Source organism: Dipodomys merriami, unplaced genomic scaffold, assembly GCF_024711535.1.
Source record: "Dipodomys merriami isolate MVZ:Mamm:240054 unplaced genomic scaffold, mDipMer1.0.p SCAF_293, whole genome shotgun sequence".
NCBI classification, from domain to species: domain Eukaryota; kingdom Metazoa; phylum Chordata; class Mammalia; order Rodentia; family Heteromyidae; genus Dipodomys; species Dipodomys merriami.
The window spans coordinates 278,693-350,781 of NW_027204415.1; positions in this window are offsets into that span (position 1 = coordinate 278,693).

Consider the following 72,089-nt stretch of genomic DNA (forward strand, 5'->3'; position numbering starts at 1 on the left):
CTGTTTTTGGTTGGTGACCTTGTGGTCATCAATGCCCTGTATCAAATTCTTTCTTTTTATTTCATTTCATTTTTCCTTTTCCATTGATTTATCCCAAATAATCACTGTGTTTGATTCTTGTATGACATTTTTTCAAAGAATTTTTAAACAAATTCATTAGAAATACATCTAAATGTGTAAGAAAAAAATGAGAAAAGTTAAAACAGGAGTTAATAAATTGAATCTAAGCCGGGTGCTGGGGGTTCACGCCTGTAATTCTAGCTACTCTGGAGGCTGAGATATGAGGATCTCGGTTCAAAGCCAACCCAGGCAGGAACGTCCATGAGAATCTTATCTCCAATAAACCACTAGAAAACTGGAAGTGGTGCTGTGGCTCAAGTAGTAGAGCACTCACCTTGAGCTGAAGAGCACAGGGACAGTGCCCAGGCCCAGAGTTCAAGCCCCACGACCGTCAGGGAAAAAAAAAGATTGAATCTAAATATTTCTTTTACAATACACCTTGAAAATACTTTTTCCTCCGTAAAATTGTTTTTTCACATTTTTTATTACCTGGATCAGCCACACCTCCCCACATCATGCTCATCCATCTCTTCCTCTCTTCCCAAACCAATCTCAAAAAGCTTCCTTGCTATGGGAAGGGATGGGAAGGGGAGACAAAGGAGGAGGCTACAATGCTTGATAAGGAATGTACTCATTTTCTTGCCCATGTAATTGTAACCTTTCTGTACAGTATTTTCACAATAAAAAAATTAAAAAAATTAAAAATAGCTGTGTTGCTCCATTTCCACACATGGACACAATGTATTCTGACCACAACACAATCACTGCCATTCTCCTACACAATCACCTTCCCCACTACCACTACTACACAAAAGCAGGATGAGGTTACATCTTATTTAAAATATATGCTTTTTTAAAATATATGTTAGTTGTTCAAAGGGATTACATCATAGTATTTCACACAACTATTATTCAACAGCTTCGTGAGTTTTGTTTTTCTGTCTTCATTAACAGATGCAATGCATTTTGGTATTTTTCACAATCTAACATTTTCTATTTGTCCCTACTCCCTATAATCCTCTCATACAATCTCACAATTACCTTTAATGATATCTTTGCTTATCTGTAAAATAAACATAATTCATCTGGTCTCAGAGAAACTATTTCTTGGTAAACAAAATAAATACCTATGCCCCTAGTTTAATTTCAGAAACATTGGAATTTACAATTTTTAATTCACTAATATTAACTTTAATATGTATAGGAAATCAGATTATCCCAAAGTGTGGACAATACCTTTCAATACTAACATCACCAGGATGCCTTCTATGTAGTTTACTGTAATTTTCAAAAATGAAAAGTTGCAGGAGATTATTATATATTTTTTCAGATGAAATTTCATGAACTATACAACTTCGATTTCCTGCCATATCAAGGACTTTTAAGTATTTCATAAAAGAATGGATGAACAGGTATCCATACATACAGAAAGAAAATATACATAATCTACCAGTGACAGCAGTGTTCTGGTCATTTATTTTCTCATATATTGGGGAAAATATTCAGATCTACAATATCATAGATAAAAAATATCGCCAGTTCCTTTGTATCAATTTCATGCTCACTGAATCTGCTGAATGACTAACTAGATTCTCCAGACACTAGTTAAACAGATGTCCTTCACGCTGAATTTATGGAAAGCAATATGCCAAAGAAAACTAATCTTAAGAAACCCAAATACTCTGGTGGACTACAGATTAAGCTGATTGCTTGGGTGTATAACATTCCTCTTTCATCTCCTGAAAATATGCTGGAGTAGCCCATTGCTTTCTGTAGGAACTCACTATTTTAACTCCTGAAATTAGCAGAAAAATACGTCTTGACTTGTAATGTGCTCAATAGGAAAGGTGATTGCCTAACATATGTCTTAGTTTCATACCACTAAGAATAAAATCTTGTTAAGTAAGAAAATTGGCCTTTTTAGCTCTCAAATAAAAACACAATCAGCTCAAAGAAACATATATTAGAAAGAAAGAGTACCAATTCTTATAAATGACGTAGAAATTAAGGAGAAATAGGATATAAATTAATTGTTGATCCATTAAGCCATTTGTAATTTAGAATATAATTTTAACTTGAAATGATTATTTTATTTCTAGAACTTTTAGTGTGAAATGATTCCTGCTAAAATACTTTTCATAACTTGATAATGTGTAATTTTATAATTCAAATAATGTTTGAATGATTAAACTATATTATGACAGATGAAAAATAAAATTCAAAATAAAAATTAATTACAACAAGCTTATAACGTTACTGGACAATTGTTCATATGAAACTATTTTGCTACTAGTATCATAGAATAGTAAACAAACTTTAATAGTTATTTGAATTTCACTGTTTGAACTGGATTTCACAAAGGTTTCTTTTTTGTATCATTGAATATTTGTAATTTTAAAAAATGCAGCAAGATAAAGTAACACAAACATTATACAAGTAATGTTTTAGGAACATATTCATGAGTCTAGTTTGTAGATTCAATTTTTTTTCAAGATTTTCTTCTGCCCAGTGAAAAAGCAATCTACGGTTTTCTAACTGCCATTAAAAATGAGATGTTTTCAATAAGTTGTAATTACTCAATTGCTCAGTAAATCATCATTTTATGAGGCTAGAAATCAGTCCGGAACTTGTAAAGTGCAATAAAGTGAGTAAAATGAGGAATTTTTCAAGGACAATGAAAGACACGTATGCCCCCAAGGTCGTGTGCGGGGAAACTTACACTTCATTTGTGGCAGTGTTCACAGATGGGACCTGTAAGAGCGGTAACAAGGTCTTAAGGACTAGGTATTCACAAGTGGATGAAGGTCTTTATCAAAAGAGGGTCCATTGGCATTATAGCTAATTCTTTTAATTCCTTTGGCTCTCCCTCTAGCTCTTTTTCTCTACTCGTTTCTTCTGAATATAAAATTGTTTCTTTTACATGTCAAAATAGTGTTATTTTCTGAGTAGTTAATTCAGAGAAAGAGAGAGAGAGATAGTCATGAAGTCCTCCTATAAGTCAATATTGAAAAGAAAATTGACAATTCAGAAAAAAATGGCTAGTCACACTTGTATACAGATTGTTGTTGCTGACAAATTCACTGATTAGGATAAAGATTGCATCCATATGTCTTTTGTTAAAAACAGACAACAACAAAATGCCTTCTTCTTCTCTATCAATCAAATACATAATTTTAAAATGCAGAGGTGACAGGGAAGTAAATGAGATAATCCATTTTCTCATGAAACATGAGATAATCCAGGTTCAGAAGGACCAAGGTCATATTTTTTCTGAGTTGGTTGCTTAACTCAAAAGACAAACAGATATTTGTAAATATAATATATATTATATACATTATTTATAATATAATGCATTTATATATTATATATTTTATATGTATATAATAATATACATTAAATATATAAAAAAAGATACATAGATATAGATGATATGTTCCATTAAATATGATCCATTTTATACACATGATATAATATATCATGTGTATAATATATATACACATCTCTCACATAAATGATGGTTATAATGATGCATCTGATAGAAGAAATTAAAAATTCAGGGAGAATATTGACAATAACCAATACCCAAATCCTTTGCATCTATGAGTGAAAATAGAAAAATAAAAGTCACTGAAATTGTTGAATGAGAAGATAGTTTGAAAGTAATGGGTCAATCTGAAAATACACATAGTCATATTACACACACGTCTATAAGAAAATGCTGTCTATATGAAGCACAGTAACACTCTAAAATTAGGATATATACAAATACGTAGTGACAAAAATGTAAATCAGGTAATCTCTGGGGTGTGGATGATAATGGGAAGGGGGAAGATGAATAGAAAACATGAAGGATGGTGACTATAAACACCATACATTTTCCACAAATTAAAGAAAAATGCTTGTTGGCATTGATTTGAGAAGTAGAAAGGAAAAACGGAGGAGAGTGGTAGATGAGAACTTGGATCAATATACATTGTAACCAAACATGGACTTGTCAAACTAAACACCCTTTGTACAACTGATTGGTACTAATAATATGTGCAAAAGATTATAGGCATTTGTGGTGTTGTGCTCATAAACTCTGCTAAATAATCTTTGCTTATTTAAGACAATTCCTACAATAATGCTAGTGATGAATCGATGTCTGCAGGATCTTATTCTTTATTTAAATCTTAACAAAGCCATAAGTAAACAGCAATATTTCTATGTTGTGTAAAACAAGAGTTTAGGGGTCAAAAATTAAACCTATGAACATATACAGAATTTTGAAGTTAATAAAATTTCTGGTTCTTTTCCACGCTTGTGCTGAGAGAAAAATTTAAGGTACTTGCAGTATCAATATACTATACAAGGCAACACATTAATCTGTGTACTTCCCAGTGTGGAGAATATTTTGCATATACCACTGGAGCACATCACAGAGATAATCCGTCTTTCATGGGCCATTCATATGAGGAATCTATTATCTTATACTTAATGTTTCAGAATATAGAAAGTCTGTGAAAAATATTGCTTATACTTTGAAAACCCTTTTAAAACTAATATTACACAATTTGGGATACTACACTATGTCCATTTTAAATATATACAGTATTTATAAGACCTAAAATTGATTCCCATCACTAAAGAGCAGGTGATTTGAGTAAGAAGATAATTCTTGAAAATAAAGAATTCACTCCTTTTCAAAATATAGTTCTGTTAAAGTAATTCTTTTAAATTTTAAATACATCTATTTCATAATTTACTCCATTGTCCACAAAAGAAAAAGACAATATATAGAGCAAGAGAGAAAAGGTGCAATAATAAATAATATCAGTAGAAATTACCTGCCTGTTACTCATGAAAATGTAAAAAAGTAGAATATTATTACATGAGTTCAAAAGCAAAACACATGGCAAACACATCTGGAAAACAATATATCAACTACATACATTTTTTATTTTCTTTTTTTCCATATATGTGTGTGTGGTTATATATATATATATATATATATATATATATATATATGTGTGTGTGTGTGTGTGTGTGTGTGTGTGTGTGTGCGTGTGTGCACGTTGGTCCCAGAGCTTTAACTCAGGACCTGAGTGCAGTCCCTAAGCTTTTATACTCATGGCTAGTACTCTACCACTTGAGCCATAGCTCCACTACCAGTATTTTTGTGGTTAACTCAAGTTTACAGTCTCACAGACTTTCCTGCTTAATCTGGGTTCGAACCTTAAATCTCATATTTCAGTCTTCTGAGTAACTACATTATATGTGTGAGCCACTATCACATAACTTCAACTATGTATCTTTTTTTTAGCAAATATTGACATGCCAAAACTAAACCAAGATGAGGTAAACCACCTTAACAGGCCCATGTCAAGCATTGAAATAGAAACAGCAATCAGAGACATCCCAGATAAGAAAAGTCCGGGACCAGATGGTTTTACAGCGGAACTCTACAAGGCCTGCAAAGCAGAGCTCACACCAATACTCCTCAAACTCTTCAATAAAATTGTAAGAGAAAGTTCACAACTGAACACATGCTATGAAACCATCATAACCTTCATCCCAAATCCGGGCAGGGTCTCATCAAAGAAAGAGAACTATAGACCCATTTCTTTGATGAACATTGATGCAAAACTTCTCAACAAAATTTTGGCCAATCGACTTCAACAATTCATCCAAAAAATCATACACCACGATCAAACAGGGATTAATTTCAGGGATGCAAAGCTGGTTCAATATACAAAAATCAATTAATATTATTCATCACATCAACAGGAGCAAGGATAAGAAACATATGGTTATCTCAATAGATGCAGAAAAAGCATTCGACAAGATCCAACACCCCTTTTTGATGAACGTTATGGAAAAATTAGGAATCCATGGAACATTCCTCAATACAATAAAGGCTGTATATGACAAACCTACAGCCAGCATTATACTTAATGGGGAAAAACTAAAGCCATTTCCTCTTAACTCAGGAACAAGACAAGGATGTCCACTCTCTCCACTTCTCTTCAACCTAGTATTAGAATGCCTAGCTACAGCAATAAGACAAGATGCAGACATAAAGGGGATCCAAATAGGGGAAGAATAAATAAAACTCTCCCTCTTTGCAGATGACATGATCTTGTATTTAAAGAATCCCATAAACTCCACTCCCAAATTACTCAAGCTGATTCAAAACTTTGGCAAAGTAGCAGGGTATAAAATTAACCCCCCAAAATCAATGGCTTTTCTGTATTCCAACAATGAAAAAAGTGGGGCTGAAATTAGGAAAGCAACTCCATTTGTAATAGCCCCACAAAAAATAAAATACCTAGGAATAAACTTAACCAAGGAACTGCAGGACCTCTATGATGAAAACTTTAAAAACTTGAAAAAGGAAATCAAAACAGAACTTAGAAAAATGGGAAAAAGTCCCATGCTCCTGGATTGGAAAGATTAACATCGTGAAAATATCAATACTTCCCAAGGCTATCTACAAATTCAATGTGATACCTATCAAAATTCCAACCTCATTCTTCAAGGAAATAGATGAGGCAATCCAAAAATTCATATATATCTTGTAAACCAATTTCAGACCACAATAATCAGATACAAATTTGAAAAGTAATAAATATCACAGGTCTGAAGAATCATATATCACTAAGCCACAAACCAGGATTTATTACTTCACATGTAAGAAAATCATGCTTAGGTTTCCGAAAAAAACTTTTTCAAGGATATTATCATGTCAGAAATATCACAGGAAATACCATTAATCAACACCAGTTCAATGTGTTATATATGTAATGTAGGAATTTTGGATCATCAAAAATGATACATAGCTCAATATACATAAATGAAAAAATGTAATGAAGCTCATAAACAGAATCCATAACAAGAATCACATCAGTAGATGCAGAAAAAGCCTTTGACAAACTCCAATGTACCTTTATGATTAAAACTCTGGAGATGCTAGAAATAGAAGGGTCAAACCTTAATATAATAATGACTATAACAAAACTAGAGCAAGCCTCATACTAAATTTTGAATAACCAAAATCACTTTCTCTAAAATCAGGAATAAGTCACAGATGTCCACTCTCTCCACTCCTTTTCAATATAGCCCTGGAATCTCTAGCTAGAACAATAAGACAGGACAAAAGTATAAAAGGGATGCAAATAGAAAAGCATGAAATCATACTATTCTTACTTACAGATGATCTGGTCCTATATATAAAGTAATCAACGTCTCGACCTTCACCATAGGAGAAATGATAAATAACTTCTGTAATGTTGTAGCATATACACTCAACTCATACAAGTTACTACCCTTTATGAATGTCAACAATGAGCAGATATAAGAAAAATTTGGAGACGAGTTTCATTTAACGTAGCCACTCTCAACTTCAAAATATCTATAAATATACCTAACTAAGGAGGTGAATGACCTCTATAATTAAAATTATAAAACTTTGAGAAAGAAAATAACATTTGAAAGAAAATAAGAAAGTCAAAGTTACTCCTATGACACTCATTTTCTATAGAAAAAAGACAGGAAACACTTGAGATTTTTAATACTACTTTAATAGCAATTTTATGGGTTGAATAAGGCTTGGCATTGGTGTATATATGTGTATGTATATATACGTTGAAATTGTGTATATGTTATAGATAATTATACGTATTCACTCTACACATACTCATACATAATTGTATTTGTAAGAAGTGTATTATAAACATATATAATATGAATGCAGCTTATATTTTCATTAGAATTTATTTAGTAGAGCTATTTTGGTTTTCTTCTTCAAGAGATGAAAAATATTTGTCCCCACCAGACAATCAATCATTTGGACCTTGAACTTTGGCTTTTCGTGTTGTTCAGAAGTGTAGTAAATTCATTTTATTTCTGTGTCTATAGTTAGTAAGCTCCTCAGTTTTTTTCTCATTCTCATAATTTCCTTTTGGTATGTGAATAATGACATAGCCAGAATAGACTATGACTCGTTTTAGTTACAAGATCAATCTTTTGATTCTATTTATTCAGTATTCTTCTCCAATTTTCACTCACCAGATTGTGTTCATCTTGCAATTTGTCAATTTCTTCTAGGTTATGGTGACTATAATTGTCGTCATTAGCTTCTTAAGATTTTTTTTCTTCTAGTGGCATCAGTTGCATTTATTTCTGTATATATTAGATTTACTCTCTTTATCTTACCCTCATAAATCCCATTGTTTTGTAGATTTTCTTTCTGTTGTTTTCCTTTTCTTATTTATTTCAAATCTAATCTTTATTATTTTTTCTATTTGCTACCATTTTTCTCTATTTTTTCTACAGCCTTAATATTCAGTGTTACATGTTTATTGAGACTACTCTTCTGTTTTATTATTTTATTTTATTTTATTTTATTGTCTGTCATGGGGCTTGAAGTCTGGGATTGGGCACTGTCCTTGTGCTCTTCACCTCAATGCGAGCGCTCTATCACTTGAGCCACAGTGCCACTTCCTATTCTTCTCTTCTAATATGAGCATTTGTCATTGCAAAATCGTTTTTGTGTACCTCAAGAATTTTAGTATATAGTAGTTTCTGTTTCCTTTCTCTCAAAATATACTCTGATTATCTTTTAAATTCCTTTCCTGGTTATCTGTTCAGGACTCAGTTGTTTATATATGTTTTTGAATTTTCCAGTTTACCTTCCCTTGGTGACTTCTAGTTTTACTAAAGCATGGTCCGACATTATAATCCATATGATTTTAGTTTATATAACTTATTTATGAAGACTTGTTTTATGGCACAATGGAGAATATTCAAGTGCAGGTGTAGAGTAAGATATTTTTAAAGCAGATTGTCTTCTCATCACCTGAAAACATGAGATGAAAAGTCTAGGGATCTATTTGACAATGAAAGACAATGGGGACCCTCTGAAGCAATGGAGTCAACATCTTTGTTGGGGAGAGACAACCTTTTCAAAACACCACTCCGATTGGCTGCTGAGGCTTGCAGAACTGTTTCATTATTTGAGGCTAGGATAGTCCCCTTGTTGCAGATGATGTAAAGTCTCTGTCTTAAATGCTGAATATAAAAATTTCAAGATCCACCCACACAAGGCCAATAAATAGAGTAAAAGGTGTATCATAACCAAGCAAAGAAGCATCAACTAAGTTAGCAAGACTACTGTTTAAATAAACTTCACACCCTAGCCAATCCACAGGATCAATGATTCTGAACATATTGATGGGGTAGCAGAGAAAGTGAGAGAGTTTATCAATCTAAGCATTCTTCCATGGTATGAGATTAACAACTTGGTGATAACGGGATGGTGCTGTCACAATGCATACTTGGCTCTTGGAAGCTAGGGGAATATGACTGATAATGTTAACTGAAATAGAAATGCTATTATTTCCATGCTGGTTTCTTAAAAGCCATATACATATCTTAAAGATGTTAGCATGCTACATAGCTATACTAAATAGGACCAGAAAACCCACTAATAATTTATATATTTTGTGTTAGGGATGTAGACATATCTACTGCAAAATAGCAGTAAGGAGGGCATTAATACAAAGGACATTAGCATCCCTGAGAAATTCTGTTTTTTAAAAATTAAGTTTGTTATTGTGAAAATACTGTACAGAGGGGTTACAGTTACATAGTAAGGTAATGAGTACATTTCTTATCCAGCATTTGCCTCCTCCTTTGGTTTCCCCCTACCATTCCTTCCCTCCCACCTCCACAGCTACCCCCTCCCCCCCCCCCCGCATGCCTAAATTGTAAAGTTCGTTTTTTGACATAGTGTCTTGTACATCTCATTGTTGCAATGGTCAACCTGTATCCCTATTTAAACAATTTGTTTTTACCCTTCCCCTCTCCAAATTATACCAACATCAAATACAGTGAAAACAGGGGTATACTGTGGGGGAGGGACATAAAAAGCAACAAAAAAATCACATGGCACGTTACAAATACGTTAGAAACAATAGCAAAGAAGAAAAAAAAAACACTTGTGTCCCTATCTTGAGGTTCATTTCACTTAACATCATCTTATCTGACCTTTTCTGTTTGACCCAGGTCCCATGATTTCCCTTATTTGCAATCCTTGAGAAATTCTGTATCTATCATCTAAGAGTCATAAATTGATGGTGAATGTGACACTATGGAATTGTTTCCTGATATCATAAAATGATCATATGATTCCACTGATAGAATCCTGCTGGTAATACTTCACTATCAGAATAAAGGAGAACATAATCATTACAATAAAAAATAAAATCAAATGTGGGAGCAAGGAATGCTTGCTTTATGAAGATGGTTATTCATAACATATCCCAACGACCACTCCAGCAATAATACCCTGTAAAATGATCAATCAAAAAGGTCAAAAATGGATCAGGGAGAGTCTCTAGATAGTCACACTGATATACAACTCCTTCCCAGGTTTACAGATTTAGAACAATTAAACACCATGTATACTGCCTAATGTTCCTCACCAGGGACCTAAGGCCTTTCCTTCAGATATCAAGATGCCTTCCCCCCAACATTACTTCTGAATAACTGCAACCTTTCTCATTGTTGATGTATAGCCAGTATTGTATGATGATCCAATGGCATGATATTAGCATCATGACATTGCTAACCATGAGCTTAAAGTAATTCCAAGTCCTCTGAAAGGGAGGTGGTCTGATAACTAAGGGATGCTTAGCTCAATTATGAGACAACTGATTGCTCACTTCATCCAAATGTCAACTGTATAGCAAGAATGGGTATAATTAACAATGATGAGAATACTAGAATTGTTCTTTGACCTGGAAGGGAAAAGCTGTAACAGTGAAAATTCTCAAGTGAATCCATTTACTACTGGCCACTTGGGCAGGATAAGCCATCAACCACAGAGGGAAGTAACTATCTATTAATCTCCTTTTTATGTCCTTGACTTAAAAATACATTTGCTCAGATTCACTCATATTCCTGAAGATAGAGAACTAATCTTCAGCTCCTTTTCCTACCTTCCTTTCTTCCCTTCTCTCTCCTACCCAGAAGACTCAATGTCTGGAAGAGCAGATAGAAATTTTGTTAAGACTTCGTCTTTTAAAATGTAAAATGTGATCACACATAGAAATGGAGATGGTCAATTGGTAATTGAGTTAAAAATGAGCTAAATGATAACCATTTGGAAAATTTAATGGGATTTTGATGTTATTATTCTTAGGGTTTTTTTTTTGCCTTGAGATAGATTATCAATGTATCCATGCTGTCTTTGAACCAGCAATCCTCTAGACAGTATTTTCACAGTTCTGGTGTTACTACCACACTCATTGTTCTGACTGTTGTTTTTTTTTAATCAGAGGAGGAAATTGGAGATAGAGGAAAACATCAGGTATGTGTACGCAGGAGAGCACCCAGGTGAGTGGACAAAATGAAGGCAGCCATTTGCCAAACAAAGAAAATCAAATTTCAAGGTCCATTGAACATCTTAACTTTGAAAATTTTGAGAAAATTTTCTGGTAATATTCACTTTTTATTTTATGAATTTATTCATTGGAAATTTAACTCAAAGCCTGGAGCTCTCCTTGTCTTTTTTGCTTTAGGCTCACTCTCTACTACTTGGAAACATTTCCACATCTGGTTTTTGCTGGTTGATTGGAGATAAGAGTTTCTCCACAATTAACTTCTTGTCCTGTCTTTGAACTAAAATGCTCAGTTCTCAGTCTCCTGAGCAGTCAGGATTACATATTTGCTTGTAACATTTGTACTCTTTTGCTTTGTACTCTTTTGCCCCAGATTCAACTTATCTAGAATGATCCACTGGTGACCTGATTTTAATCAGATTATATTGAATGCTTTTTTCCCCTCAAGACAATTTATTTTGATTAAATATGAGACAGAGTTTAGTATTTTTTTTCTTGGAAACCTCCTCAATAACCAAATGTGTGTAGAAAGTAGGCTGCATCGAGATAGCATCCCCACATTCATTATCTCTCAGACCACATCTCTTAGAATAAAAATAATAAGCCACCTATTTCATAGCAGAGATGAGATACAGTGGCATATCATCTGAGACCTACTGGTCAAAACACATTTATTACCATCTAAAATACTGTCTTCATAAATGACAAAATGATATGTTTATTGTCAAGGTAATGTACAGAAGGGTTCTAGTTACCAAAGTAATGTAATAAGTACATTTCCTGTTGAACTTGTTACCTGCTACCTTATTTTTCTTCTAATTTCCCTCCCCCAAAGCCTCCTCAAGTTGTATAGATCATTTTCAACATATTGTCTTGTGAAAATCACTATTGCATTGGTTCCCCCCCACTGTCCTTTGACTCACAATTCTGTTGTTTCCCTTCCCTTCTCTAATTCAGATAAACATATATAAAATACCAGGGTAACAAAATCAAATACAGTGACAACAGGGGATATACCATAGGGGGAAGAACACACCAAAGAAGCAAGAAATTATGTAGTACCTTAGAAAAAACAACAACAAAAACCTCTTGTTTCTGTGTCTTGGAGTTCATTTTGCCTAGTGTCATATGGTCATATGTACATAGCTATTGACCTATTCTGCTCCTCTGCTAAGATTATCCTAGACATATACTAATTATTGCAAATAAAGGAAATCATGGGACCTATGATTCTTTGGGTCTGGCTTACTTCACTTAATATGATATTTTCCAAGACTTTCCATTTCCTTACAAAAGGAGTGGTGTTATTCTTCCTGATGGAAGCAAATAATTCACACACACTCACACACACACACACACACACACACACACACACACACACACACACACAATGGGATGTATCAAGATAACTTTGAACTCTGCAGACTCACGAATTTCATTATCACATCAGGAATGCTTCTACTAAGCACAGACGATGCTAAAGTAGATTTTTCACATGTCTTTTGGCTACTTCTATCAAGGAAAAATTTCACTATGGCTTTAGTGATGGTTCTTTCAAGAAACAGAATAAGATTAGACGACAAAAAGATGATGATGGTGAATATAATTACATAAATATGATACTAGATATATAGATGACAGTTACATAGCTGCTAGACAGATGATTGATAAATACACTGATATTAAATAGATGATAGATAAAAAGATAAATCCTAGATTGATTAATATATGCTACATTTCTTAAATGGTAGATAGACAAATAGACAGATAGATAGATAGATAGATAGATAGATAGATAGATAGATAGATAGATAGATAGATAGATATGAGAGAGTTTTATTTAGAATTGGTTCACTCGATTACAAACTCTAAGAAGTCTCATTTTTTAAAAAGGTTGCCACACAGCTAAAGACCTAGATACTTTAAGGTTTAACACCCATGGAAGTGGATATTATCACTATTTGTCCAATAATGATGGCCACATAATAAAACTGGAGGTAGGAATTGGTGGACACAATGGTTTGTTCTAGAATACAATGACCTGAGACACTAAAGGTCTGATAGTCAATTGAAGGAGAAGTTAGATGTTAAGTTAGATGTTCCAATGTCAGAAATAGGAGCAAATTTGTCTCTTCTCTGTATTTCTGTTATTTTGGAATCTGCAACTTATTAAAAAATTTAGCTTTTACTCAAACTACTATCAAAATATACTCACAGACACACTCTGAAATGTTTCTCCAGGTACAAGGGTAACTCTTATGATAGTCAAATTTCCAGTGGAAACATTGGCATCCAGATATCTTTTGGAATTTTTGGTCTCATTTTCATGGTAAATGTTCAATTGTCTGTGACGAACAAGACAGGCACAGTGACCAGAGTCTTCAGACTGCTTGGAATAAGGATCTGGAATATCCTAGCAGAGAACTAATCTAACCCAGCAGAAATGCTATAGTAGGGTAAAAATCGATGTCAGTTGTACCCAGGGTCAGTCTTCTTATAGTTATCTTAATTATCTTTTGCTTTGTACGTTTAATTCCTAGAAGGATACTGACCAGAATCCTGGAGAAGATGCTTTTGCAACTTCCCAGAGGAAGCAAATAGATCCCCAAGTTACAGTTGTGTCCTGAAGTTCATGTATTGGGATGTTCACTTCTTCAGCAATTGGAGATAGCTGCACAGTTTCTTAGCTGAGACCCTATCAATTCATTCCCTTCAACTAAGGCTGCTTTACTAAAAGCGACCGACATCCAGAAGACTAATCCCTATAGCAAATGAAGTCCTGTAAGTATTTCCCCAGGGGAATAGAACATTGGAAAGCAATACCAGATATAGAGCATGTGAGGTATCCATTACAATGGCTTACAATTCCACTCTTTTCTCTGTCCAGTCCTCCATCTGTGGGATAATAAGCAGGACACAGTTCAATTCTGTACATTTTCCATGTATAAATCATGACACTTGGACCGTCTCTAAGGAAATTCATCTAAAACAAGCATGCAAAATGTGAGGAAGGTATGGTGTATCTGGCCAGAACACAAACAAAATGAGCACTACATTAGAGGATATTGTTTATTTTTCTGAATACAACCTGTGTCAGAAACTTCTGTGTTGAATCACTTAAGGTTTTCTCAATTAGCCATTCCTGTGGCAAACCCTGACACAGAATCTGCCATTTCCCTGAGCAAATTGCCTGTCCATTTATAGCAGCACCTCACAGAACTGAAGTGAAATCCTGACAAACCAATTTTTCAAACGAATTTCAGAGACTTCAGTTCAAAGCAAGACAGAGGAAAGAAGAATATGGTTCTCACAAGAGAGAAATAGATTTTCAGCTTTGACTGTTTATAAGAACTTGAGATGATAAATGACTGGATAACCAGAATATCTGTTATTTTCAGGGAAAATGTTTCTATGTCTCATTCATCTGGTTACCCAAACATTCAAAATACTTGGATAGTATTTAAGGATCCACTTGCAAATTATTGGCAAAGGTTCTTCCATCCTACTTGAATTTTAAAAACATAGAATAAACAATCTGAAATGGATTTTCACACATATATTATTAGGGTTTAATAAAATCATCACTGTATTCCACATTATTGATACATTTATATGCATTTTTCTTTTTTCTTATATATAATTACTAACTTTTCTTGTAATGTTCTTGATACTCATTAATCCTCAGATTTTGTTTATTGTTGTTTGTTTTGGCCAGTCATGGGACCTGAACTCTGTGCCTGAGCACTGTCCCTCACCTCTTCAGCTCAAGGCTAGTGCTATACCACTTGAGCCATAGAGCCACTTCTGGCTTTTTCTGCTTATGTGATGCTGAGGAATCGAACCCAGGGCCTCATGCATGCAAGGCATGAGGTACCACTGAGCTACCTTTCCAGCCCTAATCTTCAGATTATTAGATTAGTATAGAATTTATTTTTACCAGTACCAGGGTTTTAACTCAGGGAATCAAGCTTGCTAGGCTTGCTCATTCAACTGGCACTAAACCTTTCAAACCAACCACCCAATCTCAACTTCTTGCTCGTTATTGTGGAGATGAAGTTTCATGGCGCTTTCTGCCCAGACATTCAAAGTTTAAAGCTCCAGATCTCAGAAATTCTGAGTGGCTGGGATTATAGCTATGAGTTTTTGGTTTCTGACTTGCATTCCTTGTTAGATTATGAAGTCAATATTATTCCTCTTTTTATGCTATAATTTATAGAATTAAGGGATTAAAAAAATAACCCCTTTATGAAAAAGAAAAGACTATTTGTAATTTGCCTCTAGCATTTTATGTGTCACTCCTGCCTTTGAATTTGAGTATTTAAGAATGATAAGGTGGCCTGAAATTTTTCCTAACAAAGTTAAATATCTACAGAGCATTGGATCTATGTTTTTACTCAATAAGAAATTTTCTTTTTATTTTTTTACTGTAAAGATACTGTACAGTTGGGTTACAGTTACATGAGTATGGTAATGAGTACATTTCCTATCAAGCATTGTTACCCTCTCCTTTGTTTGTCCCCAACCATACCTTCCCTTTCCACCTCCCCACGTTACCCTCCCCCAAGTGTCTTGTACATCTCATTGTTACAATGGGTCAAAAATAACTTTTCTATGAAAATTTTCTTCACTATCGGTTTTTTTAAACATTGATGTAGTTTCTCTCTCTAAGAATTTGACATATCTAAGTATACGTAAAATCTAAAAATTTAAAAATAATCAGTTTGGGGTATCCTTTACACCAAGAAGTTTAATACCATATGTAGTAAAATTCTTTAGTATTATGTTTATTCAAAATATAAAATAAACCATTACTGGTGGCTCATGCCTGAGTCTTAGAAATTCAGGAGACTGAGATCTGAGGATTGTGGCTCTAAGCCAACTTGGGCAGAAACGTCTGTGAAACTCTTCTACCAATAAACCAGAGGAAAACTGGTTTATATTCAACTGGGAGTAGAGTAGATCAAGTGGTAAGGCACAAGCCTAGCATATAAAAATCCAGTCCTTGTACCCAAATAAAGAAAGGAAAGAAAGAAAATAGAGTATACATTGAAAGTTATATGTGAGGATTGTCATAATTTGTTTTATGATTTCTTTCAGTTCAATTTATCAGCCCTTCCTTATTCAAAGATTTGTAACCTTGCTTATTTCACAATACAGTATTTAATAAAGTTATCATTTTTGATATATTGTTTTATCATTTTGATAAATAGCTTTATTCATTTTATTGTATTTTATTTCAGGCTTTCCAGTGGCTTTTACACATTTTACCTTTCTCATCTTCTACTTTAGGATTTCTCCTCTTTGTACATTACCACATATATAAATACATGTTTTGAACATTTATCTGTTAACTTTCCATTGTTTTGTTCACATATTTATAGGTATTATAAAATCAAACGTTTCAATTCTCAGTTGATCACCTGGTTTGAAACTGGAGTATTCTTGAATATCTGATTATCTATCTTAAGTATTTTGTTTTGCAACATAGTGAAAATGGTTATATTTAAATATACTTTGAGGATGAATTGAAATTTTATATAATATTTATCAAACAAATTAAGTAACTAAACGTATTTTACTACATAGCCAAGCATGTATTTATCAGACTATAAATTTATTTATCTACAATTAGGTTACAGCCTCTAAAGTATTAGGAATATATTAGTGCAAGAAATACTTTGTGTACTGAAGAGCTGAGGGACAGCGCTCAGGTCCAGAGTTCAAGCTCCACACCAACAAAAAAAAAAAGGAAAGAAATACTTTTTGTGTGCATGTTGGTACCAGGTCTTAAATTTAAGGTCTGGGCGTGGTCATTCAACTCTTTCTACTGAGCCACAGCTCTGCTTATGACTTTTTGTTGGCTAATCAGAGAATCACAGAGTTTTTGGCTTATTTGGATTTGAACCTGGATCCTCAAATCAAAGCCTCCCGAGGATCCTAGCTAGGATTTCAGGTGTCAGCCAATGGTACCTGGCAGTGAATTCAATTTTTAAAAGAAATAATCTCTATTTCCCAACGCATTAGTTAATTTTGACAGAAAATGTATACAGTACTTCTTGATACATAAAAAATGTTGGTATATTCACTTGTTAAAGTAAAGAAAATAAGACCAAACAACCCAAATTGCTGATCTCCAATACGTTTAAAATAGAGATTGTCTGCATTGAGAGATATACATTTTTTACTGTAACGTTATCTTTCAGAGGATCTAAGGCACACTGTCAATAATTTGATGAGTCCTAGCCATTAAATAATAATAATAATAATAATAATAATAATAATAATAATAATAATAATAATAATAATAGCCCCTGTTTTCACTGTATATGATGTTTGTATAATTTGTGGAGGGGAAGGGAAAAAACAAAATGTTTAAATAGGGATACAGGTGGACCCATTGCAACAATGAGAGGTACAAGACGTTATGTTGAAAAATGTACTTTATAACTTTGGCAGGAGGAATAGGAGGAAGATGGGAGGGCAGGGATGGTAAGGGGAAACAAAGAAGGAGGCAACAATGCTTGATAAGAAATGTACTCATTACCTTGCTCATGTAATTGTAACCCCTCTGTATGGTATTTTCACAATTTAAAATAACCTTATTAAAAGAAAAAAAATATTAGTGAAAAAAGTACTGTATGATTATCTTTGGTAACATTGTAGTTTTATTTTAACCCTAAATGTATTCTTCATGGTTGCACTTAGATCTGCAATTGAAAGCACCCTTATTTAATGTTTTCTACACTATCATCTCTAATTCCTGGGCCTGCATCTATTTCTGGCTATTGCATAGAAAACATCAGTTAGATGCAGCTGGGATGACCATGGCATTGTCAGATGGAACCCCTTTGGAAGAAAATGGTATTAATTATTTTTAGCACGTCTTTGCTATATTTCCTTATTGTTCTGTTCTTTTGTACTCAGCAGTTTTATTCCATGTTAAAATTAATCTGAGAAAAACCTCATTTTTATTGAAGTGTGCCATTTCCTTTTTGTCAATCTTGTAAAAATTGTGTGTGTGTGTGTGTGTGTGTGTTTCTGAAAACTTACTATTTGGGCTAGGTGGTTTGACCCTGGTTAATTGTATTTAGGTTGCTTCCTATTCTTGTTAAACTTTCATTAAGAAATCCTGTTTAAAGCTCATGAAATTTTAGGTACACTCTGTTCTTGTTAATTATGACAACTGATTTTGTTAATTAAGCCACATCCTGTTGCAAATTGTGGACCACTCTGAGCAGAGGCAAGGGACAGAACCTCATGCCTTAGGAATAAAAAAAAGTAGCACCTAACTCCTTTAGGTGCTTGCCTGATAGATTTCAGCTGATGGATCACCCTTCTGTAGAAGTAAGCTTTGATTTGTTAAGTATCTTTACAGTTAGCACCTTATTATGACCCATTGAATCTTGAGAGTCATTCCACTTAACATCTTTTATAGTCATATGTACATAGCTTTTGAGCTTTTCTGATTGTCTGGTAAGATTATCTTAGACATATACTAGTTATTGCAAATCACTCTGTGCAGTATCTTTACAATTAAATATTTTAAAAAGAAATGTACTCTCTGAATATCACCTTTAGAATAGCATAAATAAATTAAAAATATTAAATTCAGCATGCTAATGTTGAGTTGCACATCGATTTTATTTCTTAGTAAGCTGTTTTTAGTAACCTGTTTGTTTGCAAATAGAACTTCTACTTGCTATTTTTTTTCATGTCTGGACTGTTCAAATAATTTGAGGCAGTGAGCAGCAACAATTGAGAGTCTCAAAATCAGAGATACAATTTATTGATGAAGTATGGTAGTTGGGACATTTAATCAGCAAAGGAAATGGCTGACTGCCCACTGAGAAGATAAAAGAAATTTCAGCTGGGTGCTTATCAAGAACTGAGAATGTACTTAGAAATTTCTAGGGCTGGTTGGGTAATCTAAGAAATTGTAAACTCTGAATAAAAATATATGTGTCTATCCTGAGTTTTACATCCCAGAAGATGAGTATCCAGCCCACTAGGGTTAGAGTTATGTGAACTACTTAACTAACAACAATCAGTGATCTTACTATACCAGGAGTAAACACAGATTCTTGGGGAATAAAATCAGGCATATAAGGACTTTCTCCTATGACCATCAATGATGGAATAATCAGTTTAACCCTATGGTAATTGTAAGGATCCTTTTAGGGATCCTTCTGTTTAGCTGTTCCAGACTAGGTATTCTTACCAGTTAGGAAAATCTATTTATAATTAATGGAGCCCACTATACGGAGCCTTCTGATGTCTTCTTCCTTCCAACCGTAGGCCTTAAGGCAATTATTACTCCTTCCCTCCTAGGCCGTAAGGCAATTATTATATGGTAACTATAATAAGGGTAAAAGATTTATGACCAGCCATGGCTGTTAAAACTGTGTATGGCTGTTGGCTCACGCCTGTAATCGTAGCTACTCAGGAGGCTGAGATCTGAAGATCATGGTTCAAAGCCTGGGCAGGAATCTCCATGAGACTCTTATCTCCAATATACCACTAGAAAACCAGAAGTGGTGCTGTGGCTCAAGCAGTAGAGTGCTTGCCTTGAGCAGAAGAGCACAGGGACAGCGTCCAGGCCCAGAGTTCAAGCCCCATGTCCGACCAAAAAGAAACAACCAAAAACTGTTTATGGCAAAACAAATGCCTGCTTGATTGAATGGATAAAATATTCTGTTGGCAGTTATTATGCATGTGTGGCAGGTAGACCAAGACCTCAGATTTTCCCCTTCCTTTTGAGATGAATAATGGATCCTGCTGGCTTGGCATGCATGATAGCCCTCTTCCAAGACAAGATAACTTGGAGGAACAAGTTCAATAACATGCTGTCATTACTATTTCCTATGATTAAGGACTCAGATGAATTAAAGCCAACTAGGTTGGTTAAGTCAGTTTCCCATAAATGTAACTTCATCTCATGCCTCCCTAGGCAGTGAAGAGAATCAAGAATTTCTAAGAAAGACATTTGGATACAGTGAAATCCTGTCTTTTGAGGAGATGGGAATGCATCTGCTCTCACTATTGCTAGAGCTCATGTTTGGTAATATTGTAGAGGAGTTAAATGCTTGAAGCTCTTCTGTCAAATGGAGCAGAGGCTGTCCTTTGGTTCAATTTCGGCTATTTCCTTCACCCTGGCATTTTAAAAACCAAAGCTGACTCCAAGCCTAGGAATCAAATAGCAGCTGGATATGAGCCACGACTATTTTGATGCCATTATTAATATTAATGTGAGCTAAGTCTATTATATCCAAGAGAGGTTTTGTTACTTTTATAGTAAATGGAACTGTAGAACAATTATGACCCACTAGCAAGATGGCACGGGAAGCAGTATATGTTTCTTAATACAATTCTGGCAGAAAATTTGGTGGGGCTATATACCCTGATTTTTTGGGGTGGGGAACGTCAATGATGTACCATGTTTTCGGAACCTAGAACCCTAGATGGGACCATCAACTAAAAAGTCAGAGAGAGATAGCCTCCTTCATAACTGGCTAACACAATCATTTGGAAGGGTATTATGATCTTAATTCTTGTTTTTATTTTGGGGGTCTGTCGTGGAGCTTGAAATCTGGGCTTGGGCGCTGTCCCTCACCTCTTCAAGCTAAAGTCAATCACTCTACCTCTTGAGCCACAGCACCACTTCTGGTTTTCTAGTGGCTTATTGGAGATAAGAGTCTCACGGACTTTCCTGCTGGGGTGGCTTTGAACTGTAATCCTCAGTTCTCAGCCTCCTAAGTAGCTAGGATTACAGGCATGAGCCACAGGTGCTAGCTATGATCTTAATTCTAATGTCCTTTACTTGTCCCTCATGGGGACAATGGCTTTAATTGGGAGTTATGCGACAAATTTATAGAATCATCAATACTTCCTTAGACAAATTTCAGTATTGTACCATTAGTTAAGTACAGCTGAGGTAAATAATGTTAAAAGAATTTGCAGTAAACATCAGAAAGTACAAAGAGGGGGATTGTGAGAATGGGCATCTTTTCTATCAGCAAGTGTGGCTTCCTTTCTGTTCATCTTGAGAGAATTGTCCTGAAAAATTCCTGGTTTGGCCAGATGGCTTGGCCCCAGCTGATTGTGATTTAGTTGCATTCTATTTCTGGTACATTTTTTAATTAAGATGCCCAGTTCCTTCTAATAAGACCTCCTTTTCCTGTTAATGGATGTACCCTGTTCCTGTTAATTATGTCACATCCTATTGCAGATTTTAAAGTTGAGCTTAGCCAATCCAAACAGGGGACAAGGCCTTCTGCATTATGGATAAAAGAAGAGCAGCCTAACTGTTTTCTGTGCTTATTTGCTAGATTTTGGGTGATGGTGCACAGTTCTGTAGAGGTAAACATTTGGTTTTTTCTTTATTTCTATTTACCATGTTTAAATAGTTATACAAAGGAGGTGCCATTTAACAAAGATATTTATGAATACAGTACATCTTAGTCAGTGTTAACCATGTGAACATTAAGACCACCCTTTGACCCACCCCTTTCCTTTTCTTAATTTTGTGGTATATACAATTACTTCTTGACTGTATTCTCTTCCTCTTCCCCTTTCCATTTGTCTCCCTTTCTCCTCTTGGCCTCATCCCCTCCCATTAATATACCTCTTTCCTAGTGTTTAGTTTTTTGGGCTTTGATGTAGTCTTTCTGAAAATTATGTTACTTGAACTTTCCAATGAGTCTATTATACATCAGTTAATTCATTTATAACCACTTGCATAACTCCCAACATATTTACTTTGTCTTGACAAATTCTTTTTGGGTTAGAGTCCTTATTCCTAGGTGACACATCAACATCTTGAGGTATATCTAACAATAACATCCAGCATGTAGTTTCTTTAAAATTGCATTAATCTCTAAGTAACTTACCATGAGAAAGCGTCTTTAAATGTTAAATTTTCTCATTCTTATGACCTCTTTATCTACTTTCCTCTCAAGTATTTTATATTTGTCAGGGAAATCTGGTTTGAGTTCCCTATATTTTATGTAATAATATTTAAAATATATTTTTATTTTTGTAATTGTGAATAAAATGTCTTGTTTCTAAGCTACTTGCAGATGGCTGGTTCTTATCAATTGTAGTGAAATAAAATTTTGACTTATCAGAGCTCATTCATGTGAATAATAGATTATACCACAAACTAATAAAATCAAAATGGAAGCTCAGATATTAAGTGTTGGTTTCTGAAAGATGTAGCATATGAAATCATCTTTCTCATTGGTTTAGGACCTGTTTGTTTTGGAAGCTGCTGAATTACATAAGTAACCCATAAGTACACTGAGATTACACATAACTAACAGTAGCTTATTGCATAAACACACTGAAAACTAAAATGGAGTATATTTTTTCTAGTTAACAGGCAAGTTTCAACAATTAAACATAATTGAGACAAGACCACACTAAAGCTAACAGCACAACTATGTTTATTGCAACATTATTTACTATAGCTAAGAAATGGAACCAACCCAAATGTCCCTCAGTAGAATGGATCAAGAAAATGTGGTATATATGCACAATGGAATTCTATGCCTCCATCAGAAAGAATGACATTGCCCCATTTGTTAGGAAATGGAAAGACTTGGAAAAAATTATATTAAGTGAAGTAAGCCAAGCCTAAAAAACATAGGTCCCATGGTTTACCTTATTTGCAATAGTTAGTATATGTATGAGTCAAGCAGAAAAGGTCAGATAAGGTGATGTTAGGAAAATGAACCCTAAGATATGTATTTAAATGTTTTTTTTCTTTCATGCATGTGTTTCTAACGCATTTATAAGATTATTTTTTGTTGCTTTGTATGTCCCTCCCTCACAGTATAACTCCTGCTCTCACTGTATTTGATGTCGGTATAATTTGTGGAGGGGAAGGGTAAAACAAGTCGTTTAAATAAGGATACAGGTGGACCGGTTGCAACAATGAGAAGTACAACTTGTCATGTCAAAAATGAACTTTACAACTTTGGTGGGGGGAGGGGAGAATTGAGTGAGGGTGCAGGGGGACGCTGGGAAGGGATGGGAAGAGTAAAAAAAGGAGGAGGCTACAATGCTTGATAAGAAATGTACTCATTATCTTGCCTATGTAATGGTAACCCCTATGTACAGTATTTTCACAATAAAAAAGAAATAAAAAAAAACATAATTGAGAATTAGCCAATCATAGGCAGCCAAGTGGATATTCTGCAACTAAGCAAATGTTTACTATAACCAATAAGATTTTTAAAAGTTTTTCTTCTGCTTGACCCTCCAAAATTCACTAATGACATTGCTAGGTGGAGCTTTCCCAAATTCTATTGATTGAGTTATGTTTAGTTTGTGCTTCCGAATTCACAAATCATTCTTTATTCAAATAAACCAGTAAATTTAATTTAACAAAGTTTTGGTTTTAAAAGATTATTTTTTTTTTTCTGTCAGTCGTGGGGCCTGAAATCTGGGCCTGGACTCTGTCACTCAGCTCTTCAGGTCTTGACTAGCGCTCTACCACTTAAATCACCGCACCACTTCTGGCTATTTCTTCTTATGTAGTGCTGAGGAATTGAACCCAGGGCCTTGTTCATGCAAGGCAAGCACACTACCACTGAGCCACCTTCCCAGCCCCGAAAGGATTAAAATTTATATGCTAATGCTGAGGTAGATCTGAGGTCATAAGTATAGTTGGGGCCCGTTTGATTAAACATAGCTTTTGAGCAGCTGCATGCACACAGGGATTATGTCCCATTATAATACTTTAAGAACTTTCTCAAGTATCTTACTGATGTTATCTCACATTCAAATATTTACAAGTTGGTCTAGTACATATGTATGTGTGTGTTTAATTGAATTTTTAAGAACTACATATTGTTTTACACATTACACAGAAAAGGTTACAGAATAGAGCTTTAGTTGGATTATTAGCATTTTCTTCGTTAAGATAATTACAATGATGCTTTGAGTGATGAATATAGCTATTTTATTTGGAATGCTAAAATGTCAGCTATAATAACCAAAATATTATTTGAGTTTTATATTTTCATGTTATACATTCTTTAAAAAAAATCCCCTACAATTTATAATCAATCCCAAATAAGGTTGGAAGAAAGTAATTAATCTTTAAAGCAACCAACCTTCAATATGAGACATGTTATTCTAATTAATCATTTTCCACTTCTGCAGGAAGGGAGCAAATAAAGTAGTGTACAGGGCCTGAGAATTTGATCAAAAGAATAGGTTATGTTAATAGTGCTAAAAAGAAAAAATCTCTGAGAGATATAACTAATTCAACTGTCTTTTATTGGATCTGGAAAATAAAGCTTTAGAAATAAGTCAAAACAAAACAAAACGATAGAACTAGAATCCCTATCCTTTTTGGATACTTGTAGTTCAAATTACAGAGATTAGATCTGAATCACATTTATATTTAACTGTTTGTTCCACTTTCCAATTAATGCATACATTCATATAAGTTGCTTTTTAATAACAAGGCACACTTATATTTACACCATTAGTTTTCCTTAAACTCATGAAAAATTATATTCTCTAATAATATGTTACTTCTCTTTTAATTATTATAGTATACTCATTAAAAGCTATTTTCAATGTTATCTTTACTTTCATCTTTATTGACTTATAGTGCTAAAAATGTGATATGGAAATGGCACTGTGTTCACACTACTAATTTCATTTTCTTTCACTCTGATTATGCTTGTTTATAACTTCCACTTATTTTTAACTCATATCAAATGGTGACTATAAAATAAAATAAAAGGCAATATATTGTCTCAGAGGTTCAAGACAGAAAATTAAGAAGAGAAATAAATGAATGATTTTTGTCCATTTATGAAATCAAACATTGATATATATATATATGCATATGCATATATACACAAACACAACTCTCTCAACTCTTCCCACATAGACTATCTACATACCTACTGTATATCTATCACCCACTGTATATCTAGCTGTTAGCTTCTATCTCTGTTATCTATCTACCAAGTATCTCAATATAACTTATATGAAATTCTTGGAACCAATATTTTTATTTTTTTCAGATTTTAGAATATGTAGTCTGGCATGCTGTAAGACTACTAAATAAGAAACTTTAAAAATAAAAGTCCTTAGGGTTTTAATTGTACAATAATTTACACCACCCTGCCCCATCTTGCCAAGAAAAGGAACTATTTTTGTACATAGTTCAACAATACCATTTAAGCTACCTGTCCATTAGTGAATATCTCTCAGATATAAAATGCACTTCTATTGTTTTAGTGGGATTATTCAATTGTAATAATATTACTGGAATAATATATCAGGTACAGTTGTCAATAATGATTGTCTATGTGGTAATTTGCTCAAAACACATTTGAAATTCCCACTTTGAATACACTAAAGAACTGTATGTGAAAAGTTCTTAATAGGAATTTAATATCTCAGCAATAATAACTAAGCATATATATATATATATATATATATATGCATTTATTGGAAAGAGAACAAAGTAGATGTGACTCATAGCTTATCTCTGTAATTTGAAGTACAAGTACGTATTCTTTTTTGTCAAATTCTTAGGGCCAATATAATGCATAGCTTTATTTTCTCCCTTTCTATATATATGAACTATTAGGACATTCCTAGGAAAGTCCAAATTCTGTGCTGAGATTGCCAAATTCTGGGAAAAAATCAATTCATGAAATTGTGTAGTGAAATCTGTGTTAGTTTTACTGTCAAGCCTCAAACTACAAATAATATAACCACAGTGTGTGATGAATCTTTGTTGAGAATTTTTTAAAAGGCATTAAGCTTGAATATGTAGAGGAAAAAATATAACATACAGAGCATGCAGTATTAGCTGTACACTGAGGTATCCACTTTCAACTATGCACTGAAGGTCTTGGACTATATATCTCTTCCTGAGAAAGGAAAACTCCTGTAACACAACTCCTGTGATAGTAAAAAGAAAATCGCTTATAGATCTGCTAGTAAACTTTTCTTTCTAGTCATAACATAGATTAAGAACAAAAAGCTCCCTTTATTTTCTTCATATTGATGATTCAAGCCTATAATCCTAGCTGCTTATTGTACTGAGATGAGGATTTTTGATTAAGGCATTCTGAGCTCTTACCTTCTTTTAACCACACCAAAGCAAGAAATGGAAGAGTGGCTTATGTAGTATGGATCCAGCCTTGAGTAAAAACACTAATGGACAGCACCCAGACTCTAAGTACAAGCCTCTGTTCACACACACACACACACACACACACACACACACACACACACACACACACACACACACACACACACACACACACATACACAAAACTAAAAATAATAATTTGTCTACAGATTGTCACGTGAATATGAAATACTTCCTTCTTTTTATATGAATGCATTTTGAAAAGTACCTATTGAATTACATATAATTCCATTGTGAAATGCTTTCCTTAATTTGTGCATTAAAATTTAATTTTAAGTGGGTGAAAGTGTTATCTATTAATTTTCTTTCAGGTTAATTTCCAATATTTGGCATTATGTATCTAAGATGTAAGCTGTGTTTAACAGGGATAGAATGTAACTCACAATTCTTCTATTAATTCTTCTGTTAATATCTGGCTCTGGTCCTACTCTCCACTTTTGAGTAGATCCCTTGTGCTTTTTCCTGACCTGTTCAATTTTTCAAATAAAGGGTATCCTTAACAATTTTTTTCTACTAGACTTAGCTGATTTTCTGGTATCCTTAATTCATTAAGTGTTTCTATGGCTGGGTTGTCCTATTGTACTATAAAATTTATTTGCCCATTTCCTATTAAAACATTAAGATCCAGTGCAAAAGAGCTATGTAATTTAGTCATTTTATATTGAATTGTCTTATGCATAGTATTTAGTGGTTAACTATTAAATAAATTCTGTGTTGTAAGTAAAATGTATGAAATTAAAAGTTTCTTTTTAAGTTTTATTAAACATCCTGAAATGTAATTCCTTTTTATTCAGTCATCGAGCTTGATCAAAGAGCCTGGATGCTGTTGCTCATCTCTTGCACTTAAGGCTAGCACTATACCACTTTAAGCCAAGGCACGCCTTCCCATGTTCTGGAGGTTAATTGGAGGTAAGAATTTCATAGACTTTCTTGTCTGGACTAACTTTGAACCGTAATCCTCAGATCTCAGGGTTCTGTTTAGCGAGGTTTATAGGCGTGAAAGGTAATTCTTACATTTCAAAAACCCCTCCAAACTACATTGAAAATATTTTGTTAAATGTAATGATATTTAATGATATTCAAGAAAATAATTTTTAAATGTACATAAAACTTGAAATTATACGCATAATTTTGCTCTTGGAAGGCATTTTAATTCTGGGTGCATCATTATGTTCTTTTTAATTTAATTTAATTTGTGTTTTTTTTCCCATACTGGAATTTGAATTCAATTTTGCTTAATTTTTTTACCTTCAAGTTTGATGCTCAAACTGTTGAGCCACACCTTCACTTCTGACTTTTCCTTAGTTAAATGAAAATAATGAGTCTCTTGAATTGTCTATCCAAGCTGGCATTGAACCATGAACTTCAAATCTCAACCTTCTGAGTATTTAAGATTACAGCTATGAAGCACTGGTTCCCTACTCAGAACGATTGTACTCTATGTAAAACAATCATGAAAACAAATGAATAAAGTAATAGTCCATTTTTTATTACTATGTACTTTTATCAATACAGATGTGTTTCTTCAGATGAAAAATATAAACATCATCTTTCACACCTTAGCTATTTTATTATTTAATATAACCATATTGATACTTTCTATGGTATACATATGTCTATGCAGGCATATTCCAAAAGTGCACTTCTTATTTCATGAGTCCTATGTAACATAAATACTTCTTTTGAAAAGTGTATTTTTTAAACTGAGTCTTTAACTTACAGTTCAATAATTATCATTTGCATTGATTAAAATCTCACCTCATCTTTAACAATACACTTTTCCACTTAGAGACACTGTAAATTGTTGTGCCTTGTAATGCTCATAACTTAGCATTCTTAATTATTATATTCAAAGACAGTTACTTGACTCCCCCAACCCCAAAGTATTCTTGACTTCCCTCTGCTTTGTTTATGTAATAATAGTAGTTATTGTTTTTTAGAGCTTCTTGGGAAAACGTCTGTGATTAATATTCAATCCGTCTTACTTTGTAATCAGTGTTTCTGAAAGGTTGTTATCAGTTCTCTCCAAGGGCCTTACAAATCCTGAATCAGGAAAAGATACCAGGGCAATCTAATTAACCTTTGACCTCAGCTTCACATCAATGGCAAAGTTATATTCCTACTAATTATCTATGCAGTAAGTGATGGTTCAGTCTTTATTTTGCTATTGCAAAGCATGTTTATCTATACATGTATGAATTTGAAGCCACATATTTTAACACATAATATGTAAGTACAGTTGTGAACTGTATACCTGGTTTCACTAAATTGCTTAGCTATCCCTGCCCCTCAAGATGACAATAAGTTTCATTAAGCAGCTTTTCTGGGACAGTCTATCCTTGTACCTTTCCTCTAAATAGTTGCAAGCCTGATAGCTCTGTAGTAAGTTCAAGATGGTTCGTATTATTTAAATATTATCGCAGAGCAGTGCAACCTGTTCAAAATCCTCTGTGTCCTGGATAAGGTTTAAGTAGCTTCTTTTAAAAGGAACATTAAAATAAGAAAGAAAAATATATTGAAATTTATACACTGTCAGTAAGAATGTAGAATTCCATTATTTTCTTAGTAAACCTTCCTGAGAAAAGAGTTCCTACCACAAAAGACTAGAGCTTAACAAGTACAAATGAATAAGTAACTGAAAAATAAAGCCTATATAAGAGTACATGTACTAACCCTAAGGAGAAAAATAAGAAAAAGGTGTCTCTATATTTGCATGATTTTGTAACATTCTGTCTTTGTGGTTTGTGTTTGCATTGTTTTTCTTTTTCTTTTTTTTTTTTTGTGGTTGTGGGGCTTGAACTCTGGGCCTGGGCGCTTGTCCCTCAGCTCTTCAGCTCAAGGCTAGCTCACCACTGGAGCTACAGCGCCACTTCCGGTTTTCTAGTGGTTTATTGGAAATAGGAGTCTCACGGTCTCTCCTGCCCGGGCTGGCTTTGAACCGCGATCCTCAGATCTCAGCCTCCTGAGTAGCTAGGATTACAGCCGTGAGCCACCGGCACCCAGCTGCATTGTTTTTTATTTGTGTGTGTGTACAAGCTTTTAGTGTGAATTTGGGATCTCTCCCTCTTACTTAGGTATATCCTATCAAAGCTGGTACAATACAACTTAAGTCACATCTTCACTTATGGCATTTTGATGGTTAATTAGAAATGAGAGTCTCATAGACTTTTCGGTTCAGCTTAGCTTCAAACGATCATCCTCTGATCTGAGCCTCCTGAGTAGTTGGGATGACACATATGAGCTGGCACCCTTGATTCTATACTTTTTCTAAAAACAATTCTAAATTATCTACTGTGGACTACTTGCCATGCTCTCTAATTTATCTTATAAAGCTATGCAATGTTTTGTGCCATTATTGAACATATAAATATAGGTGTGTCAAATTACTTATTAAAATAAATAAGCATTATGATAAATCCTAAGTACTTCATGTTAAATGAAATTATTTCAGAGGCCAGGATATAGATTGTAATATAGGAATGCCAAGATGCTAACTTAGTTCCTCACAAAAATAATGCAAGTAAGCAGTCTTCACCACAGATTGTAAGAAAATAAAGCTTATCATAAAGAGAGAAGGGAAACATTTTGAGAAACAATGTCATGGTGTTAATGGTCTCTGTGATCTTAACATACATATTTCAAAGTGAAAAAATCAGCAATTGTAAGCAAATATTCAGAATTGCTTTTGAGGATCTTATTTCTTTTTCATCACTTAATTTCTGATTTGACAAGTGAACAGGTTTATATCATTAAATAGAATGCCTATGCCATTAGGTCTTATTTTATATATTTTTAAGTGTAAATTTATGTCAAATATAATGTATCATTCAAGTATGTTGACTTTTCATGAATTATTTACTCATTAATTTGTGTCTATAGGAAAACAAGTTCAGGTAACATTCAGCACTTAGTTATTTCAACATAGATTTCAGAAATAACCATTTTTCATAGGTGATGTGTCAGTTTATATCCTTTAATGTGAAGTATAATGTGTGCATTGTTGATTTTATAAAGTTTATGAGTTTATGAATTTTTTTTGAGTTCACTAAAACTGAATTTTATCTGAGTCACAGATAACAAAGGAACATGGACCCCGGTTCTTTTTTTTTTAATATTTTATTTTATTTTATTTGAGAACATACTGTACAGAGGGGTTACAATTACATGGGCAGGATAATGCATACATTTCTTACCAAGCATTGCAGCCTCCTCCTGTGTTTACCCTTCACCTCCCTTCCCAGCCTCCCCTCTCCCCCCCACCCAATCTTACCCCCCCCACACCGACATTGTACAGCTGGTTTTGACATGACATTTTGTACTTCTCATTGTTGCAACAGGTCCACCTGAATCCTTAAACGACTTGTTTGTCCCCATCTCCTCCACATGTTATACTGACATCAAATATAGTGAAAGCGGGGGTTACACTGTGGAGGAGGGACAAACAAAGCAAAAAAGAAATAATCTTATAAATGCGTTAGAAACACATGCATGAAAGAAACGAAAACATTAAAATACATATTTAAGGGTTCGTTTTCCTAACATCACATTATCTGACCTTTTCCGCTTGACTCATACCTATACTAGATATTGCAAATAAGGGAAACCATGGGACCTATGTTTCTTTGGGCCTGACTTACTTCACTTTTTTAAGAAAAAACAATCAGCAGGAACAAAAAGCAAACCACAGAAAGGGCTTTGTGAGCAAATTGTGATTTATTGTCAGCATACAGGTAGGATTCGGATCAATTTCAAATTTTTCAGTGCCTACTGTAAATTATTTTGACTCGAATCCTAAGTAAGTTATTTGCATTCTCACCCTACATCCCATATCTGAAGATTATCCTTCATAGTCTTATTAATGATGTCTTTCTGAAGCTTCTAGTGTTACCTGCTCAACATTTTTTAGGTCTAGATCAAATATTGATATAAACTGTAATCCTTTCCTCAAACAATGTATCATATTTTGGTCCATTGTCTTCTTTCCTACCTCTGCAATTAACCACAGATATGCTTCAAAAGGAAGAAATAACTTTTTGTCATTGAATTCATCCAGTTTGTATGAAATTGTTTTATATGATTAGAATGAAGTATATAAGTTAATACATTAATGAATAATTAATGATTATGTAATGATTCATCTCACTTAAACAACCCTAATTAAGGGCTGGGAAGTTGGCTCAGTGGTAGAGTGCTTGCCTTGCATACATGAGGCCCTGTGTTTGATTCCTCAGCACCATATAAGCAGAAAAAGCTGGAAGTGGTGCTCTGGCTCAATTGGTAGAATGGTAGCCTTGAGCTGAAGAGCTGAGGGACACTGTCCAGGCACAGAGTTCAGGCCGCATGACCAACAAAAAACAAAAACACCCTAACTAATAAAAATATTATTTCTTTTTAATATCATACTCAGCATAGTTTTTGAAACTTAGTGCTAAATTTCTATCACACTGACAAATACAATCCAAGATGATTTAACTAGATGTATTTATTGGTTGCCTACAATATACCAAAGAATGAAGCTTTGTAGTTTAACATATGGTTACATTTCACTTCTGTGTGTTTATTAAGTAACATCACAATACCTGATGAAGGGAAGAGGAACTAATCAGAAATGTTATGTGATTATTGAAGGTCATGCATTAATAAATAGAGTAACAATTCCGTCCAGGAAAGAGCTTTTCCAGAGTAGAATGGAAAATAGTAAATGGTTATGTTGAAAATAAGTTTTTTTTTGGGGGGGGGAGGGTTCCCATCGTGGGGCCTGAACTCTGTGCCTGGGCACTGTCCCTCAGCTCTTCAGCTCAAGGTTAGCGCTCTACCACTTGAGCCAAAGCACCAATTCCAGCTTTTTTTCTTTTAGCTTATGTGGTGCTGATGAATCGAACCCACGGCCTCAGTCATGCAAGGCAAGTGCTCTACAACTGAGCCACCTTCCCAGTCCGAAAACAAGTTCTCTATATAGAGAAATACAAGACTGTATTGAAGAAACTTTCACGTGATTGAAGAAGCCATTTTTAGGGAATATAGTGTGACTATAGAAGCAGGCATAACAGAAAAGAGTGACAAATAATCAGAGACAATTAATTTGAAGAAATATATAGACAATACAGAGATACTTATTTTAAGCTTTGTGCCTGAGGAAGAATTAAAGAATTGACATGATATTTTCCATATGCACAATTTTGTAAAGAAATAAAAATTATGAAGTTACTGAGATTACTCATATTTGTCAAATATGAAAGTATTTAAAGAGTGAGTCCATTTTTCTTTCTTTTTTCTTCCTCTCATATCTATTTCAACTCAGTATCTTGTACCTGTTCATCTGGTGTTCCTTCACTTGGACCATGTCTCCAGTCTTGCTTTTCTTGCTGAGCATTTTAGAAATAAAGTTTAGTGGGCTTGGTTGCCTGGGCTGTAAAATAATGAGTAACTGCCTCTATGATGATGTGTCACTATTGTCTCTTTTGCCTTTTACTGAAACCATCTGTCCTCCCTACAGCCATTATCCTCTGTCTCAGCCTCCTGATTAGCCAGAATTAGACACATGAGCGACTAGCAGATGGTCTGAAGCCAGATTTGCAATAGATAATTTAATGTATGGTCAAGATATTTGGTCAAGTCTAAGAAGATAAGTAATTGTGAATCAAAATAGAAGTGTCTTTAAATGCCTAGTTCAGGACAAGTAAAGTTCTGAGTTTCACAACCCAAGTGTTCTGTGAACTGAACTATCCTAAATCAACAAAATTCTGTTATTCTGAAATTTGCAATAGGCCACAGAATTACCATTGAGTATCACCCCTCTGTGTTTCATAGAACCAAAGGAGATGCTTCTGAAAAATAAAATAAAAGAAAGGAGCATAATCTAAGTCTGTAACTCAACTTAGCAAGCTGTTTAAATAAAGCACAAAAGTTAGTAATATTTGTTGGTTATAAGTAAGGTTTATGTGGGTTTTGCTTGGTTCTCCTAGAAATTTTTTTTGGTTGGGTTCCAGTTGTGGGGCCTGAACTCTGGGCTTGGGCATTGTCCCTCAGCTCTTCAGCTCAAAGCGCCACTTCTGGCTTTTTTCTTTTTGCTTATGTGGTGCTGAGGTATCGAACCCAGGTCCTCAGTTATGCAAGGCAAGCGCTCTACCACTGAGCCACCTTCCCAGCCCTCTCCTAGAGATTTAAAGGAATGAATACAGGGATTGGGACAGAGTTTGCATGGTGCAGCATTTGTAACATGAGTAAGCCTTAAGTTTAGTGCCCAATACTTCAAACATAAAGAGATCTAGAATTCCATCAATTCCAAACTCTGTAGTTATTTGTGATGTTTGAGAAAGGGTAATTCCATAAGAAAACAAAATTAGCTTCCACATTCAGAAAATAATATAGGATAAGAATTTTGTGCTTCATCTGTATAAAACACATTTTTACTTTTAAATCCTCTTTGACGAATGCATTCCAACTTTACCCTGTGCCTTGCACTTTATTTATTTTAAACTATTTTGTGATGCTTTGAAGTAATATACCAAATATGCCAATTAACTAAGCTTTCTGGCTGACAGGATATCAGGTAATATGTAGCTTCTCAGAAATATATTTGAAAATACAGAGCCAGTAGTGTGTACAAAATAAGGTTATTAATGAACTTTTACATTGGAAGTTTTCAGAAATTATACCAATTAAAATGGAATACATTTGGCCACTAACATCTGGTATTATTCAAAGATTTTAATGTCATGTAAATGAAAAACTAGTTAATAGGAAGAATGAGGATAGCATCTCTGAAAGACATTTCTCTTCCACAAATCATGCCTTCGCTGTTTTCCCCACAATATACAGTTTTGTTACCTCAACTCTGGAATGAGATCCTGCACATTATTGCCATATCCTGCCTGAGCATCAGGGAACAACCAGCAATTGGTCACTAAGGAAATTTGCATCATGGCACAGAAGGAAATGGCTTTCACTCAGACCACATGAGAACACAGATCATTGTCAGAGAAATCTCCCTAAGTGTAAGGAAAATGTGCTTTACATATGATTGGAATAGCCACAGATTACATCGGAGTGGCTGCCAAATTAATTTTCCTATTTAATATCTTTTCTCTTTCATAACAACCCTGATATCATTATCAGTGTGAACAACCCTTTGGTTGATCAGATTTGATCATTAATTCATGGAAACAGTTCCAAAGAATTATTTTGTAGTCCATGTAAGTTACCCTTGCACTATGGGTTCTCCCAATTTCTCTTTAGCAAATGAAATATCACACTGAGATACGATATAAACCACTTGAAGTGACTGAATGCTACAGAATATTTTATCCCTACAGTTTGTACTCTGAGATGCAATACATACTCTTTGATTTTGAAATCAGAATGCTCTGCATACAAATCTTGATTTCATCATGTGTAAAAACTCCTTACTATTCTGATTCCTTGATTTGTGAAGCAGAAATAATAATAAAATTCTTAGAAGCAAATCTTCAAATAGAATGTTAGAGGGTTTTCCAGTAACTGCTCACTCAGGACATAGTTCTGGTGAAGCAAAGCCGATTGCAACTTGGTGTTTCTGTGCTTTTGCCAGATCACTTAGAGATAAAATAGATTTTTCACCACCAAATTTAAGCCCTTGCAGTCTAACATGCAAGGTTATTTTGTATATTACAAATATATTACATATCATAGCAAGGATTAAGGATTGTTTCGTTCAATTGTTATTTTGGTCTTTGAATAAAGCCTTACATTTTCTCTTTTACGGATTTAAAGAGATAAAATGAGTAGAGTAAAAATTCCCCCTAACACAAAGCAAACAGAACACAAAGGAACAAGGTGTTCAGGGTGGTAATATCTGGCAATATCTCTAATCAGTTTGGCTATTGCAGAGTCTATTAAGAAACAGATGAATACCAAAAATGTACTGCACACCTGTAATTTCAGCATCCAAAGAGACAAGTATTATGAGGAGCAGACCACCCTAGGATACACTGTCTTATAAAGAGAGAAGAATAAGAAAGAAAGGAAGGAAAAAAGGAAGGGAGAAATGGAAGGAAAGAGGGATAATGAGAAACAACAGAAATAGGGAAGAAGGAAAGAGAGGGAGAAAAGAAGAAAGCAGGGAAAAGAAGGGAAGGTTAGAGAAAAGGCTTAAAATAAGATTTAGTTGTACTTTATGGAGATTATTAGGGGATTGTGCTATACATTCCACATAACCCAATAGTTTTGATTGCCTTTTACAATAGATAATACTTCGTATGTATATATAAAAGGCAAGTTTTCAGTTAGCATTCATTCCACCTTACTTCTAACCCACGGAATCTTTTAGTTCCTGCCCAGTCAAATGATAAGAGGGGATACATATTTTTAATAGTCCTATCTTCTTATTATATACGATGGATTTGTGGTTATTAGTTCTATCTCTTGCAGTAGAAAATGGTGTTGAGCAAAGTTAGGCCTTTTCTGCATAATACACTGTTGTTTATTTCGACTCTGTTTTTATCTTATCTGAGAACATAAAGCTGCAATTTCAAAGTCATTAGGAATAGAAAGTCTGTCGTACACTTGAATATCCTTCATATGAAGTGTACTCCTGAGGAAGAATTTAATGATTATAGTAGCAGACAGATGCTCTCAACACCTCTGAAATTCTGGCAGGAAGTTCATCCTGCAAGGAACTGCTCAAAGCAGAGGTGCACAGCTCTGCTCAAAGCCCAGAATAAGCACTTCACTAGGATCATTCCAGAGGTGAAACTGGTTCTTACTCTTCTTACCTTGTCAGACACACATCTCTCTGGCTTTATTTTAAATTTAGTACTATGGCTGACATCAAATGGAGGACGTAAAGGCAGGCACTGCTTCAGCATCCACAAGAGCGTGAACTGAGTTGCTAAGCTAGAAACTGCATTTCTAATTTCACCCATGAAACTAATTTGAAAATTTGAATGCTATCACCTCAAATATGTTTCTTACGTCCTCCACATAGTACCTGCAAAAAAAGTCATTTTCTTAGGTGGGCATACAGATTATAAACAGAATGAGTTCTGCTGACCCTCACCAATATGCAATTATTCAACTGTTGTATTTAATATGCCTCTCATTTTATAAAGAATCTACAGATTACCTTGTGTCATACTTTTAAATATTTTAATATTAAATATTTTAATAGTATTGTTTAATAAATCAGCTAATTCAGCTAAAATGGAAACGTATTTTCTTAGGAAAATAAAGTCTCCAGGAAGAATGAACATACTGAGAGAAGAAGAGACCAAGATTTAACTCTAAATTTTAGAAGGCTTTTTCAAGGGAGATCATCATGAAGATGAGCCATTAACAACACATGAATTAACATCATAGCAAAGTCACTATAATGTAATGGTAACCAAAGACACATGCTTTAAATGTCCTTATAAGTCAGAAATATTCACAGAAAACAATAATAAATAGTCACTTAGAAAAGTTTTGTGAAATTTTAGGAAGGAAAAGGTACCCAAAGAGATTTATGGCAAACTAATAATACCAAACTATACCATTTTCATTATTCTTTATTGCCTTCATCTTTCTCTTTCTTGCTTATAAATATTATATTCCATGATAAAACCTTTCACAAACACTATTAGTACAATTGACACTCATTAATTAATCATACAGAACTGACAAAACTCTGAAGTTTAGGTTAGCCCACCCTCTGCTCTCCAAAAACTACATTTCAGCTAAGAACATCGTAAAACATGATTCATTAGTCTCTTTAATTTCAGAAACATCGGACTCATATTGGCATTCAACACCATCAAACTACAAGCAAGCTTCTTATACCAAATATATTTCTTAATATTTCTTCTTTTATCATAATTTATTTTACTTTTTTAAAATTTCTGGTTATAGTCATGTGTAGATGGTCTGAAGGCTAATTTCACTCCTTGTTTGGCTGCTCAATTCAGGGAAATCCCTTTAGCTGGAGAGATGTTTGCATTCTTGAAGGCCCAGAGACCTCAAGGGGTAAGAATTAGGCCTAGGTATACACATCTCCCAGATTTCAAGTTGCCTTTGACATGTTTCTTGTTAGAGAAAATAGTTGCTTTGAAGACTACCTTATTTATTGATTAAGTCTGTAAAGGTCAGTGCGGGACAGGCTTGGTCATTCTGTTGGAGAATTCTACCTTATATATAGTTCTTTCTTCTTGAATCTCATGCAGGCTCTTCTAAGATAAAACTGTTGACACACTAACTATTGAACTAATTTGCCCATCTGTGTTGTGGAACAATGATGGCTTCAGAAGCTGAAGGCATTCGAATATATTCTTCCTCATAAACTGTTTCTGACTCACCACAAGATTATTTCTATTATGTTCAGCCATGATGAACATAGTTCAACGATGCCCTTGAACATTATTCTCTTTTCTCTTGAGAAAAGTTGATATTCAATCTTTTACAAAGTCATAGAACTTTTTCCCATCAAATCTGAAAGGAAATATAGTTAAGTGTTGTGTCTTTGAACATGTTTTCTAGAGCTCCTCTGCCAACATTCAAATCCTGATTGTGCCAAATATCAGATATGTAAGTGTTGGCAATTCACTTTCCTCTTATGTTTCTGTTTTCCTACTTACAAAATAGAAAGTAAAAATACTCTCTAATGTTTCTGTGTGCATTCAGTTATTATTTAAAACAAGGTCTGATAGGAGATGGGTAATAAAACCTTTCCTAGAACCATGTGTTGGGGTTAGTGGTGTGGCTAGGTTGGTAGAACAATAGGTAAGAGTGAAACCATGAGGTACTGAGTTCAATTCCTGGTCGTGGAACAAACAGCAACAACAACAAAAGAACCTTGTGGCATTTTGTTACTGCCTCTTAGAAATTCAATGTAAAAAATTACTACAGGACTTCTCAATATAGGTAGTAAAAGATTATGTGGACTCTGTCTCTCTGACTCTGTTTCCTCTCTTTCAACCACTAGAGTAGTTCTAATCAACAGCCAAGGTTTATTCTCTATATAGGTGAGGGGGGTTTTAGACAACTTTACCCAAAGCCTTTGCTTAAGGTCCTACAGATCGTAGAGCACAGACAAGTCATAACTAAGTCACATTCCTGACCCACAAAATCCATGAGTGTAAAACATTATCTTATGACCCTTAGCTATAGGTAAGATTTTGTGTAGTCTTTACACTGGAATATTTGTTTCTTATAACTAGTAAGAAGACTCTCCATTAAAAATTTCTTTTTATAATGTTTTTTAAAATACATTTATTTATTGTACAGTTACTGTAAAAGAGGTTACAGTTACATGAGCAAGTTAATGATTACATTTCCTATCAAACATTGCTACCTCCTCCTTTGTTTATTGGAGATATGAAAGTTACAAAACTGAACTAAACTAAAGAAAGTGCTTTCAGAAGATAAAGAAAGTGCTTTCAGAAGATCTGAAATCCTTCTACTAGGATTGTTAGCAAAAAGTCAGAAAAATACATTTAAAAAAAACCCTCTGGGCTGAGAAGGTGGCTCAGTGGTAGAGCGCTTGCATTGAGGCACTGGGTTCAATTCCTCAGCAACACATAAGTAGAATAAGATGGAATTGGCACTGTGGCTCAAATGTTGGAATGCTATCCTTGAGCTGAAGAGCTCAGGGACAGCACCTAAGCCCAGAGTTCAGGCCCCAAGACTGACAAAATTATTATCATAATAAGTGCAAAATTGCATACCTAAAATATTGCTATCCAAATCAGTTCATAAGAATAATGCGCATCCAATTTCCCAAAATAAAGTTGATGTTTAAAAAAGAAAAACAAAACAAAAAGTCAAAGGTGAAATCTTCATTTACTGGAAATGTATGGGATACATATATTCGACTGGAATGTATAGATTACATATTGAATTTGCTTTTCTTCTTCACAAATTAGCTAATTTACATAATCAGAAAAATATATTAAAGATCACATTTTCTCCCTACTTTTCTGTTCTACAGTGGTATTTTAAGCTTAATCAATGTTCTAGACATCTTAAAGAGATAATAAACTCAAATATTCAAAACTTTTTGTGTTGATGACTGAGTTTATGAAAAATTCAATACAAAACTTACTGTCTTTTAAGGTCTGTCATTCAGGTTTTTTCCTTATTGATGTGAATCAAATAAATGAATAAAATTAAGTCTGATCTCAATAGCTCATGCCTACACTCCTAGCTATTCAGTAGGCTGAGACCTAAAAATTGGTGTTTGGAGCCACATGAGCAGACAAAGTTGAGAGATTTCTTATTTCAAAATAACTGGCATAAAATTAGAAGTAGAGTATGTCTGAAGTGGTAGGACAGGAGATTTGATGAAAAAGCCAAGCAAAATGGTATGATCCTGAATTGAATCCCCTATAATGGTAGATGTACATAAAAAAATAGAATAAGAGTTCCAGAAGATGGCAGAAGAGAAGCTAGAGGCTAAACAAGCTCTCCCATAGAAAGCAGTTTTACATTTCCAATGAATAGTCCTAAGCCAGAGAATCACACCAAGTATGCCATCACAGGACAGAGAGTTAGGGCAGAGAGGGAAAATCCAGGCAAGGAGACAGATCTGAGCTTTTGCCAGCAGTCACCACAGGTGTGGCGGCAGCAGTGGCGGTGATGGTCACAGCCATACCTAAATCCCAGAGAGTCCAGGATCAAAGAGCAAGATACAGTGGGTGAGTGGATTCTACTCAACACCAGCAAGAACCGACAAGGAGCGGACATCTTGATCCTGCAGTTCGCAGACCAGAGACAACCCAGGAACCAAGATTCGGCGTGAGTAGTAGCCTGACATCCTCACTCCTTCTCAGGGAACAGAGGAGGGAAGGCCACTCCTCCCACCCCCAGTACCGGAGATCTCCGTCTTGAATGCTGACTAAGCTCGGCGGAGCTACTAGGTCCAACTCAGGCCTTGGAATAAAACTAGAGTCATTTAGCAGGTCACAAGAGCTTAACCTGAACTGCCAGACTCAGCAACACCCAGGGAAAAGTCACGCAGCTCTGGTGCCAGCCCCAGGAGTGGCTTTCTTCACTGGATAATCAGAGCCTTGACAATCAATTGAAATTCAGTAAACAGAAATCCTGAGAATGGCTTCAGGCTAGGCTCTGTGAGTTTCTCATAAACTAGCCCAGGAAAAGCTACTGTTTGCTGAAAGGCCTCAACTCTACCCAGAATCTAGCCTCATCACAGCATCTCCAAACTTGAGGAAAAAACCATCTCCCTCTTTTGTGATACTCAAAGCAGATCTCCCTCCCATTGAACTAACCTGGGAGGAGGATCGCAAAATCCTGGGTAAAGCAAAGCATTTTTCTGCCTGTTCGAACAAACTAACAAAAGAAACCAACCAAGCCACAGGACCACAAGCAGAGCAGAGACTCCAACAAGTGGCTGGTTACAGACACAAGGGAAAAACAGGATTTTTCCCACCGCTCCCAAAAAAATCAAAGAACTTTCTTTTTTCTTTGTCTTCTTTTTTTTTTGTGGTACCTTTTATAAATTTTTTTTCTCTTTTCTAAAACTTTTTTTTAATTTTTAATTTTTACCTTTTTTTGAAAAAAAATGTTTTCTAGTAACTTTTTTTCCCTCTTATAATTTTATTTTAGGTGTGTGTGCATTTTTCTTTCTTTTTTAATTTTTTTTTGTTTTTTGTTTATCTCTACTGAACTTCTGATCTTTTTTTCTTCCTTTCTTATCCTTTTAACCTTTTCTTCTCTTTTGTTCTTCTTTATGTGACTTAATTGTTGTTCTGCACATCCTCAGATAAACCTGTCGTTGACTATTAGACCCTATCCCCAATTGTGTACACACTTAATCCACAAATTTATTACTCAACTCAAAACCTCTGAGACTTAAATTCCTCAATAGCAGTACTACATCTTTATACCTATATAATATTTTAAATATTTTTATTTTTAAGTTTTTCACATCTCCTTTATATCCCTCCCCTTCTCTCATTATACTCATGTTCTTCTCTGAGTAGTTTGTTCTTGCCTTTGCAGAATATCATTAATTTTTACTTTTCTATTTTTTCTGGTCTCTTTTCTTTTCCTTTTCTCTTTCTTCTTTTTTTTCTCTCTCTCTACTATCATCCTATCCAACCTATATACTGCTTTGAGATTAGGACTTAGTTAACTCTCCCTGTACCTTCCCACATCACTCTATTCCTTTTTTTTTTACCCACATCTCTCCATAGCCCTAATAATTTCTGGTTTTCCAAATTCTTTGCGGTTCATAATCCATTAATATATAGTTGCTTGATGCTGAATAGATGTACCTGTTGAACTAGATTGTATCTGCAGACTATTGACTGTGCAAATTCAGACTTTGGTTGATGCTTGCCTTAAGAGAGTGTACTAGCACAAAACTGGTGTTATTTTCATCCCAAATGGGCACAGTAAGGCCGAAAAACACAAGAAAAATGGCAAGTCCGGGAACCTCCACTCCCACTCATGATTATCAGGAGACAGAACAGATAATGAATAATCCACAGGAGAGTTCCCAAATAGCTGTACAAACACTGCTGGCAAACATGATAAATGAAAATATTGAAAACATACAAAGGACCCTCTATGAGCATGCTAAGGAGAGAGAGGAGGCAAACAAAAGGTCAATGCAGGAAAAGACTGGAAACCTAAAAAGGACTGTAAGAACATGGTAGGGAGAGAGAGGAGTCAATCCAAAGGTTACAGGAGTATCATAAGCGTGACAAAGCTACTCAAAAACTGACACAGGACTTGCGTGAGCAGCTTGAGAATACTCAAAGAGAAAGGTGGGAGTGGTGTGAACAGGCTGAGATCACTCAAAGAGTACTACAGGAATGGCATGAAAGGGAGCTGGAGGAAGCTACTCAAAGAGTAATACAGGAATTGAGAGACCAGGTAGAGAATACACAAAGATCACTAAAGGCATTCATGGGTTCCATTAATAAAGTGCAGAAGGAAGTCAGGGAGACCACAAAGGGAATGCTGAATGGAACCCAACGGAAGGAATGGGAGTCCAAGGGAAAAAAAAACAAATCAACTAAGTGATTTGAGAATAAACACTGAACACCAAATTAAGGACGTAAAGCAGTTCATAAAAGATCTAAACCAAAGGTCCAACAAAGAATTTGAAGCAATGAAACCTGACCAATTAGAAGGAAAAGAGATAAAAAACAAAGTAGAAAGTCTTGACAGCAGGTTAGACCATGCAGAAGACCGAATATCAGGGATTGAAGACAGCCTAAATATTACAGAGAAAGAACATACAACCATCCAAGACAAGTCCAAGAAATTTGACAGGTATATCCAACACTTGGAAGACACCATCAGAAGGCCTAATCTAAGGATAATGGGTGTAGAGGAGCACCTAGAGTCAGAATTTAATGGTCTAGGAAATTTTTTTAACAGGATCATAGCAGTGAACTACCCAAAAATGCAAAAAGATAGGCCTATTCAGATACAAGAAGCTTTTAGAACTACAAAGAGAACAGACCAAAATAGCACATCCCACCCTCACACAGGATCAACTTGGCCCAAGAAAACATCCTTAAAGCTGTGAAGGAGAAAAGACTAAATACCTATAAAGAGAAACCAATTAGAATCACCTCAGATTTCTCAGCAGAGACAATCAAAGCAAGAAGAGCCAGGAATGACGTATGCCATGCCCTAAAATCAAACAACTATCAAGCAAGAATACTGTACCCAGCTAAACTCTCCTTCATAACTGAAGGCCAAATAAAAACCTTCGATAGCAAAGAAAAATTGAAACAATACATCTCCACCAAATCAGCCCTACAAAAGATTCTTAAAGACGTCTTACATATAGAAAACCAACAAGACCACAATAAAGGCCAAGAACCTGCACAAAAACTGAGAATCCACGAACCATAAGAAGAACCCAGTTTTCGCAACCCCAAGAAGGTGGATAGCATGGCAGGAACTCCCAAATACTCTCAGTCCTATCCCTTAACATTAACGGACTTAACTCTCCAATTAAGCGACATAGTCGGTCTAGTTGGATTAAAAAAAAGATCCTTCTATCTGCTGCCTTCAGGAATCACATCTTGCCAATAAAAACAAACACATTTTCAATGTCAAAGGATAGAACAAAATCAACCAAGCAAACGGACCCCATAAACAGGCGGGAGTTGCAAGCCTAATATCAGATAAAATAGACTTCAAATTCAAATTCGTGAGAAGAGATAAAGAAGGTCGATACATACTAATTAAGGGATCTCTCCTTCAGGAGGATATTACAATTCTAAATATCTATTCGTCAAACAATGGAGCACTCACATTTATCCAAGACACACTACTTTCCCTCAAATCCCACATAGATCCAAAGACATTAATTGTTGGGTATTTTAACACACCACTCTCCCCACTAGATAGATTAACTCGGCAAAAACTCAACAAAGAATTCGCAGATCAACTACATTTAACAGACATCTACTGAATATTTCACCCAGCAGCCTCAGAATAGACGGTTTTCTCAGCAGCACATGGAACATTTTCTAAAATAGACCACATTTTAGGCTACAAAGCAAACTTGTTCAAATTCAGAAACATTGAAGTTATACCTTGCATTCTCTCTGACCAGAAGGGAATAAAATTAAAACTCAACACCAAAAGCCACCAAAGAAAATCCAGTAGCACATGGAGGTTGAACAAGAGACTGCTGAATGGAAGAGATTAGAAAGGAAATTCAAATGTTCATGCTATTCAACGAGTATTTGCACACAAATTTCCAGCTCCTCTGGGACACAGCAAAGGAAGTAATCACAGGCAAATTTATAGCTCTGACCTCCTACATCAACAAATTGGAGAGATCTGAAACCAACAATTTAATGACACATCTAAACCTCCGTGAAAAAAAGCAGCAAGATAAACCCCAATCCAGTAGACGGAAAGAAATAATTAAAATTAAATCAGAATTAAATGAATTAGAATCCAAAAAAAAAGTATAGAAATAATCAACAAAACAAAGATTTGGTTCCTCGAATAAATTAACAAAATTGACAGACCCTTAGCAAATCTTATCAGAAAAAGAAGAGAACACACCCAAATAAATAAAATCAAAAATAAGAATGGAAACATCACCAAGGAAAAAACCCAGATTCAGAACATTATAAGGGAATATGTCTCAAAACTTTATGCTAATAAATTTGAGAACGTGACAGAAATGGACCTTTTCCTAGCAAATATTGACATGTCAAAACTAAACCAAGATGATTTAAACCAGCTTAACAGGCCCATCTCGAGCATTGAAATAGAAACAGCAATAAGAGAATCCCAGCTAAGAAAAGTCCAGAACCAAATGGTTTTACAGCGGAATTCTACAAGGGCTTCAAAGCTGAGTTCAAACCAATACTCCTCAAACTCTTCAATGAAATTGAAAGACAAAGTTCTCTACCGAACACATTCCATGAAGCCATCATAATCCTGATCCCAAAACCAGGCAGGGACTCATCAAAGAAAGAGAACTATAGTCCCATTTCTTTGATGAGCATTGATGCAAAACATCCTAATAAAATTTTGGCCAATCGACTTCAACAATTCAGCGAAAAATCATACACCCAATCAAACAGGATACATTTCAGGGACGCAAAGCTGGTTCAACATATGAAAATCAATCAATATTATTCATCACATCAACAGGAGCAAGGATAAGAACCACATGGTTATCTCAATAGATGCAGAAAAAGCATTCGACAAGATCCAACACCCCTTTTGATGAAGGTTTTGGAAAAATTAGGAATCCATGGAACATTCCTCAATAAAATAAAGACTGTATATGACAAACCTACAGCCATCATTATACTTAATGGGGAAAAACTAAAGCCGTTTCCTCTTAACTCAGGAACAAGACAGGGATGTCCACTCTCTCCAATTTTCTTCAACCTAATATTAGAATGCCCAGCTACAGCAATAAGACAAGATCCAGACACAAAAGGACTACAATTAGGGAAAGAAGAAATAAAACTCCCACTTTGCGGATGACATGAACTTGTACTTAAAGAATCCCATAGACTCCACTCCCAAATTACTCAAGCTGATTCAAAACTTTGGCAAAGTAGCAGGGTATAAAATTAACCACCCAAAATCAATGGCTTTTCTGTATGCCAACAATGAGAAAAGTGGGGCTGAAATTAGGAAAGCAATTCCATATGTATTAGCCCCACAAAAAATAAAATACCTCGGAATTAACCTCACCAAAGAAGTGAAGGACCTCTTTGCTGAAAAATTTAAAAACTTGAAAAAGGAAATAAGAACAGAACTTAGAAAAAGGCAAAAACTCCCAAGATTGCAAAAACTCCCTGGATTGCAAAGATTAACATCGTGAAAATGGCAATACTTCCCAAGGCTATCTACAAATTCAATGCGATACCTATCAAAATCCCAACCTCATTCTTCAAGGAAATAGAAGAGGCAATCCTAAAATTCATATGGAACAATAAAAGACCCCGATTGTAAAAACGCACCCAAACGGAAAGAACACTGCTGGAGTAATATCAATACCAGATTTCAAACTCTCCTATAAAACCATAGTAATAAAACAGCTTCGTACTGGCATAAGAACAGACCTCAGGACCAAAGGAATAATATTGAAAACCCAGAAATGAACTTACAAACCTATAGCCATGTAATCTTCGATAAGGGAGCTAAAACAATAGAATGGAAGAAAGACAGCCTCTTCAGTAAATGGTACTGGCAAAATTGGTTAATTACTATTAGAAAATTAAAGCTAGACCTTTATATATCACCCTGCACCAGAATCAACTCCAAATGGATCTGTACAGTATATTCACAAAAAATAAACATAAAAAATAAAATAAAATTCAGCATTGTTCCCTGTAAGACTCATAACATTTTCTACCTTTTTGCTTATTTGATATGAAAAGGAACTTTGTCTTTTAAAAACTATGTTCTTCTCTATTCACAACATATAAGCATGCTGTTATTCACCTTTCAAATTTGTTATCTCCAAAACGAAACATTTAGATTGATTGTATTTGACTAACTTCATAGAATAATGTTTTTTCATTAAAATTCCACTCAGGATTTTGGAAAGAATGCAAGGAACGTCTACTTTCATGCTAGTGGCACATATGACATAATTTGTTGTATGTCAGAGTTTAAATTCGATCACCATTATTAGGTCAAAATGGAAACATTAGACTAATTCAAGAGTTTAATATTACACTCATTTTGTTATTATACCTAGAAGTGTAATAAACAAATGTATTGTTATATATTTTCCCAGTTGTTCACAAATACTTATTCCAAGTCTTTTGGTAATAAGTACATCACAAAATCCATACATCGTTCAATCAATTGACTGTAGTCACAAATTATTTGTCCTTTCATTCGTTCATCCTCATTTTTTGTCATGTAGTTGTTTTTCATGCTTTCTTGTGGCTTTTCACTTCTCTCTTGCAGCTTTTCTCCTGGGGACTGTCCTATCATCAAACATTCAATACTATTTTTCAACTACTTAAAAAAAATCACCCTCATGTCAAATCCTACTTTTTGGAATATTCAAAGCTCACTTTTCAATTCTAATTTCAGAAAGAGTTGGCTATATTTACTTTCTACTTTCTCACCTCCTATTTCCTTTGGAACACACTTCCATTTCCACAAAATGACACTTTGTTGAGGTTTCCAGAAATGACTGTGTTTCCCCTTTGGCAAATTCTCAATGTTCAAAAAAGATGAGCCACAGATTTTATAGAGTGGATCACACTTTTTTTGCTACACATATTATTTTCTTTTGATTTCTTTATTTTATTTTATTTTTTATTGTGAAAATACTGTACAGAGGGGTTACAATTACATGGGCAAGATAATGAGTACATTTTTATCAAGCATTGTAGCCTCCTCCTTCGTTTCTCCTTCCCATCTCTTCCCATCCGCCCCCTGCCCCCACTCACTACTCCCCGCTAAACCCCACCTCGCACAAAGATGTAAATTTCATTTTTCGACATAATGACATGTACATCTCATTGTTGCAATGGGTCCACCTTTATCCCTATTTAAACGATACCACTTTCTCCACAGACTTTACTTTTATATATGTCCATAGTTATATGTATGCATCAAGACACATTCAAGCAAAAGTATTTTATCTGAAAGTAAAACACTCTAAACCAATATTTTTCTTTGCATTTTCTTTCAGTGATTTCACTGTTGAGAACTCCTTGGTTGATTATGAACTTAATTTGCTTTTTTTACTCAAGGCTAGACCTTACTGCTTTGAGCCACCGTGCTATTTCTGGTTTTCTGGTAGTTAATTGAAGATGAGTCTCATGCACTTTCCTGCCTGGACAGACTTTGAACCATGATTCTTAGATCTCAGTGTCCTGAGTAGGTAGGATTACCGTTGTGAGCTACCAATGGCTAGTAGGAATGCAAAATGTAAATCATTCATAGGGGTACACAAATATAAACTCATTTTGAAATTCCAGCTACTTGGAAAGCTGACGTAGAATGGTTTGTGGACAGCTAGAGAATAGTGCCACTCCCTATCTTAAAAAGCAAAAGCAAACTAAAGAGCAACATCTTTTCTCCTTTTGCTCCCTAACCAAAACAAACAAACAAAAAAAAAACCAAGCAAAGTTAAACTAGTTCATCTATGAATATTTACAATTGGAAAACTGTTAAAATTTTAGAGCCTTTATTCTGTATTATTTTGAAACTTTCTTCCTCATTGTAAAATGCAAAACTCAGCAGGCGCAGGTAATTCTTTAATCTCTCATTTTTAACATTTTTCTAATTTGTAAATTTATCAAAATGTATTTACTTCTGGAAAATTGAATTAGGACAGCTAGAAAACATAGCAAATATGAGCCAAGACTCAGTTACTCACACATGGTAGTCAACATGCACAGGAGAAAGATACCAGATTATCATGGTTTGAAGCCAACCCAATCATAATATTTTTGTTTGCTTGTTCATTTTAAGCACTGCTTACTGAAGCTTGAAAATATGATCTCATATTCATGTTTAGTTCATGTGTTCAAGGCTGTCATTCTACCTCTTGAGCCACAACACCATTCCTGGCATTTGGCTGTCTAATTGAAGGTAAGATTCTCTCCCATATTTAAGCCTAGACTGGATACAGATATCCTTAGATCTCAGGTAACTGAGTATCCAGATTATAGGCTTGGGCCACCAGTGACCAATTTATATACAGTTTTAATATACTTCTTTTACGAGAGCATTTTTAATGTGTTTTTTTTTGTTAATGAATTTTACAAAGGGATTTAATTCCACAAGCCAGCTTATGAATACAATGGATCTGAATCAATGTCACCTTTTTTATTTCTCCCTTATAGAACATTCTTCATATTTGTAGAAAGCTTGGAAAGCTAACACAAATAGTTCCACTCTCTTCACCCAGTTCTTCCATTTGTATATTATATAAATGATGTGAATGTCTTATAATTAATGAATTTATGTTCATACATTATGATTAATTAAAGTGCATTAATGAGAAGTTTTAAATAACATTTTTCCTGGGCCTCAAATGGAGGCTCAAGCTGTATTCCATGCTATTTAGTAACAGTTGAGTTCAGGGAGCTCTGGCTACCTTACCTGTCCAGAAAAACTGCATTGTAATCCCAACTCATGTTAGATGTATGGCCATCGGCAGGTTTCCTAACACTTCTGACCCTTAATCTTGCGTTTGTGAAAACAGACTAAATAAACTGTCAGTTTGAACTATTGAGAATTATTAATTAATTGGGAATTAATAATTGATTAATTAATTAATCTAATTGATAAGTACATTCACAAACTCAAGTTCTGTTCTGTGAAGTAATCATTAGTATTAAGCAATTTGGAGTCTATGGTAAATGTACAGAATATAGTTCAAACAAATGATAAGAATCCACTTTCATGTGCACATGTGCCCATTCGACAAGCTTACCAAGATGGCAGCAGTAATTATGTGAATGAGAAAATAGTAATGCAGTTTTCAGTGAAATTTCACCAGGACAAGAATATGCTAAGTTCTTCCAATCCTAGTTATAAATACGTAGCAGTTTGTTATAACTCTTCTGGAGGAAAGAGTTCTAATTTCCCCTAGTGAGTAGCAAATTAAACGGTTGTGTAATATTTTACTTTATTCCTTTTGTGTGCTTGGGGAAAACGAACACACAAATAATGTCAATATGACCTGGGTGTTGGTGGTTCATGCTTATAACCCTAGCTACTCAGGAGACTGAGCTCTGAGGATCAAAATTTGAAGCCTCATTTCCAATTAACCACCAAGAAGTCAGAAGTGGATCCAGGGCTCAAATGGTAGGGAACCAGTCTTGAATGTGTGTGGGGGGGAAGGGTCACAAGGGAGAGAGTGAGGTCCTGAGTTCAAGCCCATGTATAGGCATCCATCCATCTATCCATTCATCTATCCATCCATCCATCAAGCAATCAATCAATAACATCAGCAAGTGAGTGTTTACTTAAAAAAAATTAAAAAGTGAAAGAAGTAAATCAAATACCTGTTTTGGAAGCTAGAAATCTGAGAGGCAAGAACAAACAAAAGCTTGCCACAAATTAGGTAAATTCATGTGTAATATGTCAAAAGCATATGTAGTAGGGAGGCCAAGTTTGGTGGAGCAGAGAGGGTTAGGACCTGAGTAGGTCATGAAATGAGAAAAGTGATACACATAGTCAGGACCCCATCTTTTAGGCCTTATTAATAGCTATATCTGTTTATCCTTCTGACCCTAGATATAATTTAAAAAAATGAAATCTACTGGAATATAAATCTTTTTCCAACATAATTATTCTTAAATTTAGGTATTATTAAGGACTTCAAAATATTGATTAATTGTTTCCTTCTTCTCTTGTCATTTCTGTATTTGTTGTTTTGGGGTATTAACAGTACAGTTTATGATGTTTTATTTACAGCTCTGTAATTTTCCTTTTAGCATTTCCTATTATGGCTTAACTTGATCCTCTTGGGTCAATTTATTCAGTTGTACTATCATTCTTCATTCTAGAATGGATACTTTCCTACAAATATGAGTTCGTTTCCTGCTGCTACCTCTTGGATTCTAGTCATTGTAATTAGCATAAATTAAAGTGTTTTTTTTCTAACTACCAATAAATAGTTTATTGTTTTGGGATTAAGAGTTTAAATTGGATATTATAACACAAAGAAAATGGCAGAAACAGGCAATACTGGTACAAGTTATGCTTAATTACATTTCATGGCTAGACATATTATATGTAAATGTCAATTTTGTTTCACTATGCTGATAAGTATAAATTAACGTATTACAAAAAGCTTATGAACAAATATCAAAGTTCTAAATTCAGCACATACAGAGTATCTCTCATACTAAGAAATATTAACTAAAGTCATCATTAAGTTAGAGTTTATTTTTTGAAATAAAACAAGATGAATTAGCCAATATGTAACATTGCTATTATCTAACTAGGTAAAATAACAATAGGCTGTCAATGCACAATTTTTTAGGAGACTAGCTTTCAAGTAGTATTTTACATTAACTTCTAACAGTAGTGTAATAATTTTAATGATAACATATTAATTTACAATAATAATGAGACCTACTCCAATAACATTAGTCCACATTTCTGATTTAGGCAATGTGAAGTTTAGGAATCAACTAGCCTTACTTAAAACTCCCCAAGTGAATTCATGTGATTGCATAAACATTGTTAAGAAATAATTGTTAGAGAACACTTTTTTGGATATGATATGAACAACAACATTGCACAGTTCCCATACATTAGATATTACTTTACAATTAAAATAATAAAGGCAAGAAACCTGGAAATAAATGACAATTTTAGTGGATATCTCTAAGAATGTTTGTAAAGGATGATTAATATTGGATATATATTTGTCAATTCCCACCAGATAAAATCACCTTCTAATTTTCACATAAGCAATGTTACCTATTGAATATAACTATGAGCTTGCGATTGATTTAAATTACTTCTCTAAATACACTTTCTAAGTCCTCTAGCATTCCTCTTAGCTTCTGTGGCTTCTGAGAAAATATTTTACCTCTTTTTTCTCTATTGCTTGTTAAGAAGGAAAAGACAGTTATTAAATGTGTGTTTAACAGGATGAAGAAGTTGGTATTAGGGAGTAAGAATAATTGAAATGTATAACATTGAAGCATAATGAAAAATCACTCTGGAAGCCTGTTAGCTCTCCAGTGTTGGATTCAATATAGCCTTCAATTGCTTCCTGCAATTCGTGCATGGGATAGCCATTCACCCCCTGTCTTATAGCCTCCTGGGGAGCATTTGTGATGTCAGAAGTACTGCTCAAGGTTACAGGACTGTGAGACTTCAGAGCTCTTCCAGGCTTGTCAAGCACTGTACTCGAAGTCTTGAGTCGAAGTCTCGACTTACTCGAAGTCTCTCACCTCTCTTGCTCATGAAACTTAATCATACACACAGTGGCAATTTATAACATGAACAGTTCTAGAATAAAATGTGTGTCAATGTGCTAGCAGAAGGAACCTGCAGAGGTGTTTGACATAGTCAAAGTGAGGTACAGTAATCCTTGCAGATTGTTCTAGGAACTTATTTTAAAGGTACAAAGATAATGAGGTTTCCTACATAAATGATTACAACTCAGGAAGAAAAACGACAGAATGAACGTGTTAAGGTGCAACACAGTTATTCAGTGTTAAAGAAATCTTTTGGTGTGTAATTTTAAAGTATTCATTTATTTTCTGAGACCATTCATGCCAAAATTAATAGTATGATTACTCATTTGATGTCATAAGTAGCTCTAAATGAAATTGTCACTGACAAATGCAATTTATTCAATAAAGTGAATTAGTATTAATATATAAAACTAGTTAAAAATTAGTATTTCAAACTAGTTGAATACTAGTTAAAATTAGTAGTTTACTTTATTGACCCAATTAGGAAAATTAATACACACTTACATTTTAAGCATTTTAAAATTAATATTAGTATATACTTTGAATATGCCTATAGTAAGAATATAAAAATTCAAGAGGTAGTCTTACCTTCTGATTTACAAAAGAAATGAATGGTCTCAGATGCTTTTTTCTTTATAAATTTTCTTATATTTCTACCACCAAATAACCTTATAGTTTGGACTTTATTGAAATAATTCACATGAAAGGTATAGAAAAAACATAAGAAAATAATATATACTAAAATATTTAAGAAAATATTCTTACATATTTATTTTTTCGTTTTAGTGAAAATAATACATATAACAAAAAGGTCATAATATAATATTTGAAGTTGAAAATAATAATAAGTATATAAATTGCTTCCCAAACAAGGAAACAGGATGACCCATTGCAACAATGATACCCACAAGACAGTATATTGGAAATGAACTTTACAACTTCAGTGGGGGGAGGAGTAAGAATGGTTGGGGAGGGAATGGATAGTGGGAGAACCACAAGGGAAGGGGTAACAATGCTCGACAAGAAATATACTCATCGACTTACTTATGTAACTGTAACCCCTCTGTACAGCATCTTTACAATAAAATAAAATTTATAGAATTTGAAAAGTTAAGGCAAATACTGGGAGTAAATACTTGTAAAACATTTACGTGCTAAGTGTATGGAATTAGCATAGTTATAAAAACATTGAAAATAGGGGTACTGGGAAGTTGGCTAAGTGGTAGAGTGCTTGCCTCTCATGCAGGAGGCCCAGGGTTCGATTCCTCAGCACTGCATAAGCAGAAAAAAGCTGGAAATAGCGCTGAGCTCAAGTAGTAGGGCACTATCTTTTAGCTGAAGAACTGAGGGACAAAGCCCAAGCCCAGAGTTCAGCCTCCACGACAGACCAAACAAACAAAAAAGAGAACAAAAACAAAGAAAATAGGCACAGAGTTAATTAACATGGAAACTGAAGAGCTACTATAAAGCTGATAGTGATCAATACAGTAAGTTTCTGGTCAGCCATTCTGATAGCAGTATGTGGAATAAGTAGAAATGAACAATGGAATAGAGGGAACTGTTTCTCATTTTTTGGATATAAACTTTCAGACAAGGTGCGATGCCTAGAAATATAAGACTAGAGGATTGGTATCAGAGATGTTATAATCTCCTGCTTAGCTTAATGCAAATACAGAATGGATATATAAGTTCATAGATACTCCTTAGTATGCAGCAATATACCTCCTTATTCTGTCAGCTGAGAGAATTGCAAGGAGACGACATCAAAGAACTAAACACAATCAGATAAAAGATGATTTTGTCAATATTAAATAAAGAGGGAAATTCAAAAATTCCTAGAATCCAACAACAACAACAAAAAACAAACAAACACAACCTCCTAGCCAGGCAGCAGAGGATCACTCCTCTTATCCTAGCTACTCAAGGGCCTGATATCTGAAGCCAGTCTAGTCAGACAAATACCAGGAAAGCCTTATCTCCAATTAATAGGTAAAATTATCTAAATGTAGCTGTGGCACAAGTAGTAGAGGTCCAACTTGCAGCAAAAATAGTGAAAGGAGAGAATGAGGACCTAAGTACATACCCAGGACTAACACACACATTCTACACATGTACAAACACACATGCATGCATACACACACACACACACACACACACACACACACACACACACACAAACAGAAATTAAAAACTATATGCTAGAATCGTTGTGATTCAGTGAAGACAATATTAAGAGGAACATTTATAAATATGAATCATAACTCTGTCTTGAAAAACTATGGATACAATCTAACACTGATTATAAGTCAAAACTTGTGTTTACTATTAGTTAATGAATTCTTTCCTAGGGGTCTTTTGAAAGAGGTACTAATTTCTACGGGATTTATAAGGGCACCGAACAAGTCTGTAAGTGTTCTCCATCCTTGATTATGAGAAGTCACAACTTACTGCACATATCTATTAAAATTAACTGATATTTTTATATGTAATTCATCATAATACATAGTTTTAGTAGAAAAACTGCAATACTACAATAACCATGCAATAAAATAATTACCATAACTTGTTTAATAAAGCATCCGAAGCATCTATAACTAATCTCATAGAGTTGACAAAAAAACATCCTGCTCTTAGTGGTTTTGAAGTTATTTCAAATGAATGTGTTAAAAGTATGTCTTCATTTACTAAAAAATTAAGACTTTTAGAATATAATTAAGCCTATGAAATGAGCAATTGTCTATCATCATAGTTTATGTATACATGCCCATTATTAATTCATCTTTCTGTAGTGTCTAGGATTCAATATCAATATTATAAATCTATTTATATTAGTTTAATATAGTTTCTCCATAATATGTTTTATCATAAAAATATTATGAATAATGTTATAACAAATAAGGTAACATACTTTTATAACAAATATATTTTTCCTCACTCATCAATATGGTTGATGTATTCTATAAACAAATAATTTTTGAAAATAATTAAATCACTTATAAAAGATATGACTTTCGGGCTGGGAAGGTGGCTCAGTGGTAGAGCGCTTGCCTTGCATGCATAAGGCCCTGGGTTCGATTCCTCAGCACCACATAAGCAAAAAGAAAAAAGCCGGAAGTGGCACTGTGGCTCAAGTGGTAGAGCGCTAGCCTTGAGCTGAAGAGCTGAGGGACAGCGCCCAGGCCCAGAGTTCAGGCCCCACGACCGGACCCAAAAATAAAAGATATGACTTTCATAAAACTGGTTAGGTCCTAGATGTATCCTCATAAAAAATATAATATGTCCTACATTCCAATGTTTAAATTTGTATGCATTCTATTTTGTCTTCCCTTTGGGAAAAACTGATATATATATATATATATATATATATATATATATATATCATCCAATGCACAGTGATTATTCTATATACTTATTGTTTGAGTGGAAGTGTACATTGAAATCCCTCACTGGTATCAGCATTCTATGACTTTAAATCTAACTCTTGGATAAAAGAGAAACAATATGCTACGTGGTTCATCATACTTTAAGAAGCACCCAAGAATTTATGTGCAAGCCTAGACCTTCTAAATTATTGCAAGAAACGGCTCGTCATAAATCCTATAAATGTTTCCTCTGATTTTCAGTCTTTGCTAGTGGCTGCCATAATCCTAACAATTTCTCTAAGTTCCAGTGGCTTCATTTTTTATTTTCTCTAATCCAAATCTCAAAAGTGTTATGTTGCTGTAGTTTAGCAACAAATGGTACCCCATATCCTTCTTTTTACCCATAATCTCTTCATGAGTGGTAATTACTATGAGAAACATTTAACATAACCCATTATTTTTCTGTCCTTAGGACTGTACAAGGTATCTAGCTAAATATCAAATGTATAACTCTTCCAAAAGGATATATGGAAAAAGTACTGCATTTAATCAGAAAATTAATATGACCAGGTTTTCTTTCCTTTCTATTTGAATTAGGAGGGGACATTTTTGTTGGATAATGATAAAATTATGTGGTTAGTTTCGGCAAACATTTTCCTAAATAATTTACAATGGTGAGTAATTGTTATGATTTAATATCATAAAACATGTACATATGTGTGACTGGGAGAATTTATAGGACTACTTCATAATTTTCTATGATACAATAAAAGAAAATGGAATCATTACTGCAGAGTTAATTGTTGCACAAGGCATGACTAAAGGTCCAAGAGACGAAAGACATAGAAGTTTATAGAAAACCTTTTTATTGTCTGAATATGAAATGAGAAAGGAAAAAAAATAAAAACAACTAGATGCTACTGCCAAGTCACTGTAGGTTTAGATACAAGGAGGCTGAGATCTGAAAATCCCGGAGTTCTCAGTTTGCAGCCAGCGCCAGTGGATCAGATGATAATGATAAAGTACCAATATTAAGCTAAAAAGCCCAGCAAAAGTACAAGGCCCTGACTTCAAGCCAAAGTAGCAGCACTAACAATTTTTAGTAAGAATTCATTCATAATAATAATGATATATAACAAATATTATATTATCATTTTATATGATGTATATTATATACATTATATAATGTATATATTATGTAATGTTAATATGATGTATGTAAGATATTATGTTTGTATATAATATTGTATATTGCATATACTCTAATATAATATATTATAATATATACTATAACAGTATATGTTAATATTAGCTATTGTATATAATGTATGATATATAATAGATATCATATGTTATACATTATATTATATGATGTATAGTTATATATAATGTGTTATATATTATATACAATATGTAATGTTATATTATATAATGTGCAATATATAGTATGCATTATATTATATATTATAATAATAGTTATACTATATTATAATTCTATTATTATATATCATATGGTATATTATATCATATTATATATGTGTTGCGATTATTATAACTGTATTATAATAATTATTATTATACTGAAGAAGCTGAGTGCTGGTGACCCGCATATGCAATTGTAGCTATTCAGGAGTCTAAGATTTTAGGATCACTGTTTGAAAACAGCCGAGGCAAGAAAAGTTATGAGACTCTTATATCTGCAGTTAACTACCAAAAAAAACTCAAGGACAATGTCACTTCCTAAGTCCAACCCCCAGTATTGAGACACAAGAGAGAGACAGAGACAGAGACTTAAATAGATACAGAGAGACAGAGAGGAGAAAAAAGTATAGTTTTCTTAAGAGTAGTGACATATGAAAATTACTGACTTGACAACTGTTTGATAGAATCAACTGTTTCTATACTCTATTGTTACCATAACAATAAGACAATAACAGGAAATAACCCATGTACCTAAATGGATAGTTATCTCAATTTCTCTCCAGAACATGATTTTTAAAGCCAGACCAATGATCTAAAAATCACGGCCTTAGTCCACAATGCTTTCAACAACAAGATAAATGATACAACTTTACATATTCATTGAGTAGTTGAAATTAGAATACAATGTGTAGTGGTATTTCTGAATATCTAGTAACAATATTCTTTATTCCATTAGAATAGAAAGAGGTAACAAAAATCTCATTACTATTTTAGGCACATTCATATAGTATTCTAGATGGCATCATAACTTAATATGTATATTTCTATACCATTCACTACATAGAAAATAGATCCTCTACAATCTCTCTTTCAAAACTGATTGTTAATTGATAACCTCATCACACACACTGGAGAAGAAAGCCATTTATACCATGTTAATCGACTTTCCAAAAAGAAGATTTTTACATGATATCTTTGATAGGGGAATTTTCTCAAAGCAATTTGTCAAGTTGAATATGACCCTCCAGCATAAGTGAAAATATCTAGTTGTTATTCATGAGAAGAAGCATATCAGTTTAACAAGGTTGGCTTATTATAGTAGAATGGTAATTCTAGATTTCATTGTATTACTTTCATATACATGTGTATATTGACATTTTCCCTGAGAATATTTTATTCATGAATGAGCTAAATTTTGAATTAATGAAACTATCTGACAATTAAGTTGCACTACTCATGGTTGCAATGCATACTTAAAGTAATTACTTTTCTAAAGAATAATGCAACAGGCTATAGATGCTGTTGGTAGTAAATGGAGTAAATAGGCTTTGCGTAATAATTTTATACTAGAATGCTATTATGACAAATTTTAAGATTCAGATACACTGGTTCTTGCATTTATAAATGTATGTGTACACATGTATATCTATGTTTATAATGTCTATGAGTATTTCTAACATTGTTTTGCAGATGATAAAAATAACTTTGGAAGACTTTAAACACTTGTGTAAGATTCCTTTTTTTTCTTTTTCTATTTTTTATTGTGGAAATACATTACAGAGGGGTTGCAATTACATGGGCAAGATAATGAATGCATTTCTTATCAAGCATTGTAGCCTCCTCCTTTGTTTCCCCTACCCATCCCTTCCCATCCTTCCTCCCCACCCTCCCACACAATCCCCCCCATCAACGTTGTAAAGGTCATTTTCGACATAACGACTTGTACATCTCATTGTAGCAATGGGTCCACCTGTATCCCTATTTAAATGATTTGTTTTTCCCCTTCCCTTCCACAAAGTATACCGACATCAAATGGAGTGAAAGCAGGGATTATATTGTGGGGGAGGTGACATTGCCCCATTTGTTAGTAAATGGAAAGGCTTGGAAAAAATTATATTAAGTGAAGTAATCCAGGTCCAAGGAAACATAAGTCCCATGGTTTCTCTTATTTTCAATATCTAGTACATGTCTGAGTCAAGCAGAAAAGGTCAGATAAGTTGATGTTAGGGAAATTAACCCTAAGATATGTATTTAAATGTATTTTTTTTCTTTCATGTGATTATTTGTCTAAGATCCTTAAAGAGAAGTATTATTGTCTATACAAAAGAGGAAAAAATGGGTGGTGCTCTGGTTGCTGATATCTATAATCCTAACTACTTGTGAAATTCAGATATGCAGATTAAGGACCAATCCATTACAAGTAGCAAAACCCACGAGATTCTTACCTCTAAGCAAGCACTAGAAAGCCAAAAGTTGAGTTGAAGCTCATAGAGTTAATGTCTTTAGCAAAAATGTCTTTTTTCTCAAGTCTTAGGCGAAATGCTCTGGGATAGTGCCTAGGCCCTCAATTTAAGCCCAGAACTGGCACATATATACATATATATGCGCGCGCACACACACACACACACACACACACACACACAGAGGCAGGAAGAAACATCTCACTCTTTAGAGCATTCTGATTCTACCATACCACAAACATTTTTCCATCTCTGCCATTTAAAGAGCTTAAATTATGATCTAACATCCATGATGGTGATACTTAAGAGTACTTTCTATTTCCCTGGCATTGTTCTAAATTATGTTCCATCTATCAATGGACAATCTTAGTTACAACCCTTATACAAAGATTCTGTGATTACTTTCAGTAAAAACTAAGAAAAATATAAATGACTAAATTTAGAAAATTACTGAAGCTATCACAGCAGATAACTGGTTTCAGAATGCAGTTTTAGAGAATTACTCGATTTTATCCAAGTGTCTTACTTGTATGATCTAGATCGTATCAATATTGTCCTTCAGAATGTCCTAGATTAAGTTGGTGACTTAAGATTCCTCTTAACCAACTACCAGGCACTGCCCAGTTGAGAACTTGGACTTCCTCATGTTAAACCATTCAAAGTTGCAATGATTCCATATATGTGGCCCTTTATCTCATAGCCAAGTTTCCATGGTCCAATGATCAAAGGAAGTAGCATTGTTCATGGTTAATCATAGCTAACTCCAGTAATAATATTTTTATTTCCTGTGTTGCCTCTTTAAGCTCTGCTCTTATTCTATTTCCAAAGTTACGAGTGCTTCACAGGGGGACACAAATACTATTCAACCAGAAATCAAACCTTTCTCTGTGTAATGTGAACACCTCCTACCTCTACAGCTGGTGAAGTAAAAAGTTATGATACTGGTTTTGGTTATCCTGGATACTGAAAAAAATTGGACCATTGCTACATAAAAGTGACAATGAATATCGAGTATGGTATTGCTTAATACCACAGTGTCTTGTAATTAGAGGCAGTGGAAAAATTATGACTACATAATCAAAGACATGACAAGATAATTATGGGCACTACTATAAACCCGGATGTGTCAGTATTGAAGATCATCCCCAAAACAAAGAAAACGTGACTAGCTTTCACATTTCAGATTTTAAAAGTGAATAGAAGGCTGATGTATTAAAACATGGTCTCCAGGTTTTGATGCTATTGCCAGTTGTAAGGATCTTAGAGAAATCTGACCTACTGGGAAGTTCTCAGTCATTGGGATTTTGTCTTGTCCATTCCTTGCTCTCTTTTGCTTCTTAATATTCAGAGAAGTGTGCTTGCTCTGTCATGTACTGCTTTCACAATGTACAAGAAATGTTACATGTTAGCCAAAACTCTGTGCTAAAAAACCTTTTCATCTTAATTTAATCATATTAGTTAGGAAATTTTATTACATTAGTAGAAAAAATCTAGTACAACATCAGAAGTTCTTGTGAGGACAAGGTGCATATGAAATGATTAGAAGAATAAGGAAGTAATTCTAAATAGTAATTAAAGCCAGGTGGCTAGTTGTGAGTTTTGATGAATACATATCTGGAAATGTTATAGTGATTTTTCTTAATATATTTAGATTATGTACATATTTATGAGAGAGAAAATCTGATATTTTATTTTATTTCCATTCTTAACACTTTATAACCAAAAATGGTATTAGAATAGATTATTTTGTTCCATGTGATTTCAGTTATGGAACTATCAAGAAATATGAATTTCATAAAAGACATGAAGAAAAGAGTTAAGAAGTTTGCAGTTATAGGTATGACAGGCATATGTTGGGTGGAAGTAAGACTTTCCTATTATCTTTATTTGGATAATATGGTGGGAAGTCTTAATTTTCAAATTTATTGGATTGAGGAAAACCTAGGAGATTGATAAATAATTCTGGGTGGTTTGGGGTAGACACGTTCAGAGACAATTACATGACAAAGGCTCTCACCTAAGGACTGCTTTGATGGTTTTGTAGCCTGATGAAACTGTTGGGAAGCCGTGCTGAGTTGGATGTTGGACCATTAGAAGTGGCTCACTATTGCATGTTCTCAGGGCTATGTACATCTTGCCCTGGCTCCATCTTATGTTCTTTTTCTGTGCTTCCAGGCCTACATCAAGAAAGCTGCTCTCTTCTTCCTCATTCTTCCTTCAATGATGAACTGAAGCTTGTGAAAACATGAGAAAAATAAATCTACCTGAATTAATTTGATTATGTCCAAAACAAGCAGGCAGGGCGCTAAAACAGATCACATTGATATGTATGGGTGATATATGTATAGGTGTCAAGTTGGTAAGAAAAGAACAGTGGCATGAGTTTTATGTGTCCATTTGCATAAGCAATATTACCTTACTGTCCAATTAAGCACTACTAATCTTGGTGCTGATGTGAAGGCATTTTTTTAAAGATGTGGATAACACATACAATCAATTGACTTTAAGTAAAGTAGATTACCATCCTTAAACCTGACCTCATCCATTTAGTTGATAGGTCTTAATTATAAAACTGAAATTTCCCTAGGGAATTATGGTCAAGAATGAAACATCAGTGCCTGGCCAGCAATTTCTGCCTTGAAACAGCTTGCACTACAGATTGAAGACTGGCCAAACTGCAAAATTTACATCAGCTGATTATGTACATTCATATATATGCCTGTATGAACTAAAAAAAAGTAGATACACACTCACACACTAGTCATAGAATTAGTCCTCTTTTCTATAAGTTCTACATCTATGGATTCAACTGAGAGCAGATAAAATATAATTATAAAATAAATTATTTCTTTACTAAGCATGATTATTATCAATAATCTCTAAGTAATAGAGAATAACAATGAATACAATTTGCACTTTATTAGATATTATAAATAACATGGAGATTATTTACAGTATGCAGGGCTGTGTTCACAAGTAATAAGTGAATACATCACTGTGTTGTATAATGCAATGGATTTTAATATCCAGAGGGTTTCCTGGAACCAATGTCCCCTGGATATCAAGGACCATCTATGTATAGATAATCTCCTACTAGCTGTTGTTAGCTAGAGAACCGTAACTGATACATACTTGAAGAAACAATGATAAACATAATATCCATCCATTAACTGAGATTTGTAGCCTAAAATGGGCAAGGAAATGTGATATGAATTTCTTAACTTCCGTTTATCCACCCCTGGTCTCTGCAGGATACAATCATGCTTCACATGGTTTTGCTCAGTGGGTAACATTTCTCTCCTGAATGAAAGTATTGCTATATTCATTCTAACTTCCTCTATGTGCTATTTGTAGAAAAGACTGACCTGTAGAATTTGGGATCAAAAACCATTATCTCACTAGGAAAAAAAAATGTTCATCGTAAGGATCTCTTCAGAGACTCCGTCTTAGATCTGGTCTCTCTGCGTGTGTCCCTCTTCTGGTTATTCTAAATGAACTGTTCTGTATGGTGCATCTCTCCTATAGTCCTTACGTGATGAATTATTTTCCACTGATTCAGTTAGTCCAAGTTTTTTTTTTATTTTAATTTTAATTTTTTGTGAACATACTGTACAGAAGTGTTACAATTACATGGGCAAGATATTGAGTACATTTCTTATCAAGCATTGCAGCCTCCTCCTTTGTTTACCCTTCACATCACTTCCCAGCCTCCCCCATTCCCGGCTCCTCTACCCAATTTCCCCCTCCCATCCCCACCAAAGTTGTAAAGTTCGTTTTCAACATGACAACTTGTACTTCGAATTGTTGCAACGGGTCCACCTGTATCCTTGACGACTTGTTTTTCCCCATCTCTTCCAAAAATTATAAAGACATCAAATATATTGAAAGCAGGGGTTATAATGTGCGGGAGGGACATACAAAGCAACAAAGAAATAATCTTATAAATGAGTTAGAAACAAATGCATGAAAGAAAAAAACATTTAAATACATATCTAAGGGTTCATTTTCCTAACATCACATTATGTGACCTTTTCTGCTTTACTCATACATATACTAGATATTGCAAATAAGGGAAACCAAGGGACCTATGTTTCTTTGGGCTTGGCTTACTTCACTTAATATAATTTTTTCCAAGTCTTTCCATTGCCTAACAAATGGGGCAATGACATTCTTTCTGATGGAGGCATAGAATTCCATTGTGTATATATACACCACATTTTCTTGGTCCATTCATCTATTGAGGGGCCTCTGGGTTGGATCCATATCTAGGCTATGGTAAATAATGCTGCAATAAACATAGTTGTGCTGGTAGCTTTAGTGAGGTCTTGTTTGAAAAAATTTGGGTAAATGCCCAGAAGTGGGATTGCTGGGTCATAAGGGAGCTCTATGTGAAGTCTTTTGAGGAACCTCCATACTGCTTTCCAAAGTGGTTGAACAAAATTACACTCCCACCAACAATAAAGTAAGGTTCCCTTCTGTCCACATCCCCTCCAGCATCTGTTGTTGTTAGAATTATTGATTACAGCCATTCTAACTGGGGTGAAGTGTTATCTCAATGTTGTTTTGACTTGCATTTCTTTTATGGCTAGGGAGGTTGAGCATTTCTTCATGAGTCTATTGGCCATCCTTCTTTCCTCTTCAGAGAAGTTTCTCTTCAAGTCTTTAGCCCACTTATTTATTGGTCAGTTGTTTTTTGAGGATTTGTTGGTGGGGGATTCAACTTTTTGAGTTCCAAGTATATTTTAAATATGAGACCCTTGTCCATTGTATGGCTGGTGAAGATCTTCTCCCAATCTGTGGGCTTTCTATTGATCTTGCTAGCTATGTTCTTTGCCATGCAGAAGCTCTGCAACTTCATGCAATCCCATTTGTCCAACCTTTCTTTGATTGGTTGTGTTTCCGTCTCTCTATTCAGAAAATTTCGGCCTGAGTCATGGAGACCTAGGGTTTCTCCTATTCCATCATGTAATGTTTTCAGTGCTTTGACTTCAAGTTCTTTCATCCATTTGGAGTTGATTCTGGTGCAGGGTGATATATAAGGATCTAGATTTAGTTTTCTACAAGTAGTTAAGCAATTTTGCTTTTTTTTACTGAAGAGGCTGTCTTTCTTCCATTCTACTATTTTAGCTCCCTTATCGAAGATTAGTTGACATTAGGTCTGTAGGTTCATTTCTGGGTTTTCAATTCTATTCCATTGGTCCTGAGGTATGTTCTTATGGGAATACCAAGCAAATTCCAACCTCATTCTTCAAGGAAGTGGAAGAGGCAATCCAAAAATTCATATGGAACAATAAAAGACCCCGAATAACAAAAACGCTCCTTAACAGAAAGAACACTGCTGGTGGAATATCAATACCAAATTTGAAACTCTACTATTAAGACTTACTCCACGTTTTGAGTTGTTGACCCAACTAAGCCTATTATTTTAAGTAATAGAATCTTCCTTCAATTGCTTACAGAATACTAGTTCCTTATAGAATACTAATTGCTGTATCATTCTATATCAAAGCTAAGTGTATTTTATGCTATTTTTCTTAGTGAGTGAGCCATGTAATCATGTCTAGGAATTTTTAAAACATGACACTCTCCTTACTTCTTTAAGTATTGACTTTCCAATAAATCAAAAGCTTTCTCTTACAAGCTGTAATTCTGTTTTCTTTTCTTATTTATTGTGAGAATTCCGTACAGAGGAGATACAATTACATGGGCAAGATAATGAGTACATTTCATATCAAGCATTGTTGCCTCCTCTTTGTTTCCCTTTCCCATCCCTTCCCATACTCCCCTCCCACCTCCACCTGATCCTCCCCTCATCCTCCATCAAAGTTGTAAAGTTTGTTTTTTCACATAACGACGTGTATATCTAATTTTTGTAATGGGTCTACCTATATCCCTAGTTAAGCGATTTGTTTTTTTTCTTTCCCCTCCACAAATTATACCAACATCAAATACAGTGAAAGCATGGATTATAACGTGGGGAGCGATATACAAAGTAACATAGAAATCATCTTATAAATATGTTAGAAACAATTGCATGAAAGAAAAAAAACAAAAAATCATTTGAATCTTATCTTGGGGTTCATTTCCCTAACATCAACTTATCTGACCTTTTCTGCTTGACTCAAACATATACTAGTTATTGCAAATAAGGGAAACCATGGGACCTATGTTTCTTTGGGCCTGGCTTACTTCACTTAATATAATTTTTTCCAAGTCTTTCCATTTCCGAAGAAATTAGGAGAACATATTCACTAGCCATACAACCGACAAGGGTCTCAGATCTACAATATACCTGGAACTTAAAAAATTAAAACCCCCCAAAACAAATCTTCAAAGAAACAACTGCCCAATAAAAAAGTGGTCTAAAGAGTTAAAGAGAAACTTCTCTGAAGAGGAAAGACAGGTAGCCAATAGACACATGAAGAAATGTTCAACCTCTCTAGACATAAAAGAAATGCAAATCAAAACAACATTGAGATACCACCTCATTCCATGTAGGATGGCTATAATCAAGAACTCTAATAACAACAGATGCTGTAGGGGATGTGGACAGAAGGGAACCTTACTTCATTGTTGGTGGTCGTGTAAACTTGTTCAACCACTTCAGAAAGCAGTATGGGGGTTCCTCAATAAAATCCACATAGAGCTCCCCTATGACCCAGCAATCCCACTTTTGGGCATTTACCCAAATGATCACAAATAAGGCCACACTAAAGTTCCCAGCATGACTATGTTTATTGCAGCTTTATTTACCATAGCTAAGATATGGAACCAACCCCGATGCCCTTCAGTGGATGAATGGATCAAGAAAATGTGGTTTATATTCATAATGGAATTCTATTTTCTTTTCTCTCTTATACTTGCAATGTCAATGTCCTTATTTTCATGTTGTAACAGTCCTATTTCTTCAAATATTTCAGTTTATATAGTAGTCATGTTATTTAAAGCATACATTAAAAGTGCTTCCCATATAAGAGACACTATGAAATAATTTATTTGAGTAACTACTACAAAGAGAAATTATTTTATAAAGCAAGCTGAGCTATGAAGCATTACATGAAAAAATATCTAATTAATCAGTTTGAAGCATAGCCCATTGGAACTACAGTCAGTAAATATTTAAGACAATTATCATTAAAATAGAAAAATTTTCTACTACTTCAAAAATATTGTAGGAATAGAGCTTTTGTTGGTAGTAAGCTAATCATTTAAATCTATATAGGTAGACTAATTAAGGATATCAGAACATAATATGCTGATATCAATGTGGAAGACTAGGACAGACATGTACTGAGTTGCCAGAAGACAATTACGTAAAATTCAAATGACTAATTAGATTTTCCTGTCCCACAGAAAAAAATAGAGCTAGAACAAACATCAGTCAACTATAGAGACATTTTTTACAAACATTCCAAAAAATAAAATAATAATAGATTTTTAGCTTTATTATTCTTCTCTTAACTAAGAACAAATTGTCCCTGAGAGAAATGTATTGACTAAACATGCTCTACCCTTTCATAAATTAATACTCCTAGGATATCAGTTTGTCAGAATGAGAAAATAAACATGCATGTATGTGTAAAGGATTATTAAGGATAATGACCATGATGGAATCATAATTACACTTACAAGGAGACTTCACCTAATCCTTCCTTTTGGAAAAACAAAGGTGTTCTAATGATAATAAAGTTTATATACTTAATTTGAAAAGGAGACATGGATGATGGTGAACAGAAGGTTGACATGTAAATAACTTAGAAAGATGCCACATTTACAAATACTCAAATTCAGTGTTTCACAAGAGACTCTAAGGACAATGTTCTTATTTTTAACACACAACAGCATGCCAACTGTCATAGAATTGATGTCTGTACTTAATAAATCTTCCATTGCATATACACATCCTTCTAATAATAGATGCAGTTCTGAAAATTAGCATTCTAAAGACTTTCTGGGTAACAGTTTGCATGATGGACTTATTGATAGTAATAACTGGATCGGTGCCAATTCATTACCGGATTATATTTAATTCAGTATAATAATATTAAATTGTACTTGTGTAGAAATGATTTGCTATAAAAAGAAAAAGAATTGTGATTAAACATGTAAAGCTTTGAGGTAAGGTTAACGAGTTTAATCCTTATGTTTATTTTCAGTCCAAATATCGCAAGACCTAAGAACATCATGGTAAAAACCACCTATATTTGTCACCCTCCTAAGGTCACAATTTTGAGAGAGATATACAGACCCGGACACAAAGAGACTCAGGACACTTAGAAAGGTACAGCAAATCAGGTCCAGTTGCAATATGCTTTTATGGTTAAGAGTGCCAATTTGAAGCCTGAACTTTTGTTTTTATTTTTTATTTATTTTATTTTATTTTATCTTTTTATTGTGAAAATACTGTACAGAGGGGTTACAATTACATGGTCAAGATAATGAGTATATTTCTTATCAATCCTTGTAGCCTCCTCCTTTGGTTCCCTTTCCCATCCCTTCCAAACCTCCCCCCCGACCCCCCCCCTGTCCAATCCTCCCCATTACCCGCTAATCGCACCAAAGTTGTAAAGTTCATTTTTTGATATAACGACCTGTACATTACATTGTTGCATTGAGTACACCTGTATCCCTATTTAAATGATTTGTTTTTCCCCTTCCCCTTCGCAAATCATACCGAAATCAAGTACAGTGAAAGCAGGGGTTATACTGTGGGGGAGGAACATGCAAAGCAACAAAGAAATAAACTTGTAAATGTGTTAGAAACAATCGCATGAAAGAAAAAAAAATTTGAATACATATCTGAGGGCTCATTTTCCTAACATCACCTTATCTGAACTTTTCTGCTTGACTGAGACATACACTAGTTATTGGAAATAATGGAAACCATCGGACCTATGTTTCTTTGGGCCTGGCTTACTTCACTTAATATAATTTTTTCCAAGTCTTTCCATTTCTTAACAAATGAGGCAATGTCATTCTTTCTGATGGAGGCATAGAATTCCATTGTGTATATATAGCACATTTTCTTGATCCATTCATTTACTGAGGGGCATCTGGGTTGGTTCCATATCTTATCTATAGTAAATAGTGCTGCAGTAAACATAGTCGTTCTGGTAGCTTTAGTGTGGTCTTGTTTGTAAACATTTGGGTTAATGGTCAAAAGTGGGATTGCTGGGTCATAGGGGAACTCTATGTGGAGTCTTTTGAGGAACCTCCATACTACTTTCCAAAGTGGTTGAACAAGTTTACATTCCCACCTACAATGTAGGAAGGAGGAACCTCCATACTACTTTCCAAAGTGGTTGAACAAGTTTACATTCCCACCTACAATGCAGGAAGATTCCCTTCTTTCCACATCCCCTCCAGCTTCTGTTGTTTTTAGAGTTCTTGATTTTAGCCATTCTAACTGGAGTGAGGTGGTATCTCAATGTCGTTATGAATTGCATTTCTTTTATGGCTAGGGAGGTTGAGCATTCTTCATGTGTGTATTGGCCATCCTTCTTTCCTCTTCATAGAAGTTTCTCTTTAAGTCTTTTTTTTTGTGTGTGTGTGTGTTTTGTGTGTGTTTATATACTGTACAGAGGGGTTACAATTACATGGGCAGGATAATGCGTATATTTCTTACCAAGCATTGCAACCTCCTCCTTTGTTGACCCTTCACATCCCTTCCCAGCCTCCTCCCTCCCCCACCCAGTCCCAATCCTTTTCCCCCCCTCCCCCGCCCACCCCGCACCAATGTTGTAAAGCTCGTTTTGGACATGACAACTTGTACTTCTCATTGTTGCAACAGGTCCACCTGTATTGTTAAAAGACTTGTTTTTCCCCATCTCCTCCACAAGTTATACTAACATCAAATATAGTGAAAGCAGGGGTTATACTCTGGGGGAGGGACAAACAAAGCAAAAAAGAAATAATCTCATAAATGCGTTAGAAACACATGCATAAAAGAAAAAAACATTAAAATACATATCTAAGGATTCATTTTCTTAACATCACATTATCTGATCTTTTCCGCTTGACTCATACATATACTAGATATTGCAAATAAGGGAAACCATGGGGCCTATGTTTCTTTGGCCTGGCTTACTTCACTTAATATTATTTTTTCCAAGGCTTTCCATTTCCTAACAAATGGGGCAATGTCATTCTTACTGATGGAGGCATAGAATTCCATTGTGTATATATACCACATTTTCTTGATCCATTCATCTACTCAGGGGCATCTGGGTGAAAGACTTAAAGAGAAACTTCTCTGAAGAAGAAAGAAGGATGGCCAATAGACACATGAAGAAATGCTCAACTTCCCTAGCCATAAAAGAAATGCAAGTCAAAACAACATTGAGATACCACCTCACGCCAATTAGAATGGCAAAAATCAAGAACTCTAACAACAACAGATGCTGGAGGTGCTGTGGACAGAAGGGAACCTTACTTCATTGTTGGTGGGAATGTAAACTTGTTCAACCACTTTGGAAAGCAGTATGGAGGTCTCTTTTAGTCTTTAGCCCACTTATTTATTGCTTTTTCTGTATGCGAACAATGAGAAAAGTGTGGCTCAAATTAGGAGAGCAAGTCCATTCATAATAGCCCCACAAAAAACTAGGAATTTACTTATCCCAAAAATGAAGGTCCTCTATTATAAAAAACTTTAAAAACTTGAAAAATGAAATCAATCTGAACTTAGAATGTGGCAAAAACTCCCATGCCCCTGGATTGGAAAGACCAACATCATGAAAATGGCAATGCTTCCCAAGGCTATCTATAAATTCAATGCGATACCGATCAAATTCCAGTCTCATTCTTCAAGGAAATAATAGAGGCAATTCAAAAATTCATATGGAACAATTAAAGACCCCAAATAGCAAAAACGATCCTCAACAGAAAGAACACTGCTGGAGGACTATTAATACCAAATTTCAAACTCTACTACAAAGCCATAGTAAATCAAAACAGCTTGGTACTGGCATAAGAACAGACCTCAGGACCAATGGAATAGAATTGAAAGCCCAGAAATGAACCTACAGACCTATACCAATCTAATCTTCGATAAGGGAGCTAAAAACATAGAATGGAAGAAAGACAGTCTCTTCAGTAAATGATGCTGGCAAAATTGGCTAACTACTTGCAGAAAACTAAAACTAGATCCTTATATATCACCCTGCACCAGAATCAACTCCAAATGGACCAAAGACCTCGGAGTCAAAGCAGACACTCTGAAAACATTACAGAATGGATTAGGAGAAACCATAGGTCTCCTTGGCACAGGCTGAAATTTTCTTAATAGAGACCCTGAAACACAACAAATGGGTTGTTGTACAAATGGGATTGCATGAAGTTGCAGAGCTTCTGCATGGCAAAGGACATAGCTAGCAAGATCAATAGAAAGCCCACGGAATGGTAGAAGATCTTTACTAGCCATACAATGGACAAGGGTTTCATATCTAAAATATACCTGGAACTCAAAAAATTTAATCCCCCAACAACACATCTTCAATGATCTTTTGTTTTTAATTTGGCAGTTTGTGAACTGACCAGGCTGCATTGTATACGAACTATTATTTCTTTTTAAGAATTTGAGGATCAAATTTAGCCCAGGGTAACAGAATGCAGCCCAGAATGCTGCCTTACCTAGAGGAATGACTGAAGGAAATCTGCCATCAGCAAATTCCCCACACATTCCCACACAGTGGGAAGAGTCTAGAAATGTATTTGAAACACCCAACATTTGCTCCAGTGGATAGATTACAAAACTGGAGATCACTTCGTTTTACCGTTTTCTCCTTAACAAATGCTTTAGTTTTCTTATCATTTAACTTCTGTTAAAAACTCTACATGAACTGAATACCAGATACTCACTAGGCTGAAGTCTGTGGATCATAGTTAGAAGCCAGCCTAGGCAAGAAGTAAATCACATACACAGAAAACAAAACAAAACAAAACAAATAAACCCGGAACTGGAGCTGCGGTTTAAGTGCTAGAGCATTGGCCTTGAGCAAAAATATTTTTTAGGTGCTGGGAATGTGGCTTAGTGGTAGAATGCTTGCCTACCATGCATGAAGACCTGGTTTCGATTCCTCAGTACAACATAAACAGAAAAGGATGCAAGTGATGCTCTGACTCAAGTGCTAGAGGGCTAGCCTTGAGAAAAAGAAGCTAAGGGATTGTGCCCAAGCCCTGAGTTCAAGTCCCAAACTGTCAAAAAAATGCTTTCAGACAGCACCTAGTCTCTGAGTTCAAGCCCAAAGACCACCATGAAAAAAAGACAAAAACGTCATTTCTACATAAACAAGATATCTATGTCCTAGGGTGCAAAATAGTATTGCAGCAGCTCACAACTATCTAACATTATTATTAACAGGTTTTGTGAATTATTTTTCCTTCTTTAATAGAGTCAGGCTTCCAGTCATTTTCCCTCTCTCCATTGTCAAGAAATCGGGGAAAGGTTGAGCTACAGAGACTAAATTCTAGACAATTGTAGATGAAAGTTGAGGACTCTTTTTCTTCTACACAATCACACCTTTCAGGGAAAATGTGGTAGAATTGGAAAAAAAATAATAACAACCAAATGAAAAGCTAAGTTCTTACATTCTCTTACTTCAGATCAATTATAATGTAGATTTTCTACACTGAGAAAGGTATGAAAAAAGAGGCAATCATCTCTGTGACATCACTTAAACCAGCATTGTCATTTCTAAGAGAAATAGTCCTTCTATTCTCCATTGCAAGCACTATAGAAGAAATAGAGATTTTTTACACAGAGATGGAGGGCAAACCATAAGGATAGGGAACAACAGAGCTCATAGAACATGTTTACATAACATGGTTCTCATTGTGATTACTTTGGCATCTGAATTGTATATAACTACATCTTTAAGAAATTAAGTCATGGTTACACCTATTTTAAATGATTGTTGGTAAAATATTTGATCACTAATTTTCCAGTTGATCAACTGGCCAAATTTTAACTGCATCAATTATAGGTAAAAGTTGCAGCAGAGCAAACAAAATATTGCTATTATTTCATCATTTGAGCATAGCTTGTTCTTCATATTAACCAA